The sequence below is a fragment of the Carcharodon carcharias genome, chromosome 6, assembly GCF_017639515.1.
Source record: "Carcharodon carcharias isolate sCarCar2 chromosome 6, sCarCar2.pri, whole genome shotgun sequence".
Classification (NCBI taxonomy): domain Eukaryota; kingdom Metazoa; phylum Chordata; class Chondrichthyes; order Lamniformes; family Lamnidae; genus Carcharodon; species Carcharodon carcharias.
In genome coordinates this window covers 5,244,720-5,316,808 of record NC_054472.1, presented here as the reverse complement: position 1 = coordinate 5,316,808, position 72,089 = coordinate 5,244,720, and the positions used below count along the sequence as shown (strand labels likewise).

The 72,089-nt window shown below is 45.5% G+C and overlaps 1 protein-coding gene across 1 annotated transcript; it reads left to right on the top strand.

The window, feature by feature from the left end:
- Positions 1-23,789: 23,789 nt before the first annotated feature.
- On the top strand, positions 23,790-70,819 carry LOC121279201 (A-kinase anchor protein 5-like). The gene is made up of 2 exons (XM_041190223.1): positions 23,790-23,853; positions 69,663-70,819. The coding sequence occupies exons 1-2, from the start codon at positions 23,790-23,792 to the stop codon at positions 70,817-70,819; spliced, it is 1,221 nt and encodes a 406-aa protein (XP_041046157.1).
- The last annotated feature ends 1,270 nt before the right edge of the window (positions 70,820-72,089 follow it).

The following is a 72,089-nucleotide window of genomic DNA, read 5'->3' as shown; positions in this document are numbered from 1 at the left end:
GCTAATATCATGCCACATAAATCACTATGAGTTCGACAAAGCGGTAAATTAACTAAGGACACCTGATTAGGCAAATGGAAGGTGGAGAATCCATCAATTTTAAATAAGTCTTTCATATTCCAATATTTGAAACCCTTTGACCACCACTGCTATAAATCACAGCTGAATCAAAGTTTGTTAATGCTGACAGACTCAGAGTAATAAGTTTAATATTATATTTTTCCCTAAATATGTAGCATAAATCAAGGGCTTGAATTATATCGAAGCGCAATGGCTTGACATTGAAAAAAAATCCTTGCATTAATTTCAGTGCTGTTAGTTTGTTCGATATGTGCAGCAACCCAGTTTGTGTGACTTATTTTTTATTCATTCATGGGACGTGGACATCGCTGGCTGGGCCAGCATTTATTACACATAACTTAGAACCATCGAACCACACAGCTCAAGGGAGGCTGCTCAGCCCATCCTGACAATGCTGCCTTGTCAAAGAGCTATCCAATCAGCTCCAGTCCCTCTAATCTATCCCCATAACCCTTCAGATTGTTTCTCTTTGAGCATTTATCCAACTCCCTTTGGGAAATTACTATTGAATCTATTTCCATTGTCCTGTCAGGCAGCATATTCTAGATCTCACTCTCCATTCTCTTCCTGAACCCAAAGGCTCATGAGGCTGACAATGCACACGCTTACTTCTGTTTCCGTAGCTTGTTTTTCCTGAAACAAGGTCATTAACCTGAAGACAGAGGTTTTGGCATTGAGGAGTTCCTCTCCGTGTCAAACACGGGCTGACCAGGATCTCCTCCTGGTCTCACCACCTGCACAGTGAAAGTATTTGTTGGTTGATAAATTAATCTGTTCGGCTGCACCAAGAACACACCTTCCATGGCCATCAAGTGGGACTTGAACCCAGAAGACCTAGTTCAGAGGCAGGGATGCTACTCACTGCACCAAAGGAGCACCAACGTCCTGGATCACAGCAACTAAAATTTCAGCATGAATAAACAGCATTTTCGCAGAGAAAGGGAATCTGCCAAAGTCAAAGATGCTGTTGTGCAATGTATTAATAAAAGGGGGACGCAGAGGGTAAGCAACCACTACATGTACCAGAATGTTTCACTAACTGTGAAAGGCAGTCCCTCAGAGGGTGCAGCTTTTGGATCTGTGCATGACCTGTCATGGAGAGGGTAAAACATCAAGCCCTGGAGTCCTAGATGATAGAAAGAAATGGTTTCAACAAGCAACCATAACATTTCACACATCAAAAAAAACCTTCTATCTCTAAACAACAGAATATGAGACATATTTAACTTCATTTCATTGTTATGCAAAATACATTTGAGACATTTTAATTGAATAAATTTGATGATATTGTGGGAGTACCCGAACATGAACGTCAGCCATGTCTCAGTGGAAAACACTCACGCCTTTGAGTTGGAAGGTCATGAGTTCAAGTCTGACCCTAAACTTGTGAGCATAAATTCTAGGCTGTCAGTTCTGCTGCAGTACTGAGGGAGCACTACATTGTCCCAGCTGCTGTTTTTTGGATAAGGCCCTATCTGCCTCTCGGGTGAACATAAAATATCCCACAGCACAGCGCTGGTTAAAGACCAGCAGGCTGTACTCCAGCTCATTGTTTACCCCTCAATCAACAAGAAAAATGAAGGAAAGGCTTATATTTCTATCCCACTTTTCATAAATTGCTTTACAGCCAATGAAGTACTTTTGTAGTGTAGCCGCTGCTGTAATGTAAGAAACACTGCAGACAATGTGCACTCAACAAGCTCCCGCAAAAAGCAGTGTGTTAATGACCAGACAATCTATTTTTGTGATATTGATTGAGGGATAAATATTGGCCAGGACACCAAGGAGCACTCGAATTTTACATCCACCTGAGCAGGCAGCTGAGGCTCCAGTTTAACATCTCATCCAAAAGGCAGCACTTCCGACAGTGCCGCGCTCCCTCAGCGCTGACCCTCCGACAGTGCGGCGCTCCCTCAGCGCTGACCCTCCGACAGTGCGGCGCTCCCTCAGCGCTGACCCTCCGACAGTGCGGCGCTCCCTCAGCGCTGACCCTCCGACAGTGCCGCGCTCCCTCAGCGCTGACCCTCCGACAGTGCCGCGCTCCCTCAGCGCTGACCCTCCGACAGTGCCGCGCTCCCTCAGCGCTGACCCTCCGACAGTGCCGCGCTCCCTCAGCGCTGACCCTCCGACAGTGCCGCGCTCCCTCAGCGCTGACCCTCCGACAGGGCCGCACTCCCTCAGCGCTGACCCTCCGACAGGGCCGCACTCCCTCAGTACTGACCCTCCGACAGTGCTGCGCTCCCTCAGTACTGACCCTCCGACAGTGCTGCGCTCCCTCAGTACTACACTGCAGTGTAAGCTTTGATCACATGCTCAAGCCTCTGAAGTAGGATTTTGAATCCAGACTTTGTGGACTCAGAGGTGATGGTGTTACCCACTGAGACAACGTTGACACTTGCCAGTTGGTTGTATCTGCAGACTGCTTTCCCTGCCCTATTTTGGATATATGGTGCTGCTGTGTTTTGGATAAGGACAATATGGGCGGAGTTTTTCAGTCCGCTGGGTGGGGCACGCCCAATCTGATTGGACATGAAGTCATGCGAGATGACGCTGGGCAAGTGTCCCGATGTCATCCTGCGCTCGGGCGATATTTCGGTTGGTGGATGCACGCCATAGTAGGAAGCATGCCCACCGCCAATTAGTGTAATTAAAGTTGCATTGGTCTCTGATTTTTTGTCGTCTGCCCAACCTTACGGTGGGCAGATGGGTGAATCGACCAAGCGGACTTCGCATTTTTCATGAAACCTCATCCAGTGGCAGGATGAGGTTTCCGTTATTAAATTAAAAACAATAAAAATCTACGGACAGCGTTTTTATAATGTCTATGTTCAGGTGACTGATTGTGAAGCTTGGACATTCTTTTCCCTGATTTTAAAAACTTTATTTAATTGTTTTCAGCCCCCTGGGACAGCTCTTAGATGGAGTGGGGAGGAGGTGGATAGGCTTTCAGGCAGCCATGAAGCACACTAGACTCTGGCTATTCAAGCGGTGGCCAACTGTCTCCTGCATGCAGGAAGGGGCCTTCAGGCTTAACCAAGAGAGGTTCCTCGGACACATGATAACACACGTGTCTCTCTGATCCTGCTGGGGGAGAACATCAACATTGTGGAGCCTGGTGATTTAGCGGATGGCTCATCGTTTACAGGGAGCAGAGGAGAAGAAGGAGAGAGTGGCGTAGACACCTGGCTCAGCACAGGGAGGAGAACCTCCCTCAGGGTGAAGGGGCAGCCGGGTCTGCTGTACACACAGCTGAAAATCCACAACCGCCATTCGTAGACGCCTCGCTAGACCCAGGTCTCAGACCCCTGACATCTCCCAGGGTCCATAGAGGCTGCAGGGTTGGCTCCTCAGGGACAAGGGCTACTCACAGAGGACATGGCCGATGACACCCGTGTGGGGGTCTCAGACTGCAGCAGAGCGACAGTAAAACGAGGCTCATTCCACGACCCAGATTTTGGTGGAGCAAATGATAAGGCATTTTGAAAATGAGGTTCCAGTGCTCGGACAGGTCCGGTGAAGCTCTGCAATACTGTCCCCAAAGGGTGTCGTGCATCATTGTAGCTTGCTGCACTACACAACCTGGCGCTGCAACAGGGGAGGACCAGGCGGAGAAGGGGATGGAGGAACTCCATGTATCCTCTGATGGGAGGAGCTCAAAGGGGATGACTGTAATGAGGTCCTCGCAGGCGAGGATGGCTGTGATGAGGTCCTCGCAGGCGAGGATGGCTGTGATGAGGTCCTCGCAGGCGAGGATGGCTGTGATGAGGTCCTCGCAGGCGAGGATGGCTGTGATGAGGTCCTCGCAGGCGAGGATGGCTGTGATGAGGTCCTCGCAGGCGAGGATGGCTGTGATGAGGTCCTCGCAGGCGAGGATGGCTGTGATGAGGTCCTCGCAGGCGAGGATGGCTGTGATGAGGTCCTCGCAGGCGAGGATGGCTGTGATGAGGTCCTCGCAGGCGAGGATGGCTGTGATGAGGTCCTCGCAGGCGAGGATGACTGTGATGAGGTCCTCACACCAGCCAGATGAGGCAGGTGCTCAGGAGGCCCTCAAAGCCGCAAGGTTCATGGAGAATGATGATGAGATGCAGTGAGGACAGTCCTGACATTCTCTCCTTGCATCTGTGTACGTTTGACTCCTGTGTGGCTGATGGCAGTGCACATCCCCTCAGTGTTCAGGCTCATGTCATGGAGATGTAGCAGAGGCCCTATTATTCGCTTGGTTCCAGGAGGATGATGACGACACAATGAGCTCACTCCTTGGATCTTCACATTGTCTCTGTGAGTGTCTGACTCCTGTCTGGCCGAGGGCAGCTCACTCGCGCTCTGTGATCAGGGTCATATCATGGAGACGCAGCCGTGAAACTTTAAATGCGCTTGATCCTTTGTCAGCCTTCAGCACCTGTCCCCTTCAGGAGCACAGCATCACTGGTCACAGATGCTGAAGAGATGTGGGGCCAGCCCCACCTCAAAAGGTGTTGCGAGCGCACAGAGAGTATGAGGGAACTCTGTGACACCTGCCCACCACATTCTGGCAGCAATGACCAGCACCATCGAGGTGCAGGCATCAGTAATGTGTCCAGGGAGTGTGAAACCAGACCATCACTTTACTCTGAAGGTTACACACTGCACAGGGAAGAGGCCCTGGACTGAGACACCTGCATTTATCTTGTGCAGGAGCCAAGGTTTCACATCTGAGTGACACAAACACTGCTCATCAGAACAAGGAGCCACAGGCAAGGAGACATTCTTGGGAATTTATTTACAATAGTGAACATTATGTACAAGTGACTAACACCCGTGGCCAGGCTGTGCAATTATGTCATCTTAACATTCCTAACCCTGCCGTTACATCTTGGTGCTCCCCCGACATCCACAGTGGAGGTGGAGGCAGCCTGCTGACTGCTACACCCTGTCTCTGATGACCTTGGTGTGCGTCCTCTGGAGGGCCGAGACCTAGAGGGCTCTAGCCTGAGGTGCTCTTGGCACTGGGGTCAGGGCCACAGCTATTTGAGGGGGACGTGTCAGATGTGCCCAGGACAGAAAGTGGAAATTATTAGTGCTTGGCAGCCACATTGAAGACAGAACATTGGGCTCAGAGCAGCGTTGAGAGATGGATGATGTGGTGCAGGATCCTCATGTGGGTGTGACCACCAACCTCACCATCGCTGCAGGAATGGGTTCATGTCCTCTCCGGTCAGCTCCAACCCACGACTCTCCAGCAGAGCGAGGGCCTTGATATCCAGCACTCCACCCCCAGCCTGGGACCTCTCCCATTGATTCTGCGCAATCTTGTCCTGCATAAAGACAGATGGAGAGAGCGTGAGCAAGGTGCATGACCGGCCAAATGAGAAGGATACCAGGAGTGATTGTGTGCTGAGTGGAGCCATGGATGGGATGAGGAGGCAGTCTCCAGAGGAGATGAGGCCAGTTGGAGATGTATGGGTGTGTGAGAGAGAGTGAGTGGTGATGTCCCTTGAGCTGGCAGTGAGTGAGATGTCAGTGAACGTGTGATGGGATTATGAGTGAGTGAGTTGAGATTGATGAGATATTTGACCCACCCTGGTGGCACAGATGCAGTTTAAATATGGTGCCCAGTGTGAGGAAGCAGTGAGGTAACATCGTGGCGGGTAAATCAGAGACCGCCCGCCAGTGAGACAGCCTGTTTCCCATGCGGGCTACAACATTAATGAGGTGGGAAGGGGATGAGACAGGGCGAAAAGTGGCTAATGCAGCCGGCAGGTAAAATGTCTTTTTGCACCCTCAGTGTCTGGTGGAATCCAACTTTGACCCTGTGGAAAATCTGATACTAACAGTGAGGACCCTGATCATTCTTTCATTAAACTCTGATAACCGGGAGCTCTCAATGATTGCCTTTTCAGGATAGTTATGTTTTGCTTCCAAGACCATTGTCTTTGATGTAATGTTTCAATAAAGCAATTAATTCAGCCTCTGCCTCTGTTCTTCTCTTTGTCAGTTCTTACACCTTCCTCTATAAACCTTGCTTATTTTTATGAACTATTTAAATTTCACAGAGCAGTATATTTGAAAATTTATGACTGAATGGGATGGCCTGACTTTGAGAGGTGGTAAATTCAGTTTTTTCATTACTAAAAGCAAGTGCCAGACTTGACGGGCTGAATGGCCTTATTCTGTGCTGTACTGATCCATGATTCTATGAAATGAATGCAGCTTAACTTAAGGCTTCTTCAGCAGCACCTTCCAAACCCATGACCACTACCATCTAGAAGGACAAGGGCAGCAGATAGATGGGAACATCACCACCTGGAAGTTCCCCTCCAAGTCACTCACCATCCTGACTTGGAAATATATCGCTGTTCCTTCACTGTCGCTGGGTCAAAATCCTGGAACTCCCTCCCTAACAGCACTGTGGGTGTACCTACACCACATGGACTTCCGCGGTTCAAGAAGGCAGCTCACCACCATCTTCTCAAGGGCAATTAGGGATGGGCAATAAAGACTGGCCTAGCTAGCAAAGCCTACATCCCATTGACGAAAGGAAAGCAATGTGACTGACTATATAATGGTCCAAATATTTGTCCCCATTTGCCACATTTTAAATAAACCTTTCGGGTAACTGGAGAAATGGACACATTTGTAGGAGTAAGAATGATGGTCAGCAGTTCCATCTACATACAGCATACCCACTGAACGGCAGATTGTTACTGTAATACTGCCAATCAGGTGTTTATTTAAACTGTAGCAAGAACTATTCTGTAAATGTTGAGGAGGGATAAAAAATCTCTGAAGGCGGAGGAACAAATTGATAAGGCTCTTGAAAAGCATATGGGATCATGGACTTTATAAATTGAGGCCTAGATTACAAATCATAGAATCACAGAATTGTTACAGTGCCAGGGGGAGGCCATTCAGCCCACTGTGTCTGCACTGGCTCTCTGAATGAGCAATTCTCCTGGTGTCATCCCCACCCCTGCCTTCTCCCTGTAATCCTGCACATTCTTCCTTTTCAGATAACAGTCTAATTCCCTTTTGAATGCTTCAATTGAGGCTGCCTCCACCACCCTCTCAGGCAGCGCATTCCAGACCTTAACAACGTGTTGTGTGAAAAAGAGATTTTCCTCATGTCGCTATTACATCCTTTGCCAATTCCCTTAAAATTTATGACGACTGGCATAAAAGCAAGGAAAAGAGGAGGAGGATCATTTTTAACAGTGAGGAACACACTGCCTGCAAGGTCGATGGAAGCAGACTCAATCCAAACTTTCAAAAGGAATTCAGTAAATACTTGAAGGGGGAGAAGGAATTGCAGGGCAATAGGGAAAGAGCAGGCGAGGGGGGACTAATTGGATAGAGTCGGCCTAGGCTGGATAGGCCAAATGGGCCCTTTCTGTGTTATCTGATTCTATAACACTATAACATATGCACAGCTTATTATTAGTGCTGGCAGCATCGGCGGAGAAGAAAAGAGTTGACGTTTCGAGTCCTCATGACCCTTCTGTCGAAGGGTCATGAGGACTCGAAACGTCAACTCTTTTCTTCTCCGCCGATGCTGCCAGACCTGCTGAGTTTTTCCAGGTAATTCTGTTTTTGTTTTGGATTTCCAGCATCCGCAGTTTTTTTGTTCTTATTATTAGTGCTGTTTAATTACACCTTTCCATATCAATTTGATGTTTTATCAAGTATCGCTCTGTGTTTACACAGCTCTTTCTGTTAGAACTGGCTAAATATGCTGGAAGTTGTAAAGTTGGTTAAAATGGGGAGGTAACAGAGTAACTGTATCAATCCTTAGCTTCTCTTGGAGGACTGACAGAGGTGGTAGTGTCGGGATCGGTTGAATCCACTGTCAGTGAGATGACCTCTATCCTTATCAGCTACACTGCCACAGGATACCTGACATTTCAGAGTCAGCAGTCCAGTCTCAACAATGCCAAGGGCTCATTATCCTGGTTTTTATTCGCCTAAGTTTAGACAGTTGAGGGGTGATCTAATCGAGGTGTTTAAGATGGTGAAAGGATTTGATAGGGTGGATAGAGAGGAATTATTTCCTCTGGGTGGGGTGAGTCCAAAACAAGGGGGCAGAACCCTAAAATTGGAGCCAGGCCGTTCAGGGGTGATGTCCGGAAGCAGTTCTTCACAAAAAGGGCAGTGGAAATCTGGAACTCGTTCCCTCCCAAAAAGTTATGAGTGGAGCTTTCAAGACTAAGAGCAATAATTTTCTGTTAGATAAGGGAATCAAGGGAGGTGCAGCAAAGGTGGGGAAATGGTGTAGAGGTACAATCAGCAATGACCTAATTGAATGGCCTCCTCCTGTTCCTATGTGATGGGTATTAAACAGTTGAATCTGTAAAATTGTTACCTTTCCTGTAGAATCTGTCTTAATTGGTTTGGATTTCATTTTATCTGCACAGATTGCAAACTTCAGTCTTGGCCAATCAATACTTACAGCGTCCTCAAGAGGAATTCATCCTCTGGAAAATCTCAGCAGGTCCGGCAGTATTTGTGGACAGTTAACGTTTCAAGTTGAATATGGGTCTTCTTCAGAATTCACCCTTGCTGCTTCTTCTCTTGCTCCGTGTTGATTGGAGACTATTCCAGTGAAGGTTTCTCCTCTTCATTGTTCATACAGCTCAGGGAGATGCCAATGAGGGACAGTCTGAGAATGAAGATCCAGAGCTGGGAACAAGTCATTGGTATGCCTGCCTGTCAGATTTGGCGACTGATGATTTTGAGCCATTGATGGTGATATATGAAGGAGGTAGCGGGAAACAATGGTGAATCGGATAGTCATAATGAAGGAGCTGGAATCCTGGGCTTTATAGATAAAGATACAGAGTACAAAAGCAAGTAAGTTATGTTGGACCGTAATAAATCACTGAAGGCCCCAGCCAGAGGATTGTATTCAATTCTGGGCAATAAACTTAAGAAAAGATGTGAAGGCAATCGAGGCAGTGCATACAAGATTTACAAGACCCACAGGGGCACCTGTGGATGACAGGCATGGAACCCATGACATTTTATGGACCACCCACCTCCAAACCTGTCACCAGGGGGGCTGTAAAGTCCAGTTCACCCAGCCCTTATACACACATCCATTAAACACTGACCTGTTACACACTCGTCGGTCACACACCCATCCATTATGTTACTTACAATAAGTGCTTGTGGCGGAAGAACAAGTCCAAAGCTGGTCTTTTCCACAAGTTGGTTTATTCTTGAGACAGCTCTTCAGTATAACAAACTTCCTCCTACCTCCAACACCAGAGAGTTCCAGCTGTATCTATTTATACTTTTTGTGTGGGAGAACCAATGCCCATCACCTATTTTAACTAGAAGTTGCCTTTAACAATATAATTGCTATGCAATGTAATTACTGATACATTGACACATTACACCTGCCCGTTGCACTCCCAGCCTGTTGCACTCCTGCTTGTTACACTCCCTCCCATTACACACCCGCCCTATACTCACCCTTCTGTTACACCTCACTGTTACACACCTATCTGTTATACTCCCACCCAATAAACACTTGCCCTTAACACTCACTTGTTACACTCCTGTCTATTACACACCTGCTCAGTTGTTACACTTCTGCCCATTACACACTAGATTGTTACACACTCACCTGTCACACACATACCCATTACACACCCATTCATTACATACACAAGCCCGTTATACACTTGTCTGTTACACATTCATCTATTACACACCCAACTATTACACACCTTCCTGTTACATACCCAGCCATTATGCAATTACCCATTACACAAGCATCCATTACACACCCACCCATTGCACACTTGACGGTTACACACCCGCCTGTTACGCTCCTGCCAATTCTACACTCGCCTGTCACACACCCCACCCATTACACATCTACCAGTTACACATTATCTGTTACACGTCCACCTGTTACGCACCCTCCCATTATACACCCACCTGTTACACATCTGTCCATTATACACTTATTCCAGTTGACCCCCAGCTTCAACAGCTTTTTTGGGGAAGAGAGTTCCAGATTCCCTCTATCCTTTGTGTGAGGAAGTGCTTCCTGACATCACCCCTGAATGACCTGGCTCGAATTTTCAGATTGTGCTGTTGTTCCGGTGTGGCCTGAATTTATCTTTCCTCCTTTTTCCCACTCTCTAGATCAGTGGTTCTCAAAGCATGGCCCAAGGATCACGTTTGGTCCACGATTGTTCTCCGTGCTGTCCTTGGGCCACTGAGCCACAGGTCACTGACCCCCATTGTCACAGCTGAGGCCTCACCAGACCAAAGGCCTAATCTCCACCACTTGCCTGATGTCGCAGGGCATGGGTCATCATAGGCGTGAGGAACAACAGGGTCATGTTATAACTAAAGTTTATGTTGTTTGATTGATGTAGATAAAAGTTAAGTCTTCATTTCTCAGAAGAAGATTACTTTATGGATTTCATGACAGATTGGAATGTTCCAAATATACATGTTCTCTTGTAGTATTAATGTTTATCATTTGAAAAAGTTGATACTTTTACTTCTGGCTTGAATTAATAACTTACTTATGACGTTTAATAAAAACCTGCCAATTCACATCAATTTATCAGATTCCCATTAATTCTGATGATTTTGTTCTGTGGCAGTAAGCAGAATCGAGTGGGGTCCGTGGGATCTTTTGCCTAAGGGGTCTGTGGATAAAAAATAAATTGAGAACCACTGGTCTAGACTTTACTTTTTCTCATTCTCAACTTTTTGAGTTACCCTGCAGTGACAGGTGTTGTGTCCAAAGCCACAAACAGACTTTTGAAAACAGCATCGGCGTCGGCAAGTCCGAAGACCCAGTAGACAAAAAGGAAAGGAGGATAAATTCCTCTGCAGATTATCTATGTGAAGGTTCAACCTGATAAGGCAACTGGAGGGAGGCTCTGAATTGGACATGCATATTTGCAGCTCCTCATTGCCCAATGGTGAGTTGATGCTGCCACTTGCTGGAAGAAATTGATCATTACAGGTGACCACGATCATCCAAAAAGAATCCCTTTCCCTCCTTGAGTTGAACTCTAATCTATTGAAGCTATTTTACTTTTGACAGGTGTCACAGTGATCCAACATTAACCCTGCACTCTCCAAAATAGACTCTCCTCTACTGTGCAAATGTTCTATGTTATTTTTTAATAGCTTGTGAAAATGTTGAGTGTTATATTTGAACAGTTTGTGCAATCATTTTGTTATATCTGAACAGTTTGAGTGAATATTCTTAGTTATATTTTAATTGTTTGTGGCAATGTTCTGTTATATTTTAGTACTTAGCGAATATTCTGTTATATTTTAAGTTTGTGTGAATATTCTGTTATATTTTAATAGTTCGTGAATATTCTATTATGTTTTAAGTTTGTGTGAATATTCTGTTATATTTTAATAGTTCGTGAATATTCCATTACATTTTAAGTTTGTGTGAATATTCTGTTATATTTTAATAGTTCGTGAATATTCCATTACATTTTAAGTTTGTGTGAATATTCTGTTATATTTTAATAGTTCGTGAATATTCCATTATATTTTAAGTTTGTGTGAATATTCTGTTATATTTTAATAGTTCGTGAATATTCCATTATATTTGTGTGAATATTCTGTTTTATTTTAATAGCTCATGAATATTTTATTATATTTTAACAGTTTTGTGTGAATATTCTGTGTTATGCTTTAATCGTTTGTGAACATGTTCTGTGTTATATTTTAATGGTCCTGCCTGATAATATTCAGCTGATACTGCATCCTGTAAGGAAACTGAGAGTGTGAAGTTACACTTCTTCAGTGTCCCAGTTACCGATAGGTTAAATAGAAACAGTATTACATTGCAGTGAAGGGTTGGCTATTGTAAACTGGTGGAGATGTTATAGATTTAGTGATTTAGCTGGTTGATTTCTCAGAACTGCATCAGTGTCTTGGACAGAGAAATGGAATCAAATCAAATGTATAATTCCTGTTGTTTTCAAGTACTTTGAAGTGCTTGAGCTTTTCAAGTTGAACTCACTTAAATCTGACCTTGCAAACTAACAGCAGTGAAGATGAAGCATCCAAATGAAGCTGGTCAGGTCCTGGCTGTGTGCAAATAGAGATATATTTTAAGACACATTGTAAATAGAGATATGTTTTAAGATATATTGTAAATAGAGATATATTTTGAAAGTACACACACACTTACATTCATTGCCCATCCCTAGTTGCCCTTGAGAAGGTGGTGGTGAGCTGCCTTCTTGAACCACTGCAGTCCATGTGGTGTAGGTACACCCACAGTGCTGTTAGGGAGGGAGTTCCAGGATTTTGACCCAGCGACAGTGAAGGAACGGCGATATATTTCCAAGTCAGGATGGTGAGTGATTTGGAGGGGAACTTGCAGGTGGTGGTGTTCCCATCTATCTGCTGCCCTTGTCCTTCTAGATAGTGGAGCTGGGGTTGGAAGGTGCTGTTGAAGGAGCCTTGGTGAGTTGCTGCAGTGCATCTTATAGATTTGTATGTTGTGGGTTCTGTGGGTAGCGGTATAATAAATGACTGGATGGTGTGTTTGTTGATGTTGATTGGCGGAAGAGTATTGGCTCCAGGACACCAAGAGAGCTCTTCTGCTCTTCTTCAGATAGAGTTGTGGGATCCTTTAGACTCCCAACCCCTGCTTTATATACCATCGATTTTATAGCAAGATGGGTAAGCCGATGAGAAATTGTGCATCCGTCAAAATGACATTGGAATATTCATTCATTCATTGGAATATTACAATGAGTTAGAATATTACAGTGAGTTGGAATATCACATTGAGTTAGAATATTACAGTGAGTTAGAATATCACATTGAGTTAGAATATTACAGTGAGTTAGAATATTACAGTGAGCTGAAATATTACATTGAGTTAGAATATTACAGTGAGTTGGAATATTACAGTGAGTTAGAATATTACAGTGAGTTAGAATATCACATTGAGTTAGAATATTACAGTGAGTTAGAATATTACAGTGAGCTGAAATATTACATTGAGTTAGAATATTACATTGAGTTAGAATATTACAGTGAGTTAGAATATTACATTGAGTTGGAATATTACAGTGAGCTGGAATATTACATTGAGTTGGAATATCACATTGAGTTAGAATATCACATTGAGTTAGAATATTACATTGAGTTGGAATATTACAGTGAGCTGGAATATTACATTGAGTTGGAATATCACATTGAGTTAGAATATCACGTTGAGTTAGAATATTACAGTGAGTTAGAATATTACATTGAGTTGGAATATTACTGTGAGTTGGAATATCACATTGAGTTAGAATATCACATTGAGTTAGAATATTACAGTGAGCTGAAATATTACATTGAGTTAGAATATTACATTGAGTTAGAATATTACAGTGAGTTGGAATATTACAGTGAGTTAGAATATTACATTGAGTTGGAATATCACATTCAGTTAGAATATTACAGTGAGTTAGAATATTACAGTGAGCTGGAATATTACATTGAGTTAGAATATTACAGTGAGTTAGAATATTACAGTGAGCTGGAATATTACATTGAGTTGGAATATCACATTGAGTTAGAATATCACATTGAGTTAGAATATTACAGTGAGTTAGAATATTACAGTGAGCTGGAATATTACATTGAGTTAGAATACTACATTGAGTTAGAATATTACAGTGAGTTGGAATATTACATTGAGTTAGAATATTACAGTGAGTTGGAATATTAGAGTGCGTTAGAATATTACAGTGAGTTGGAATATTACATTGAGTTAGAATATTACAGTGAGTTGCAATATTACAGTGAGTTGAAATATTACATTGAGTTAGAATATTACAGTGAATTGGAATATTACAGTGAGTTGGAATATTACAGTGAGTTAGAATATCACATTGAGTTAGAATATTACAATGAATTAGAATATTACATTGAGTTAGAATATTACAGTGAGTTAGAATATTACAGTGAGCTGGAATATTACAGTGAGTTAGAATATTACAGTGAGCTGGAATATTACAGTGAGTTAGAATATTACAGTGAGCTGGAATATTACAGTGAGTTAGAATATTACAGTGAGCTGGAATATTACAGTGAGGCTCATTCTGTGTTTTTGGCGGAGTTAATAACTCCTGATTGAACTGAGTTTGATGTGTCACAAACCCAGGCAAGGATCCAATGATACAAATCTGATTTGTTCTAGTTACACCTTTGGGTATACGCTCAATGTATTTCATGCATATGAAATGTATCATATGTGTATGTATACACTCAATCTATTTGTGCGTGTGTCTGGAACTGTTAGTTGCTGCTTGGAGTTTCAAAGTGGAGACATTCTGAGTGACTGGTGTTAGTCAGAGTGGAGGGGGAGCTGCAGATGTTATTTTAACAGCAAAAGGTGATGTGAAGTTCCAGCTAGAAATCATCCTTTAATCTCTTCTGGGGATGATTGATGTCTGGAGATCCCATTATAAAGATTCCCATCCATCTGCCATTCTGTCTTCCACCACCTTGATGGCAGTGCAGTGGGAGGAAGGGCTACAGTACTGTTAACCCTTTCCTCATTCTTGGGTAAGAGAGCTTTGGAGGGAGGGAGATTTGACTGGAATGTAGGGACTCAGTGGACTTTGTAATAAGTGCCTGGGTCCTGAAATCCAAAACCTTGCTGTGTGTGCTGCCCCACAGCTAAACAATCACCATACTCCTATACAGTTACCCTCAACATGCAGGGGGTGTGGAGGGTTTAGGACTGTGAGAGAGGAGACTTTCATTTTCCTGGATAAACCAGCGGGTAAACTGTGACCTTTTTGCTCTGTGGTTGTGTCCTGGATTGCACTGCGCAGAGGTCATTGGGAAAAACAGGTTCTGTATTAACTTTCCAAAGGGAAGAACGTTTGCAGGGCCTTTAATGAGTGGGATTACATGGATATCTCTTTCAAAGGACAGACATGGACACAAAGGGCCAAATGGCCTCCTCTGATATATGATGCTATGAGATGGCACACACGGTAGCCATAGTGCACCGGTGGTGGAGTGAATGAGTACTTTAGGTGGTGGACAGGCTGTCAATCAAATGCACTACATAATCCTAGATAGTGTCGAGCTTCTTGAGTGTTGTTGCAGCTGCATCATTCAGATTTACTGGGGTGACACAATGCCAGGCGGGCAAACACGGCATCTTCATTACTCTGTGCATGTGCAGTAGCCAAAGTGCCAGTGTGATTCTCACTCACACTGAGCTCCAGACAGCCTACACTACCAGATATAAACACAGGAGAGCAGCAGACTTACGGCTCTCCACCAGGACCTGAACTCCACATAAAAGTAATTTAAAAGAAGCAGTTATAATGTTAATGGTTTTAGAGTAACACTGGGCTGACTCAGAGAATTTACGAGGAATTCATTAAATCAATCAAGAGGGTAACCAGTGGCCAAAGAATCTGATAAGAACAAAATGCACTTAGGAAAGGATGAAAAAGCCAGCTCATGCATTTTATTCCAATACATTCCGTGAAATAGTGAAACACCTTTACAGCTTTTAAGTACAAGAAAAAATTCTATTTGAAAAGTAATGATTTGTATCCTGAATTTTCATTGTAACAGGGCTGAATAACAGAGATTAATCAGGAAGCACTTCTTTTTTTATTAATTCATGGGATGTGGGCGTCGCTGGCTGGGCCAGTATTTATTGCCCAACCCTAATTGTCCTTGAGAAGGTGGGGGTGAGCTGCTTTCTTGAGCCGCTGCAGTCCATGTGGTGTAGGTATACCCACAGTGCTGTTAGGGAGGGAGTTCCAGGATTTTGACCCAGTGACAGTGAAGGAACAGTGACATATTTCCAAGTCAGGATGGTGAGTGGCTTGGAGGGGAACTTCCAGGTGGTGATGTTCCCATCTACCTGCTGCCCTTGTCCTTCTAGATGGTAGTGATCATGGGTTTGGAAGGTGCTGTCTAAGGAGCCTTGGTGAGTTCCTGCAGTGTATCTTGTAGATGGTACACACTGCTGTTACTATGCGTCGGTGGTGGAGGAAGTGAATGTTTCTGGATGTGGTGCCAATCAAGCGGGCTGCTTTGTTCTGGATGGTGTCAAGCTTCTTCAGTTTTGTGGGAGCTGCACTCATCCAGGCAAGTGGGGAGTACTCCATCACACCCCTGACTTGTCCCTTGTAGATGGTGGACAGACTTTGGGGAGTCAGGAGGTAAGTTACTCATCTCACGATCCCTAGCCTCTGACCTGCTCTTGCAGCCACAGTATTTATCTGGCTAGCCCAGTTCAGTTTCTTCACACAAAGGCTACTGATCATGGCTCTGTCTCTCCTAAATATTTCAAGATTTGAGATCCATAGTCTTTGTTGGGTAAGGGGTATTGAAAAATATGGAGCAAAGGCTGATAAATGGGGTCAGCATACAGAATGGCCATGATCTGATTCAATCCCAAAGCAGGCTCGAGTGGCTGAATGGCCTCTTCCTACTTCTGTGTTCCTACTCACTCGCTTTTCTGAATTTACTTGTCTCTTTGCTGTGTTCAGTTTCACAGGTGCCAAGTGAGCATTGTCCGTGTCAGAGTGCACAGTGTACACACATGGAGCTCAGGCCATGAGCCCCTCTCCTCATTCTGCAAAGGGAGGTGGATGCTGGTCAGATGATTTACCCTCAACAGTGCAGGGATGAGTGGAACAGCCATAGTGCCAGAATGATCAGGTCAAGCTAATGTTGCTCTCAGTGCCAGCGGCAGAAGCTGCTCAGTTACACACCTTCATCTCTGAACATCTGAACGATCAGCTCAGCTATATTCACCTTTCCAAAGCATTGAATGTGTCCCTATGGTTTAATACAAGTGGCCTTTGTAGATTTTGACCTGTAGGAGTAAAACTATAATATAATTTTTTTCTACTCAATCTGGGAATCCGACTAGGTCAGCAGGTACCTTGTTGCCCTGGGAAGATAACTAAAAGATGTGTTGAAAGGATGGGTTGTGAGGATACAATTAGTAAGCTTAAGATAGTATCACTAAGTGAGATGCAGTGTACAGGTGAGGTGGAATGTCCAAGTGAGTTGGAGTGTACAGGTGATGGTGGAGTTTACAGGTGAGGTGGAGTGTACAGATGAAGCGGAGTGTACAGATGAAGCGGAGTGTACAGGTGAGGTGGAGTGTACAGGTGAGGTGGAGTGTACAGATGAAGCGGAGTGTACAGATGAAGCGGAGTGTACAGGTGAGGTGGAGTGTACAGTTGAGGTGGAGTGCACAGACGAAGCGGAGTGTACAGTTGAGGTGGAGTGTACAGTTGAGGTGGAGTGTACAGACGAAGCGGAGTGTGCAGGTGAGGTGGAGTGTACAGTTGAGGTGGAATGGACAAATAACATGCAATGTACAGGCGAGGTGGAATGTACAGATGAGGTGGAATGTCCAGGTAATTTGGAGTGTACAGGTGAGGCGGAGTGTGCTGGTGAGTTGGACTGTACGGGTGAGGTGGAATGTACAGGTTTGGTGGAGTGTGCAGGTGAGGTGGAGTGTACAGGTGATGGAGGAGTGTGCAGGTGAGGTGGAGTGTACAGGTGATGGAGGAGTGTGCAGGTGAGGTGGAATGTACAGGTGATGGAGGAGTGTGCAGGTGAGGTGGAATGTACAGGTGAGGTGCAGTGTGCAGGTGAGGTGTAGTGTACAGTTGAAGTGCAGTGTACAGGCGAGATGGAGTATGCAGGTGAGGTGCAGTGTGCAGGTAGGGTGCAGTGTTTAGGTGAGGCAATGTACAGTTGAGGTGGAGTGTACAGCTGAGGTGCAGTGTACAGGCGAGATGGAGTGTGCAAGTGAGGTGCAGTGTGCAGGTAGGGTGCAGTGTTTAGGTGAGGCAATGTACAGGTGAGGTGCAGTGTACAGGTGATGGAGGAATGTTCAGGTGAGGTGCAGTGTACAGGTGATGGAGGAATGTTCAGGTGAGGTGCAGTGTACAGGTGAGGTCCAGTGTACAGGTGAGGTGCAGTGTTCAGGCGAGGTGGAATGGACAGGTGAGATGGAGTGTACAGGTGATGGAGTTTGCAGGTGACATGCTGTGTCAGGTGAGGTCCTCAAGGTGGTACTCGAGGCTTCTGTTAACCACTGCCAAGGGGAAATCTTTGCTGTGCCAGTGGAATGTATTTCGGAAACTTTGCTATGGAAATTAGAATGAACAGTGGAAGTGCGAAGGCAGATGAGTATGGGAAAAAGGAAATGGTGTCCTCACAGAACACAGGGCGGGCAGAAGCTTAATTAAAGCACCCCATTTTAATTGCCTCTTCAGTGGTGGCCCTACCTCCAGTTGCAGGGCCTTAAGCTCTGAAATTCTCTCCCTAAACCTCTCCACCTCTCTCTCCTACTTTAAAATCCTCCTTAAAATTTACCTGTTTGACCAAGCTTTTTGGTCACGTCCTAATATCTCTTTATATGACTCAGTGTTGAGTTTTGTTTGATATCGCTCCTGTGATGCACCAGGGGATATTTTACAATGTTAAAGGTGCTATATAAACGCAAGTTCTTAGTGTAGTGCCTGTGAGAGTCAGTGAGTTTGTAGTAGCGTGTGGAAAGCACACTGCTGGCAATGAAGAATGAAAAGCCTAGGGAGAGAAGAGATTTCAGCTGAATGAGAATACTGCAAGATCATTAACTGCCCAGGGCAGCCATTGTATGAGAGGTCCTCCAAGTAATTTAATATTTTGTAGGCTAGCAGATAACGTAGAGACAGGGAGATTGTTGGGGAACACGGAGTCATTGAAGGCCAAAGAGAGCTTGGATCACAGCATCAATTACCGTCTCACAGTTACAGAGAGGTACAGCGTGAAAGACCCTCAAGGTAATTAGACCTTGTGAAAAGAGTCAGTGGGTGCTGAGTTGAAGGATAGGAGCTAAAGGCTGGATCTGATTTCTGATTTTCCAGTTATAATCGACAACTCAAAACTTCACAGAGAAGCCTGTTTGTAGCTGTGGACACTGTTTGTATTGAACTGCTCAGACCAGCTTTTAAAAAATAGTCTCTTTACCCATCCAATATTGAACTCTTCCCTATCTCAAACAGCATGTTGCACACTGAGCAATTTCACAATGAATGCGCCTTGTTAATGAGAAAGAAACAAAAAGATCAATTGCCATTCACTTGTTCGCCAAATTACAAAACATTGCTATAAGGGAGTGATTAATTACCAAGCTGTACAATGTTTAGGAGGGTGAAGGCAGTTTATCTATCTACCTAACCAGGTCTTGCATAGGGCAAGCACTTTCTGTTCACAAACTTACTGTCCTTGTGCTGTTCGATTGTCTTTTGTCAGTATTTGCCTCTCTCTCTACAACTCAATCTCTGCAATCTCCTCACTTCTAACAAAACCAGCCCCTGTTTTCCCTCAGAGCAGGCAGCATCTTATTGAATCTGTGCCTGTACCCCCCCCCCCCACCACTGTCTCTTCCTATAGTGTGGAGCCTCAAACTACACAGTCCCCAACTGTGGTCTCACTGAGGCTTTCTACACAATTATTGCTACTTCTTGATTTTTATATTCTCTACCTCTTGCCACAAAACCCAGTGTCCCATTACCATTTTTATGGTATGATTCACTTCAGATGCTGCTTTTCAGCTCTTGGTGAATATGTACTCCCAAATCCTTGTGTTATTCTGCACCACCCAGCTGCCTCATTCAAAGTATCATTATTATTTTCTTTTTTAAAATCAAAATGCACGGCCTCATGTCTACTAATATTGAATTCCACCTGTCACCTTTTTTTGCCCATTTACCATATTATCAATAAGTTCTTGGTACATGCATTCTCTCACCACCCAGCTCCCCCCACACCAAATCTCTCCATCCACCACTTTCCCTCTCCACTTGCAATCACTTGACACCTAATGAGCCTTAGGAAGTTAGACCTTAAAGGGAACTCACCAGTTACCCAATTAGCTGCTCACAGCAGAATACTACACTGGCCCCAAGGGCATGAGTCCATGATAGTGACTCAAGTGGGACCACTTGAGGGTTTGCCAGAAGCCTAATTCTCACTTGCCCACCTGGGCTGTGCATTTCTAAAAAAAACATTTTATTTATTCATTCTTGAGACGTGAGTATCGCTGGCTGGGCCCAGCATTTATTGCCCATTCCTAGTTGCCCTTGAGAAGGTGGTGGTGAGCTGCCTTCTTGAACCACTGCAGTCCATGTGGTGTAGGGAGTTCCAGGATTTTGACCCAGCGACAGTGAAGGAACGGCGATATATTTCCAAGTCAGGATGGTGAGTGGTTTGGAGGGGAACTTCCAGGTGGTGGTGTTCCCCATGTGTCTGCTGCCCTTGACCTTCTAGATGGCAGTGGTCATGGAAGGTGCTGTCTAAGGAGCCTTGGTGAGTTGCTGCAGTGCATCTTGTAGATGGTACACACTGCTGCTACTGTACGTCGGTGGTGGAGGGAGTGAATATTTGTGGATGGGGTGCCAATCAAGTGGGCTGCTTTGCCCTGGATGGTGTCAAGCTTCTTGAGTAACACAAGGATTTGGGAGCACATATTCTCAAGAGCTGAAAAGCAGCATCCAAAGTGAATTAAGGCCATAAAAACAGTAATGGGACACTGGGTTTTGTGGCAAGGGATATAGAATATAAAAATCAAGAAGTAACAATAGGTGGAACCATGCATGCCCACTGGCACAGGTGTGTTCAGTGGCATGAACGGACAATACAGCAATAAGGCCAAAATTCGGTTTCACAAGGTCGTGAAACCAGTTCGCGTTCCCCGCCATCGAACATCGGGAACCTCATTGTAACACGTCAGCATTTCATTATAAGTCCAGCCCACCGGATTCATCCCTCCCCCCACCATCCCACTGGATCGTCCGTCCAGGTCTGCAGGGAAACACGCCGGTGCAGAACACGTCTCGACAACGTGTGGAAGTCGGGACTTACCCGCCAGGGTCTTGCTTACATTGCGGACACCCAAGAAGGTGCTAGAGCCCATCAGCAAAGGGATCCTGGAGGAACGTCCATGCTGGATGGATTCTCATGGACGTGGCTCTGCTGTGAAGCAGCTCACGGAAGTGGGAAAGTCACCATTGACGCTCACAACGGATGATGGTCAAGGGGTGGATGGGATAGGAAGGCTGATGATCGACTGGAAGAAGAAGAAATACCGAGGATAATTTTGGCTGGGGGTGGGATGGAGGTGGAATGAAGGTGTCAGGAGGTGAGGTTGGGAGTGAAGAGGGAGTACAGGGGGGAGGAGGGGATAATGGGGAGAAGATGGCATCTGGGGAGGTGTAAGGGAAGGAGTTCAGAGGGGGGAAGGATATGGGGAGGCTGGGTAGTAAGGGTGGAAGAAGAAGTGAGGGTGTCTGAGGGAGCCGGGGGAAGGGGGAGGGACAAAGCATCAGGAGAGTCCAGAGGCATGGGAGGACTAACGGGGGGAAGGGGTTCTGCGGGGAAGGGGGTCTAGCGGGATGAGAGGATTCCAGGAGGGAGAGGTTCCAGTGGGGAGGGAAGGGGTCTGCAGGGGAAAGGGTCTGGAGGGGACAGGGTCTGATGGATCGATGACTGTCTCCTGGGGAGAGAACTGAGGGTGGGCGTGGTATGAGGCAATGGTGAGAATGACTGAGGGCAGAGTGAGGGGGTAGGGTGGGAGTGGGAGGGTGAGGTTTTGACGGTAGAGGTAGAAGGGATGACGAGGGTGGTTGTTGGGCATTCAGAGGCAGACACGGACCCTAGGGGTGGGAAGGGGGAGGTCGGGGAGGTGAATACGGATGGGGGTGGGATTTTCAGGAAGGAAGGGAATGTACACGTTCACCTGGACATCCCCAAAGGAAAAGGGTTGTGGCAGGTAGGTGATGGAGGGAAGGTGGAAAGTGATGTGGGGGTGTGTGCGGCTGTGGGGGTGGGGGAGTGTCTGTGATGGAGGAAAGGAAATGGGTGACTAGGGGAAGGAAAAAAATGGGCAACGCAGAGAAAAGTGAATCCAGGCCTTCCTGTCTAAATCGAAAGTGAAACAAGAGTCATGATGGGTGAGACTAGGTGCTGTATGGGAGGGTGATCAGTGGATACGCGGAGATGCAGGTCAGCTCAGATGGACAACTGAAAGAGAATCCCAGCAGGCAGAGTTCTTGGGGACTCAGAGGGAGTGGACAGCCTCTGAGATTACTGAGTGGATGACCCGGGGGTGTCCAGCCACTACTCCTCTTCCCTTCAGGTGCCCAAGGGCACCGGCCTGACTCCTTGAGGGGAAGAAGCACCTGAAAGGACGTTGAAAAGCCCTGTTTCCCCCTTGTGTTGCCACTGCAGGAACTCACCCATGGCTCCCGTGATGGAGTGGGGGTCTACGCGCATCTCCATGTTCTGCTGGACCAGGGTCTCCATGTCGTCTGCCATCCTCTCCATGGAGACCTCCATACGCACACATGTGGGCACCACTTCATCAGAGAGCAGGCAGACGCATTCTTCCTGTTCACGTGCCATTCTGATTTGGGCTTCCAACAGCTCTGCATGACGTTCCCCCACCTTCTGCTGACTCTCCATGATGAGCAGGGAGGCCGAATCCAGAGGTTCATCATCTGACTGGGACCTCACAGATGCCTGTTCCCCAGCAGCCCTCCGAGTGTCGGGGAGCTCGGCTGAACCTGCCTCCTCCTGCTGCAGACACGTGTCCAGATTGTGAATCTGAGCCTGTTCTAGATCTAGGTCCCACCGAGGTGTGTGTCTCTGCGCTGGTGGAGGGTGTGGGTAAGCGCTGTGATGGGTCTTCCAGGCTGCTTATTTCCAGCTCTTCAATGGAGGAGGTGACCTCTTGGCTGGAGGTGAGGACCTGGATAGAGCTGAGGGACTGGCTGACTGACGGTGTCGGTCGCTTGGCAGAGATCCCTGTGAACCAAAGTAGAGATATTTAGTGCATGGCAGCAGAGTCAAAAGCAGGAGAGAGAGAGAGAGAGAGAGCACTCACAGTTGTGTTGAGAGAGGGATGATGTGGTGCAGGATCCTCATGAGGATGTTCACCTCTGACCTCACTGTCACCACAGACACAGTCCACGTCCTCACCAGTCAGCGCGATGACACACTCCTCAAAGTGAGTGAGGGGCCTAATGTGGGCCACTCCACCCCCAGCCTGGGACCTCTCCCTGCTGCTGTGAACCAGCTTCTCCTGCATGGAAACAGATGGAGAGAGGGTGAGCAGGACACATGGCTCCGTGTGGGATGTTTGTGTGGTGAGCTCCAGAGGATATGAGGCTGATGGAGATGTGAGGGTGTGTGTGAGAGTTAGTGCTGTTGTCCCTTGAGGTGTGAGGTCCGTGTGGGTGTGTGATGGGTTGGTGAGTGTGGGAGCTGAGAGTGATGAGAAGAGTGAGTTACCCTGGGGACAGGATGAGACCATTCGTCCTGTAGTGGCACTGGGTGGCTGTCCACTTTTGCAGGGCATTGGCGCCAACCACCACTGCCACCTCCTCCCACGCTGGATTGGTGATGCCCCCCACCCCCCCACCCCCCCACAGCCTGAGCAGGGGTAGAGGACATCACGGGCGACACCCACAGCGTCCAAAAGGTGCCCGAGGGACGGGTCACTAAACCAGGGGGCTGCTGTCTTTGCCGTTCCAGGCTGTCCTGTACTCCATGCAGCAGCGCTGGGCTGGGAGCACCCAGAGGTGTGTGTGTGGCTGCATTTTAAATATGGTGCCGGGCGTGATGAAGCGGCGAGGTGATGGTGTAGGCGGGCAGATGAGACACCGCCTGTCATGGAAACAGCGTGTTTCCCGGGAATGCGTAATGAACTGGGCAGGTTTGGGATGACACGGCGTGAGAAGCAGCCATTGTGGCTGACAGGTAACAGGTTGTTTTACCCACCCACTGCCGCACTTAGTGCAAATCTGGGACAATTCCGCCCTATGATTGTGTAGAAAATCTGCACTTATTCAGGCAAGTGGAGAGTATTCCATCACACTCCTGACTTTTGCCTTGTAGATGGTGGACAGGCTTTGGGGAGTCAGGAGGTGATCCATGGACCTCAGGCAGAGCAGCAAGATCCCTGCACCTCACATGATTGGTTGAAGCTGAGGCAGGAGCAACCGCAGTGTTTGGGCTGTGGGAGGGTGGGTGAGACAGAACCTGGAAAATACCTGGTGGAGTAGGAATTGGGGTGGGGAGGGCTGAGGTGGGGGAGCTCACTGCCAACTGTGGTTATTTCTGTCTTCCATCCCACAATATATCTGAGGTCTCAGGCCACATTTAGGAACATAAGAACAGGTGGAGGCTATTCTGAGATTCAGAGGGATCTGTGTGTCCTAGTGCATGAATCGCAAGAGGTTAATATGCAGGTGCAGCAAGTAATTAGCAAAGCTAATAGAAGCTAATTTATCATGAAAGAAACAGAATATAAGAGTAGAGAAGTTATGCTTAAGTTGTACAGGGCATTGGTGAGACCACATCTGGAGTACTGTGTACAGTATTGGTCTCCTTATTTAAGGAATGTTGTAAATGCATTGGTAGCAGTTCAGAAAAGGTTTACTAGTCTAGACTCAACCCCACCTATGGCACCTCCCCATGCCCACGCAAAAGATGCAACACCTGCCCCTTCACTTCCTCTCTCCTCACCGTCCAAGGGCCCAAACACTCCTTTCAGGTGAAGCAGCATTTCACTTGCATTTCCCCCAACTTAGTCTACTGCATTCGCTGCTCCCAATGCGGTCTCCTCTACATTGGAGAGACCAAACGTAAACTGGGCGACCGCTTTGCAGAACACCTGCGGTCTGTCCGCAAGAATGACCCAAGCCTCCCTGTCGCTTGCCATTTTAACACTCCACCCTGCTCTCTTGCCCACATGTCTGTCCTTGGCTTGCTGAATTGTTCCAGTGAAGCCCAACGCAAACTGGAGGAACAGCACCTCATCTTCCGACTAGGCACTTTACAGCCTTCCGGACTGAATATTGAATTCAACAACTTTAGGTCTTGAACTCCCTCCTCCATCCCCACCCCCTTTCTGTTTCTTCCCCCTTCCTTTTGTTTTTTCCAATAATTTATATAGATTTTTCTTTTCCCACCTACTTCCATTATTTTTAAATCTTTTATGCCCCCCCACCCCCATTAGAGCTATACCTTGAGTGCCCTACCATCCATTCTTAATTAGCACATTCGTTTAGATAATATCACCAACTTCAACACCTCTGTGTTCTTTTGTCTGTGACATCTTTTGATTATCTGGTCCTATCACTGCTTGCTTGTCCCTACAACCATCCACCCTCCACTTCTCTCCCCCCACCCAACTCCCCCTCCCCCCACCTCCGCAACCTTAAACCAGCTTATATTTCACCCCTCTCCTTGGATTCACCCAGTTCTGCTGAAGGGTCATGAGGACTCGAAACGTCGACTCTTTTCTTCTCCGCCGATGCTGCCATGCTGAGTTTTTCCAGGTAATTCTGTTTTTGTTTTGGATTTCCAGCATCCGCAGTTTTTTCTTTTTATCTATTTACTAGACTAATACCTGGAATAATTGGGTTGTCTTATGAGGAAAGGTTGGACAGGTTGAGACTGGAGTTTAGAAGAGTAAGATTGAGTAACTTGATTGGAGCGTAAGATGCTGAGGGGTCTTGACAGGGTGGATGTAGAGAGGACGTTTCCTCTTGTCTTTCGAAATAAGAGATTGCCCATTGAGGACAGAGATGAGGAATTTTTTTTCTCTCAGTGGTTTGTGAGACTTTGGAATTCTCTTCCCCAAAGGGTGGTTGAAGCAGAGTCTTTAATAATCTTTAAGGCAGAAGTAGGCAGATTCCTGATAAGCAAGGGCGTGAAAGGTTATTGGGGGTTGGCAGGAATGTGAGGTTAAAACCCGATCAGTCTTATTGAATGGCAGAGCAGGCTCAAGGGGCTGAGTGACCTAGTCCTGCTCCTAATTTGTAGGCATGTTCGTATTCGACACCTCGAGCCTGTTCCACCATCCAATGAGACCATAGCTGATCTGTACTTTAACTCCATCTGCCGGCCTTGGCTCCATAGCACTTGATACTCCTGTCTGGCAAAAATTCATGCTTCTCAGGTTTAAAATGATTAATTGAGTTCCAGCATCCACTTATTTTGTGGGAGAGAGTTCTACACTTCTACCACCCTTTGTGTGAAGGAGTATTTCTGAGCTTCCCTCCTGAATGACCCGCCTCTGATTTGAAGGTTATATCCCAATGTCCTAGACACCCCCACCAGTGGAAAATGTTTCTCTCTATCGCATAGCTTCTATTCAAGATCCTAAAGGATTCAATTCATTTAAAAAAAACTCACCCCTTTACCTTTTGTACTCCAGGGAATACATACCCAATTTATGTAATCTCTCCTCATGATTTAACCGGGGGAGCATCTCCTTGTTTGACAATTGGGTTGAGTGTCACGATCCCTAAATAGGCTGAATTCCTCCACAGTGTTCCCTTGCTGTCAGAATGTCGGACTCTGCGGATTAACAAGTGAATGGTGACTCAAGGTTGTCTCGAGTGTTGTAATTGGGTTTGGCTCCCCAGATCTATCCAAATAGTGTGGAGAATTGAGAAAAGGGCAAAAAGGTGGAGGAAATTAGGTTCTAACCTAACTCACACCTCAGGAAATGGTCATGATTAGGAACAAAAATAAAAGCAAAAAACTGCGGATGCTGGAAATCCAAAACAAAAACAGAATTACCTGGAAAAACTCAGCAGGTCTGACAGCATCTGCGGAGAGGAACACAGTTGACGTTTCGAGTCCGAATGACCCTTCAACAGAACTAAGTAAAAATAGAAAAGAGGTGAAATATAAGCTGGTTTAAGGGGTTAGGGGGTAGACCTGGATAGAGGGTCAGTGATAGGTGGAGATAATGATTAGGAACAACGCAGGTTTGCACCCCAACCTCAAGCAATTCTACTCTCTGCCCATGGAAACGTTGGGCAGCAATATAAAACCAGCATTCCATTTGATCCCATGGGATTTCTGCCCACTGAGTTAGATTTTTAAAAAACGTCCTTCCTGAATGCCTGAGCGTGATTCGTGTATTGGACGTTATGAACAACTTATTCGTCTGAATGTTATCATCTTCCTTTGCCAAAGCTCTAGTTCTGTAGGTTGACAACATCTCAATGATGTAGGCCAGATTCAACTATTACACTGGGCCTGGCTAAATGTAAGAAGGTGGGGGGGGGGGGGTGCGGGGAATGATTCTCCAGGGAAATGGTGTGTCCCAGGTTATGGTACTAATTCACTGCCAAGCTTTACATTATTACCAGCAGAAAACCAGCTCCATGTTGTAACAACATCAACTGATTTAAAGAGGCAGTACAGGAAAGAGGAACTGGGGACATCATTAAAAGTTTGAAAGACTTGCAAACAAGCAATTTATTTTTATTTGAGAGATAAGCTGCAGCTACTGCAGTCAATATTCAGCACTGAGGGAGAGAAAACAGATTGGTTCATGATCCATTAAGGAATAAAAAGAGTCATTTGTTGACCTCTGAGAGAGGGAAGGATAGAATGTTCTCCTGGTGTGTGGAATGACAGGGGAAGATGAATGAAATGAGTAATCTGGTTCTTGGCGATACTTTGTGCAAATTTGTGAAAAGAAGTGAAAGACTTGAATGACTGTCCCTCTATCCCGGCTGCTTTCAGTAGGGCGAGGGAGGTGGACGGGAGGCATGCAATCTGCTTGCGCCTGCTCCCGCTGTCTCAACATGGCGAAGCAAGCAACGGACAGGCAATTAGCAGCTGCCCGACAGCAAAGTGACCCAACAAGCCTTGGGAAGGGGGACTCTGTGCCTAACCAGGTGCCCAGGGCTGGACCTCCAGTGGGAGACGGTTCGGCTGTGAACCAAATGTGGTCATGGCCAACAATTAAAAGACCCCCCACCCCATTCACTCTCTCCTTAATTGTTATTGGCAGGCCCAAAACAGTGAATAAATAAAGCTGAATGGCATTGAAATACTCCCACCCTCCCAGCAGACTCTGCTGCTACATTTGTCCATGGTCCTGACTGCAGGTCCTCACACTTGCGTTAACTCACTTCCAACATTTCCCCCATGTGCCTGGTGGAAACTGGAGCAGGCAATGTGAAATCCCAGTTGGCTGTGTCTTTAACAAGGTCAATTGCTTCTTAAATTATTTTTTACAAGCAGCGGGCAGCCTTCCGATTTCAGTGCCCGCTTGCCTACCTTGATATCGGAGACTGGCATGATGATAGCGCATCACCGATACCATCACGACATATTTTACCTAAGTGCAGGGCACCGTCTGGCCGGACTGCAGCTGTAAAATCCAGCCCAAAGTTTCAGGCTGATGACCTCACATTAAATGACCTGCTGAGTATTTCCAGCATTTTTTGTTTTAAGCTCAGATTTCCAGCGTCTGCAGGATTTTGCTTTTGGACTATTAGTGAGGAGCCCAGTTCTAGTGGAACACTGCAAGAAGAAGCTGAGGTCCTGTGGACCACAAGACCATACAAGCAGCCAAAGGAATGTGGTGGTTAATTCAGCCTCATTTGTAAAAGTGAAAAAAAAACATTGATGCAGTTACAAGGAAGGAAGGTAATTTTGATCAAAGTAGAATCATTCCTCCTTGAGATTTATCATTCAAGGGCTTGTCTCCTTGAAAGGTACTTACAGAGTGCACATTGCAAACAGGTCAGAGCAAACTGCAAAGCCAAGAAAATAAGTTGTGACAGAATTTCCACTTCAAGATAACGCACTGCAGCAAGTTTAGAATTCATTACTCCATAGAAGGAGTGCCATCACCTAAATTACAATTCTGCAATTCTTTAATTTGTCCTTGAAATATGGGGATCACTGGCATCGCCAGCATTTATTCCCCATGCATAGTTACGCTTGAGGAGGTGGTGGTGGTATTGCTTTATGAAGAAAGATTGAGCAGGTAGGGCCTATGCTCACTGGGGTTTTGAAGAATGAGAGTTGATCTTATTGAAGCATAAAAGATTCTGAGGGGGCTTGGCAGGGGAGACACTGAGAGGATGTTTCCCCTCATGGGGGTATCAAGGACCAGGGGGCACGGTTTAAAAATAAGGGCTCTCCCATTTAAGATGGAGATGAAGAAGAATTTCTACTCTCAGAGGGTCATTAGTCTTTGGAATTCTCTACCCTAGAGAGCAGTAGAGGCTGGGTCATTGAATATATTCAAGGCTGAGTTAGATTTTTGATTGACAAGGGAGTCGATGGTTGTGGGGACAAGCAGGAAAGTGGATAAAGGCCACAATCAAATCAACCATGATCTTACAAAATGGCAGAGCAGGCTTGAGGGGCCAAATGACCTAATCCTGCTCCTTTTTCTTATGATCCAAGTGAGCCACTTTCTTGAACCACTTCAGTCCGTGTAGGTACACCCAGGGTCTTGTTAGGGAGGGAGTTCCAGGGTTGATCTAGTGGTGATGAAGGAATGGCTATATAGTTCCAATTCAGGATGTTGTGTGATTTGAAGGGGAACCCGGAGCTGATGGCATTCCCGTGGCATTAATGTTCTTTCCCTGCTTAGTGGTGGATGTTATGGGTTTGGGAGGTGCTGTTGAAGAAGCCTAATGAGTTGTTGCAGCGCATTCTGTAGATGGTGTACATGACAGCCTAAAGAATGGATGACCAACCAAGCAGCCTGCTCTGTCCAGGGTGGCTTTGAGCTTCCTGAGTGTTGTTGTGCCAAACCCATCCAGACGAATGATGGAATTCCAGGCCACTTCTAACCTGAGCGGTGTAAATAATGGAAGGGATGTAAGAGATCAGGAAGTGAGACACTCATTGCGGAGTGCCTAGTAGCTGCCCTGTTCTTGTAGTCATGGTGTTGATATGGCTGGTCCAGTTAAGCTTCAGGTCAAGACATTGATGTTGATAATAACAGTTGAAGATTGGGGGAGAAGGTTGGGTTTTCTTTAGGTAGTGCTTATGTGCAGTGCAAATGTTGCCCACAGTCAATATTGACTGGAACACAGTCTTGAATGTGCCTATTACTCCATGGAAAGATTGCATATTTGGAAAGTAGCAAATCTTTAATCAGCATACACTGGGTTAAAGAAACATTACTAACTCAATTGTCATGCACTTGATTTTATCCCTGGTTTTAAATGACTGTTTGAGCCTATCTTATTTCAACTTCAAACCTTCTACTCAGCAAGTTGGATAACCTTCTCTCCCAGCTGCAAGTTTAATGAGTCTCCAGAAGTGCTATCATTGAGTGTTAACAGGGGAATTAACTGATTTTAAAGATTTAAGTATAGGGAGCAATAGTTCAGGTAACTGGCTTGGAAAAAATCTCTATTTAAAATTCTTGACTATTTTACAATCAAACATTTACAACAAGTGACAGTACAAGTGAACTATCATTCACCAGGCGTTAATGGTGCGTTAGTCAGGGTGGTCTGGCAGCATTGTGGCTATGTTGCTGGATTAGGAATCCAAATCCAACTATGGTAGCTTGAGAATTTGAATTCAGTATTAAACATCTGGAAATAAAACACTCACATCAGTCACAGCGATCATGAAACTACCGAATTGTTATCAAAACCAATCTGGTCTGCTAGTGGCCTTAATGGATGGTAATCTGTCATCCTTACCCTGCCTAGGCCGTCTGTGCCTCCAGCAATGCATTAATCATTAACTGTCCTCTGAAAGGGGTTCAATCAGATGGGAAGTGTACATGATCAGGAAGAATGCATCAGGTCTACCGAAAAACATGCGTTTTCTCATTCCCTTATTTCTTGTGTTCTTCCTACACAATCCCAGACACCAAAGTAAGTCAAGGTATAGGGAGAGTTGTGCTGATTAGAAGGTGGGGAAAATTGGGGATCAAATCAGGATCAATAAAGAATCATTGATTGTAAGTCTGTACATCCTGAGGTATTGTGCTGAGGAAGGCCATCATTAAATGGATCGACATTGTCTTGACCAGAACTGTGCTCCTTTTCAACTATGGCTCAGTGGGTGGTACTCTCACCTCTGAAGGTATCAGGTTCGTGCCCCACTCCATGAGTAATTTAGCTGACACGTCCAGTGCTGTGCAAGGGAATGCTGCATGGTCACTGGTGCAGTTTCCACATGATATGCTAAACCAAGGTCCCATCTACCTTCTGATGGATGTATAAGATCTCATTATACTATTTTGAAGAAGAGGAGGCAAGTTCTCCCCAGTGTCCTGGGCCAATATTTATCTCTCAATCAACATGACTAAAAAGCAGACTATCTAACCATTAGCACATTGCTGTTTGTGGGAGCTTGCTGTGCATAAATTGGCTGCGACATTTTCCACATAACACTTCAAGAGTAGCTAATTGGCTGTAAAGCACTTTGGGATGTTGTGAGGTCATGAAATGTGCTATAGAAATGCAAGCCTGCCTTTTACCATGAGGGAACTTATCAGAAAACTACATCTTTCCAATAATAGGTCGACTTTGTTCCTGATCGTTGACCTTTTCCCAGCAGCTGTTTGTCTTTATGCTACAAGACAAAGCAATGGCATGACATTCAAAATTTATGATCATATAACTTCTCCTCCAAGCTGAAGCTGTAGGACAGCGCAGACTCTCTATAACACTGGTGTCATATTTATGGTATAAAACCCAGGCAGCCTCTTCCTTTTGTACAGGTGACAACACAATACTTCACAATATGTAAAAATGTTTTGTGAAGCTGAACAACCACCTCCATTATTCATTTACAAAAGAAGGTAGTATTTTAAGTTGAAATATCCATTGCAAATGTTATTCCTCATCTTACTCTGTGAAGATTTTCAAAATTAGACCCAGTCTCTTCTTGGTATTTTCGTGAATCTCATCAAATCTAAAATTGAATTCGAATGGTTGTGGGGATGAGGGATTACAGTTACATGGAGAGACTGGAGAAGATAAGGCTGTTCTTCTTTGAGCAGAGAAGGCCCAGGAGAGATTTGCTAGATGTGTTCCAAATTAAGAACCGTTTGGATTGAGTAAACAAAGAGAATCTGTTTCCTGTGGCAGGATGGTCAGTAACCAGAGGGCACAGATTGAAGAGAGTCAGTAAAAGAGCCAGAGGCGACATGAAGAGAATCTTTTATATGCAATGAGTGGTTGGGATTTAGAATGCACTGCCTGATAGGGTGGTGAATACAAATTCAATCATAACCTTTAAAAGGGATTTGGATAAATATTTGAAAAAGAAGAGATTTGCAGGATATGGGAAAAGAGTGAGGGAGTGAGACTAACTACCGGCCAAGTCTGGCTGATGTTGAGGCTCTAAAATAAAATGTCTGTTGATAGAAGTTGAGCTCCGAGCCAGTCTTCTGTTGCAGGCATGAACCCAATATCCCAGCAGTGAAGAATTCCATGGTCCTCTTATTGATTGGCCAGTCAGCCTGGCAAAACGAATGGGACAGAGTTCAGAACCAGTCAATGGAGACACTCAGCTACAGGTGTGTCTGGACACTACTGTCCTAACCAGTAGGGTGGCCTTGGCTAGACAAGCAGCAAGAAGCTTTGCAATGCTTCATTCTGAGAGAGAAAATGGCATAGGTTTAGACCAAGGTTCAGAACATAGGAAGAGGAGTAGGCCATTCAGCCTCTCAAACCCGTTCTGCCATTTGATTGAATCATGGCTGATCTGTATAGACTGTTAGAGCCTGTGTATAGCTTGGGCACTCCATTGTAGAAAGCACATTGAACGCATAGAGTGCAGTGTAGATTCAGCAAGAAGACACCAGGGATGAGAAACCATGGTTATGAGGAGACTTGAGATACTGGGACTACTTCCCTGTACTAGGATAGCAGAAGACAAAGAAAACTTTTCAAAAGTATAAAGAGTTTTGATTGAATAGGGAAAGATTGATTGGGGAGTCAGTGACAATGGGTCATCAATGTCAAATTGGTACTATGAAAATGAGAGATTACACAAGGATTGTTGGAGAATGCTTTGATACAGGGAGTGGCTGAGGCAGAGACCATTGCATCTTTTCAGGGATAAATGGAGAAATAGTTAAATAGAGGAAGATAGAAAACCTATAGGAAGAGAGGTCATCAGTGGGATTAGTTTTAGATGGCTCTAGCTGACAATGAGCTGATGGGCTAAATGTGCCTCTCTCTCTCTACTAAACAATTCTGTGATTTCCCAACCTGTGCTTGTTCTTTATGGGTTTGGGTAAGTAGGGAGTATCTCTACAGATGAAAGTGGGCATCCAGATTCAATGGGTTATACTATCTGAGGTGCCAACCACTGTTAGGAGGTTGAGTGCAGCCCTCATGCATCAGATGACCCAAGTCATAGGAACATAAGAACATAAGAAATAGGAACAAGAGTAGATCATTTGGCCCCTCGAGCCTGCTCCACCATTCAATAAGATCGTGGCTGATCCTCTTGTATTTCAATTTCCACACTCCCATCTAACCCCGATAACCTTTCATTCCCTTGCCTAACAAGAATTTATCTACCTCTACTTTAAAAAATATTCAATGACCTTGCCTCCATCACCTTCTGAGGCAGAGAATTCCAAAGTCCCACAACCCTCTGAGAGAAAAAAATTCTCCTCATCTCTGTCCTAAAAGGGCCACCCCTAATTTTAAAACGGTGCCCCCTAGTTCTGGACTCACCCACAAGAGGAAACCTCCTTTCCACATCCACCTTGTCAAGGCCATTCAGGATCTTACATACTTCAGTCAAATCATCCCTCTCTCTTCTAAACTCCAGTGGAAACAAGCCCAGTCTGTCCAACCTTTCCTCATAAGACAACCCATTCATTCCAGGTATCAATCTAGTAACCCTCCTCTGAACCGCCTCCAATGCATTTACATCCTTCCTTAAATAAGTAGACCAAAACTGCACACAGTATTTGAGGTGCACTCTCACTAATGCCCTGTACAACTGAAGGATAACATCCTTACTTTTATGTTCAATCCCTCTCGTAATAAAGGATTAGCATTTCATTAGCCTTCTTAATTACTTGCTGTGCCTGCATACTAACTTTTTGCGACTCATGAACACCTAGATCCCTCTGACCTCAGAATTATGCAGCCGTTCTCCATTTAAGTAACACTCTGCTTTTTTGTTCTTCCTGCTAAGGTGAACAAATTCACAATTTCATCACATTAAACTCCATTTGCCAGATCTTTGCCCACTCACTCAACCTGTCTATTTCCATCTGCAACCTCTTCACGTCCTCTTCACAACATACTTTCCTTCCTACCTTTGTGTCATCTGCAAGTTTAGCTACCATGTCTTCACTCCCTTCATCTAAGTCATTGACGTCCTCAAAGATTCTACCTGTTTATTGCAGCAAACAGGTAAAGTGGTGACCCACGTGTCATGATGTTTGGATTGAGATGACTCCAACTGTGATGGGTTTGAGAAAAGTTGCCTCCATGAGTGTGATAGTCCTCATTAGGTTGAGTTGAAGCTTGTTAAACATGATGATGAGTATCTGGATGTAGCCAGAATGTGCCAAACCAAAAATACCAATTTTTCACTGCTATATAAGTGGTTACGTAATGGGAGCTGAAGATCCCATTAATTAGTTGGAGGCGCTGACTTTCAGATGAGACATTAAACTGTGGCCCCAAGTGCCCTCTCAGGTGGATGTAAAAGGCCCCACATCACCCAAACCCATAAATATTTATCCCTCAACCATCTCTAAAACAGATGATCTGGTCATTAGCAGATGTTTGTGGGAGCTTCCTGTGCATAAAATGGCTGCCACCCACATTACAACAATGAACACACTTCAGAAAGTGCTTCTGGTTTATGTGCTTCAGGAGATGCTGAGGTTGTGAATGGGTGCTATAGAAATGCACGTTCTTTAGAGAAACAAAAACTTTGAAATGACATCTGGTTGATTTCACCTTTCCTTAACCCCATTTCCCTTTACACCTGCAAGGATTCTAAAGTAACCCTGAAGAGACAGCTAAAGGATTCTGTGCTATGTGTAGCAATGTGTTAATCTAGGAGATTCCAGTTCATATTTGCTAGCAGGTGGAGGGCTGCATCTTTCATTTCCGAAACACAGCAGCTAAATAAAATGGGTCAATTCTTTCTTTTAGCAGCTCTTTCTGATAGGCAGACCATGGTTAGTGGTCACCTGTCCATTTGATTTACATCCAGAATTCCAGACAATTAAGTCACTTTCCTGACGAATGATTCTGAAATTCTGAGGCAGACGAAGGAACAAAGAGGACCCAGTCATACATTATAAATGGCAGCCTTTAAAAGGAACTTTGATACTTTATTCCAATAATTAGGAGGCTGATACAGGCATCTAATTAATGAATTAAAATCTCACCTGACCATTGTACCTCTGGTGACCTGTGATGAGCAGCAGGAATGGATTCAAATAGCATTGAGTATAATTAACTTGATGGCTAGCAGTGTATCAAATTTAACAGAGTGGATCACAAACATAATCATCATATTTCTCAGTGCAGAAAGTGACTCTCTGTATACCTGCCAAAAATTTCGACTTTCAAGAAACCTGTGGTCATCCCAAGGTGCTCCCGAATTGTCCTGACTCTAAAGTGTTAACTCTTTGTAAAGAACTTGCAGCTCACTGTTACTTAAGGCATTCTCACCTACGAGGTGTTAGTGTAATAATTTGCAATTTTCTTACTCCCACGAGCTAATTAATTTATGGTAACCTGCGTACACACCCAAGCCTCAGGTGCCCCTGCTTATTAAGACTTACCAGTTACTTGTGGGAATATCATTCCTGCCATATGTCAGTCCCCTCTCTAAACAAAGTTGTTGTTTTTCAGTTTCAACCCATCTGTTACCTCGGTTACCTTCAGAATCAGCTGCTTCAGGACTCACCTGACCAACCACTCATGTTGCACTCTCTGTAAACTGGAGATCACCCAAAATTCTGCTGTCTGTTTCTCCACTTGCACCAAGTTCCATTCAATGATGACCCCCTGTTCTTGCTGACTTACATTGGTTCCTGATCCAGAAAAGCTTCCATTTTAAAATTCTCATCCTTGTTTTCAAATCCCTTGAGTCCTTTTCCCTCCTCCCCACCTCCGTACCTCCTCCGGGCCCCCAACGCTCCAAGATATCTACACGGGCTAGTCTAATTCTAGACTCTTGTGAATCAGCAATTTTAATCGCCGAACCATTGGTGGCTTTAGCTGTCCGGTCCCTAAACTCTGGAATTCCTTCTTTAAACCTCCCTACCTCTCTCTCCTTCCTTAAGATATTCATTAAACCCGACCTCTTTGACCAAGCCATTGGTCACCTGCCCTCATATCTCCTTATGTGGCTCAGTGTCAAATTTGATAATGCTCCTGTGAAGCGTTGGAGTGTTTTACTGCATTAAAAGTGCTATAAGAGTGCAAGTTACTGTTATTTCCTGTGGTTGTTTTTGCATTAATGTAGGTGCCAACTTTGCATCAGTTGTGATTTGTTTTATTGTTCTGACCAGGTTTGGTGTTACTGAGGTGTTTCAATGCCAGCAGCATGGTGAACATTGTAATTTCCTGTGATATCTGGGATTTTTTTTTAATCCGTTCATGGGATGTGGGTGTCACTGGCTAGGCCAGCATTTATTACCCATCTCTAATTGTCCCTTGTTCAGATGGCATTTAAGAGCCAACCACATTGCTGTGGGTCTGGAGTCACATGTAGGCCAGACCAGGTAAGGACAGCAGATTTCCTTCCCTAAAGGACGTTAGTGAACCAGGTTGGACACCTCTGCCACTTTGTGACCCAGGGAACAGATCTAAGTCCTGGCTTTAGCTGATTTCGGGTCATAGGACTGTTTTACACCAAGTTTGACTTCAATGGAGTGCCAAACGGGATAAAATTCAACCCGAACTCATTTCTTTTTCACCGGCTGGGTTGGATTAAAATCAGGACACCACTCCATGAGGGTAAAACAATGCTGGAATCTCTCATCAAGCATCCTTGGAGTGGAACAGTACAGGGTAAGGCAGGTGGCGGGCGGTGGGGAGGTGAAGTGATGCCCTCTCTGCAGACTTGGATCTATCATCAATGTAGTTTAACGTGAGGGGTCTCAATCAGTGAGCTGCTCAGCTCCTGGAGTTGGTTATTCTCACTGTTATCTCACACATCAATGCCCTAAGTTGCATAGAAATTCCTATATCTCTCTCAGCATCTCCAAGAGGATATCAGGGACCAATCCAGAGCACCAGTCATCTAGTCCCAAGAAGCGAAGCAGTAAGAAGGCTAACCAGCCATTGCAGGGCTTGTATTATTTTTGAGCAATGGCCCACTATCGTCTCCGATAGCGCTGTGATCTGCTGTGTGCTTTGACCTTTCTAAGAATATATTAGCCGATGGGAAACACTTTAAGATGAGATCTGGCCATCTGTCAGACAGAGTGTCGGACTGGTAATTGTGAGAAGCCTTCATTTTCAGCTGCAGCAGTCTTCCCTCTTGGGATTAGCTCAGTGCTCAAATGATTTCTGCATATTGTACACAGTCTTTAATCCCTCGCCTCCTGTCTGGCAGCAATATTGGTTTCAGTCTCTTAGGTGACAAGTTTTTACCTCAAGAGTGTTTTATTAATGGAGATGCCATTTTAAAAAAAAAAGCAATGCAATAAATGAAATTTGGCTGAAGTGTATATAAATGCATATCCGGGAGAATAAAGAGGATTCGTTCTAGGCACGGTCACTCCCCCAAATGCTCTGGCAATGCTGTAATTTATGATCTGCATTAGTTAACACTCGTCACTAATGGGAAGCTGATGGAAAATGTTCCTGTGTAATACACTGTCCATAATTTGCACATTATCTGGCTGTAAGAACAGAGTCCACTGCAGTTCAAGTCTAAATATGATAGATGGGGTACATGTGCAAGAGGTTGCACAGCAAGACTCCACACGTAGTGAATTGTTTTGAAGAGTGGTGATACTGGTTATGTATGCAAATTAGGCAACTGTTTTGCATCCAGCAACATAAGGGATGAACGGCGAGGGAATCTGTTTCTCGTGGTGTTAACTGAGTGAGGGATTGGGCCCTGGACAGTGGGCCCAATAGAATCTCAGTTTAATGCCTGCAGCTCAGTATCTCTTGCAGTGTAGCGCTCCCTCAGTACTGCACTGAATTGTCAACCTAGATGTTCAAGTCCCAGGAGTGAGACTTGAAGGTAGAACCTGCTGACTGACAGCTAGAGCACTGCCTGCTCTAAGGAAACTGTACCAGCCCAAATTGACATTCGGGTCATCATCCACTTGTAAGGTTAACTCTGCTTCTCTCCACAGATGGTCTTTGATCTGCTGAGTATTTCCAGCATTTTCTGTTTTTATTATACGAGCCCCACACTTGTTGTTTCCAGGGGGTGGGGAGAGTTAATGAGGTGGAAATTGCTTTCTGTGTTATGTGTTATTTGAACCTAAGGCAGGTGTAAAGATCACTAACCCAGCAGTGCATCAATCTGCAATAGGCCTTAGTCCAAATGTTAAATTTTTGGGTCTGTTTATGTTTAGGGGTTCACTCCTACAACAGGCAGCTGACCCCTGAGAGGGGTTATAGAACGCCATCCTAAAAATATTCTGCAATGTGTGGGAGACGCCTGAAACAAGACAGCTCATTTTCAGCTGTACAAGAGTTGTGATCAGTAACCAACATCCACCCACATAGCTGGCTCTAGTCTCCTCACCCAAGATGGATCTGGGCACTGCGTTCAGTGAGGGGCTGGACATTGATCTCCCCACTGAGGTGAGCTGCCTGTGGAGACATGGGTGGCATCAACAGCTTGACCCAGGGTCACTAAATGAGGCAGTGAGGACTAATTTCACTCAACCCAAGCCCTACTCTATAAAGAGAGAAAGAGCTTGCATTTCTATAGCGCCCTTGGCACAAAAGATCTTTACAGCCAATGAAGTACTTGTTACACTGTTTCAGTAGTGGTGACCACCTTGTGTGAGTCTATCCAATTTGTAAGTGATTTCAAAGGTGGCACTTTGTGCAGCTGAACCTACACTAAGGGGGGTTGATGATAGTGGAGGAAGCGTGTGTGTTACTGCCTCAGCTGCTTTCACATTGATCCCACAGGCGGGGAGGATCCAAGATTTCTTGGTGGTTTGGCAGCTGCAGTGACTGACGGATACAGGATGTTTCTCTGCTTTTGCTCTTTGCTGCAGTCCACTTTGGATTGCTAATCATGCCTCTTTGCCAATGATCTCACCATGGGACAAGGCAAAGAGATAGGCCCCAGGAAGTGCCTCAGCCAGTACAGGGTTTGAACCCTTGCTGTTGGCATAATTTTTCATGACACTCTTAGCCAAATGAGCTTCTAGCCACCTTCACTATTGTAATGTAGGAAACACGGCAGCCAATTTGTGCACAGCAAGCTCCCACAAACAGCAATGTCAGATAATATGTATCAATGATGTTGGTCGAGGGATAAATGTTGGCCAAGACTCTGGGGAGAACTCCCCTGCTCTCCTTCAAATAGTGCCATGCGATCTTTTATATCCTACTGAGAGAGCAGAAAAGATCTTAGTTTAACATCTCATCTGGAAGATGAGGGGATCAGGTTCAGCAGTGATGCCACTACCAGGTTCAATAGACATAACAGTGTCACTTGTCTAGTCTTGACTAGAGGAACAACATCTTTAGCAAGGCTGGCACAGAAAGAAATGAATGAGTGCTTCTAGGAGAAAAAGGAGAGAATTGAGGAGGGAAGAAATACGCACAGAAATCAGCGCTACCTTACTTGAATATTCCCCTGGGATCTCCTCATCAAGCCCAACAGTCCTTGGACACACTAAAAAATTGCAAGCAAATTAATAACAAATGAAATGTAGCTGAACACAGTCTTGACATGACAACTGTGCGCGCTGTGAATGTGAAAAGCAAATTAAACCCAATGTAATCCTGTCTGTCCTTTAGAGAAATACCACATGCTACTTTGGAATAAATTAATCCAAATCTCGCACATATTAAAAAATTGGTGCACTGCAATTATCCACTGATCTGAATATCGCAAAGGATTCAGTCATCGTTATCACTATCCTTTAGTTAGTTTTATTACAAATAAAGACAGAATATCCATCTGTTAAGCTATATTATATTATTTGATGTGTTTTATTGACTCAAAATGGTGATCTTGTCTACCCGCTATTCATCTTCAAACGCCCTTCTGTAATTAATTTTGATGTCATTTTCTGCGGGTGCAGAGACTGGATCTTTAATCCAATTTGTATTTGTTCATGCTTGATAACACTATTTATTATTATCATAAAATCTGGTGAGCTTGATAGATTCTCAAATCAAAACTCATTAAGTGCATACTCTGCACCTTCCCTTGTAATCTGCTCATCTACCAGTTATGGCATCTAGCCTCTTTGATTGTTCCTTCCTATCTCACTAGGATCGTTGAGTTGAACATTCTCCCTGACAGGTGCCACTGGGCATTTACTGATCCTACTGTGGAATAATGAAAGGGCCAGTTTGTGTGCCTATCGAGAGATTATTCCAGTTTGACGGGTTGGGGAGCAGCGGTGCTCAGGAGCTCAATCTGCAGAAAGAGCGGCGACTGGATGCTGGGTGAATCTTTTATCCCCAGGGAGTAGTGAGTTTTGGAATGTGTTGCCGGATGGTGTGCTGGGTGCAGACTGTCTGTATCCCTGACTGTGGCAGAGATTGGACTGTACAGAAGGTGAGTGGATTCACTGTCAACACTTGCTCTATGTGATCCTTCTTGATGGGTTTCTATCACTTGAGATTGGGGAAGACTTTTCCAAAATATTTTTTTTCCCTTACAGGTTTTTTTTTTGGCCCTCTCTCTGGAGCTTCCATGGCTGTGGGGGGAGGGGGAGGTAGAAGGATCAGGGCCCATGTTGGGGGAAGGGGAGGTTAGAAAGATCAGACCCCATGTGGGGGGAGGGGGTTAGAAAGATCAGACCCCAGGTGGGGCGAGGGGGTGTTAGAAGGATCAGAACCCATATGGGGGGAGGGGGTTAGAAGGATCAGACCCATGTGGGGGGAGGGGGTTAGAAGAATCAGGGCCCATGTTGAGGGGAGGTGGGGGGTTGAAGAATCAGGGCCCATGTGGAGGGAGGGGGGTTAGAAAAATCAGGGCCCATGTTGAGGGGAGGTGGGGGGTTGAAGAATCAGGGCCCATGTGAAGGGAGGGGGGTTAGAAGGATCAGACCCATGTGGGGGGTGGGGGTTAGAAGAATCAGGGCCCATGTGGAGGGAGGGGGGTTAGAAAAATCAGGGCCCATGTTGAGGGGAGGTGGGGGGTTGAAGAATCAGGGCCCATGTGGAGGGAGGGGGGTTAGAAGGATCAAGCCCCATGTTGGGGGAGGGGGTTTGAAGGATCAGACCCCGTGTTGGAGGAGGGAGTTTGAAGGATCAGACCCCATGTTGGAGGAGGGGGAGTTAGAATGATCAGACCCCATGCTGGGGGAAGTGGGAGGCAGAAGGATCAGGCCCCATTTTGGGTGGAGGGGGATTTGAAGGATCAGGCCCCATGTTGGGGGAGGGGGTGTTAGAATGATCAGACCCCATGCTGGGGGAAGGGGGAGGTAGAAGGATCAGGCCCCATGTTGGGGGGAGGGGGGGTAGAGTGATCAGGCCCCATGTTGTGGGGAGGGGGAGGTAGAAGGATCAGGCCCCATGTTGGGGGGAGGTGGGGTAGAGTGATCAGGCCCCATGTTGGGGGGAGGGGGGGTAGAGTGATCAGGCCCCATTTGGGGGGAGGGGGGGGGTAGAGTTAACAGGGCCCATGTTGGGGGAAGGGGAGGTAGAGTGAACAGGGCCCATGTTGGGGGGAGGGAGGTTAGAGGATCAGGGCCCATGTTGGGGGGAGGGGGAGGTAGAGTTATCAGGGCCCATGTTGGGGGGAGGGGGAGGTAGAAGGATCAGGCCCCATGTTGGGGGGAGGTGGGGTAGCATGAACAGGGCCAATGTTGGGGGAAGGGGAGGTAGAGTGATCAGGGCCCATGTTGGGGGGAGGGTGGTTAGAAGGATCAGGGCCCATGTTGGGGGGAGGGGAGGTAGAGTGATCAGGGCCCATGTTGGGGGGAGGGGAGGTAGAGTGATCAGGGCCCATGTTGGGGGGAGGGAGGTAGAGTGATCAGGGCCCATGTTGGGGGGAGGGGGTGGGGGTAGAGTGATCAGGGCCCATGTTGGGGGGAGATGTAGAAGGATCAGGCCCCATGTTGGGGAGAGGGGGGTTGGGTAGGGTGATGAGGGCCCATGTTGTGGGGAGAGGGGTAGAGTGATCAGGGCCCATGCTGGGGAGGAGGGGGGTGTAGAGTGATCAGGGCCCATGTTGGGGGGAGGGGAGGTAGAGTGATCAGGGCCCATGTTGGGGGGAGGGGAGGTAGAGTGATCAGGGCCCATGTTGGGGGGAGGGGAGGTAGAGTGATCAGGGCCCATGTTGGGGGGAGATGTAGAAGGATCAGGCCCCATGTTGGGGAGAGGGGGGTTGGGTAGGGTGATGAGGGCCCATGTTGTGGGGAGAGGGGTAGAGTGATCAGGGCCCATGCTGGGGAGGAGGGGGGTGTAGAGTGATCAGGGCCCATGTTGGGGGGGTGGGAGGGGGGTGGGTAGAGTGATCAGGGCCCATGTTGGTGGGGAGGGGGAGGGGGAGGTAGAAGGATCAGGGCCCATGTTGGTGGGGAGGGGGAGGGGGAGGTAGAAGGATCAGGGCCCATGTTGGTGGGGAGGGGGAGGGGGAGGTAGAAGGATCAGGGCCCATGCTCAAACCATTATGGAGTCAGTGGGAAAGTGCTGTTAATACAGTGGTTCAGCCCTGCCTATCATTTCTGGATGTTAGCAACCCTGTGACCATAGAACGATTTACACCCCTTTAAAGAGTTCACCTCATTTCCTACATGTAACATCTGGAGAAACTGACATTCTGCACAGTTCCAATCTGAATATTACATTTCAGAATCAGGTGAATTAAAGAAACCTCTTCAGGAAGAGGGTGGTGAGAGTGTGGAACTCGCTCCTGCGGGGAGTGGCAGAGCTGAATAGCATCGATACATTTAAGGGGAATCTAGATTAACACACGGGGGAGAAAGGAACAGAAGGATATGGTGAAAGGGTGAGATGAAGCGGGGGGTGGGAGGAGACTCGTGTGGGAATAGACCAACATGGACCAGCTGGGCTGAATGGCCTGTTTCCGTTCTGGAAATTCTGTATCATTCAATATGAGTCCAGAGAGGGGGAGAATAATTATTTTTACATTTAAACCCCAGGGCAGTGGGGAGAAAATTGCAACCAATTGCTTCACCCGATTAGTCCACCCACTTGTCCCACATACTCAGACTTGCACATAGCGTTGGTGGGGGTGAGTCTGGGAGTGTTTGCCATTGCGGGGAAAGGGGTTTGTCGGAACCCCAGATTATTTTCAGAAGGTCACTGACAGGACAATATAGTTAGAGTGTGACATGTTGACATAGGCAATCCCCACTACAAATGTGCACACCGGAATTTATGATGGAAATATAACAGCAAGGATGACTGACTATAAAATGGGGTCTAAATTATGTCATACAACAGTGTTCAGTTGATGAGTGCACTTGATTTTCAATACACCTGTGCAGCTTTTATCTGGCAGCATCTTTGAAGTTGCTCTCAATGGTTCTTTAACCTTCAGTCACTCATTGGTTGAAGCAGAGTGACAATAGTGAGGCGACACATCTGGTTTTGTACGAGTGAGAAGCGAACAGAATATCGGTTCTTTCACAATGCAGGGGTTCCCAGGGCGCTCCATGGCACTCGATAGTAAACGTGTATAGACTTGTGTTCCTTCAGAGGGAGGGAGAGAAAGAGTGCTTATCAGAAAAGAAAGGAGCAGCCGCCACTCAATGTGCAGTAATGGAGTTCGCCAAGGAGTTCAGCACAGGGATCTGGTTGGTTGTTGGATTATCTGACCTGTGCTCACTGTATATAAAGCCCAACACTGCTGTTGAGAATTGCAGAGTTAAGGAACTGCCATGTGAATCTTTAACTCCAGTCCCCAGTCACCTCACAGGAAGAATGTGACCTGAGTTTGGAGGAGATATTGGGGAAATTAATCTGAAAAGCTGATTCCTCTTTGAGTCTTAATTTCTCACCGGCTTTTGGGAAGGTTGTGAATGAATGCGTGTTGCAGACTCGTTGTTTATGAGGGGAGAACGTCACTTAAAACACCACGCCCCACCCATCCCCACCCCCCACCCCCACCATCCCCCACCACCCGGCCTCCTCAGAGGCATGTAGGGCAAGAATATGCTGAGCTCACCTCTCCGTGGCTCGTTGCCCCCATATTAAAGGGGAGACGAGGAAGGGTTGGAGGGAGCAATTTTGTACAGAATGGGCTTCGCGTAGCTACTGCCAAATTTAAGAGCCGGTTAGAGGGAGGCTGGGTTCCAGTTTGAGGTTTCTAACATTTTAACATCCCACCAGACCCAAACCCATATCTGTTTTTGTGATTAGGGACCCCCACCTATGAAAAACAGTCAGCCATTAAACTGACTGCTATCTGTCGGCTTTTCAGATTAATTTCCCCAATATCTCCTCCAAACTCAGGTCACATTCTTCCTGTGAGGTGACTGGGGACTGGAGTTAAAGATTCACACGACAGTTCCTTAACTCTGCAATTCTCAACAGCAGTGTTGGGCTTTATATACAGCGAGCACAGGTCAGATAACCCAACAACCAACCAGATCCCTGTGATCCTGACTTTACTACTGTTGATTGTTGTGGGGGAGGGTGGGCGTAGGGGCTGGGGGTGGGGGGGGGATGGGTGGGTGGGTGTTGGCTGAGGAAGGCTGTGCTATCAAAATGTTAATTAAATATGAAAATCTGCTGGATAGTTGCCTCCTGCTCAATTTTGAACAATCATGTGATTTTCCCTCCACAGTCTGAAATATCATTCTTGTCTATAAAAAGTGAGTGGTGAAGTTGCCAACTCTGGTTGGATGTATTTCTGGAGTTTTCATTACATGACCTCTTGCCTCAGTTACAGACAGGAGAGAGAGGAACTGAACTTCTTTATCCTCACACCCCGTCTGTCCATAAGCAGAGGTGTTTTTGAATTATTTATAAAGTAGGCAGTGGCGTGTTTTCCCAAACCCGCAGTTTGTGTGATCCAATTTAATAAAAGCACACAGCAAACTCACGTTATGATTAACTCAGGTGGCTAGTCTATTTACATTCAAACGCAGTGAGTGGGAGGGGGGAGAGGGGTAGGTGTTCAGAACCACACACCCGAAAAGACGAAGATTTACAACTATGGGCAACAACAGCACAGGAACCACAAAAATGAATATTCGTTCATGTGAATTCCAGAGTCCGAGAAGTCAGAGTCCAGGGGGTGTTCCCTTCATGACAGAGCTCAGTCCAGCTGAGTTTCTGGTTGGAGAAAACAACACGCAAATCCCTGTGGGACAGACAGGTATCCTCATCCCACTCCACTGATCAGTGCCTTAGATTTCAGGGAGGACTAGGGGAGAAGGCTTATGTTTTACTCCAAAATTAAGGATTGAGTGGCCCCTGAATCCTGGAGCTGTACAATGGATTTGCTCACACCCAGGGACAGGTATGGGTACAAGGTCATTGCTCCTGGAAGGACTAAACTCAGAAGGCTCTCCATGGTTTGTCCAGCTCAGCCACACATAGGATCATGCTCTCAAAGGGGCAGCTTCTGCAGTGAGGGTCCCGGCCTGCTCTGCTGCACCTCCTACTGGACCAACCTCATGGGGGCTACTCTAATGGAACCCTATAAGACCCGTAGGTTTCCCCTTCAACCTCCAACATTCAGGCCTGGAGTGTCCTATTTTGCCACAATGGGAACACACCAGGCTCTGGGTGTTCTCTTTTCAAGCTTGAGGAGGGCTTCTCGCCCTCTCACTTGTACCTTCTTTTCTGGATGTAGCCCTGTTCCTCTCCATGTTGCCCATTTCCAATGGGTTTGGTGGGGATGGGGGTGCTGTTTCTAAAGGGTCTGCCTGAGTTTCCAGGCCTATGGGTGAGCTCACAGCTGCGTCACTCTCTTCAAATTTAGGAAATGAATTTCTGTACTTAAGGGCCTCAGAAATTGGTTCTGGGATAGGGAGGTTTGGACAGTTACTGGACAGAGAGAGGTTTTCACTAGCAACTTCCACCTGCCTCTCCTCTCTCTCCCTTTGAGCTGCATTGCCAATTTTTGGAGCCAAAATTCTTCTCTCTCCCTTTCTCTCTCTCTTTCCCTCACCTGAAACTCTAGCAGCACTCTGAGCTTTTCCATCTTAAATTTGGCTCGGGGAAGGGGTTCAGAGTCAGGATTGAATTCCTCGTCCTGCCTGTTCTGGTTGATAAGTGGGGTCCAAATTCTCTACCAGTGACTGGAACAGGTCACTTTTTAAAATCTTGCTGGGTAGTTTCACTTGCATTTCCCCAGCTACAGCTTTCAATTGTTCTGTGATTCGGGATGCTAGCGTCATGCCATTTAAATCTCCTTGTTTTAACAACATCTGGGCATTGAAATTTGCCATTTTTTTACTGTTGGGGAGTGGAATTTGCTATGCTCATTTTCTTATGCTTTTAAATCATTTCAGCCATTTTAATTCTTGGCTTCCAATTGGTTCCTTTTAAATCAGAGGCAGTTTGTTTCTTAGATTTGGACTCTTGTTAAATATTTGGTCAGATGTGCTTGTTTAGTCAACTTTTGGCTTTCTTCTAATGGGTCTATCCCGGACCAGTACTCCCAATTTTTGTTACAGACAGGAGAGAGAAGAACTGAACTCCTTTATCCTCTCCCAGTCTGTCCATAAGCGGAGGTGTTTTTGAATTATTTTTAAAGCAGGCTGTGGTGAGTCTCCCCAAACCCTCAGTTTGTGTGATCTAATTTTCCAATAACTCACGGCAAATGATTAACTCAGAGGGTTAGTTTATTCACATTCAAACCCATGGGTGGAGAGACTGTTCACAATCACACATGCACACACACACACACATACACACAAACCCGCACATGCACACATGCACGCACACACACGGTAGAAAAGAGGAAGACTTACAACCATGGGCAACAACAGTACAAGATCCACAGAAACAAATATTCATTCCCATGAATTCCAGAGTCTGAGAAGTCAAAGTCCAGGGGGTGTTTCCTTCAAGGTGGAGTTCAGTCCAGATGAGTTTCGGGTTTGAGACAGCAGCATGAAAATCTCTGAAACAAATGAGGATGCAGTACAATTGGGCTTTCTGTGCTTAGACTGCTTGGCAGGCGATGATCAGAGGCTTTTAAAATCAAGCAGGCTTTGAGGAGTTGAGAGATGGTGGCTGGCTGGCTGGCTGGCTGGTTAGCTGGGAGCTGCTGGAGTTCCTTCCGGTTGGTACAGTCTCAGGATTTCTCAGTTCTCAAAGGGGGAGATTTCAAAATAGAAATTTCAAATAGAGATTTCAAAATGGTCACTTGAGCCATGTGACCTACTTTGTCCATGATGATGTCAAAAGGGATGTTTATGTATTGGCTGGAACTGGCTTTGGTTTCAGGACTGATAATGCCCCAGCCATTAGCTTTTGTCCATGTTGATCCATAGCTCATCCATGTTGAGGTTCTTGTGTCAGGAAACCTTTGTCTGGGCAGACCCTCTGACTCCGCTAGAGGGGTAAGCTTATCGAGGTGTAAATGATGTCCATTGTCCCCTCAATAGTCCCCTTTTGAAATGGACCTGGACAGTCCCAGGTATGGGGTGATTCCAATAACAACTCCGCAAGAATGACAAATTTTGAATTGTGAGTCTCCTGGTTTCCTGATTATAATGTGCTTACAATTGGATGTGAGACTCCACAGTGATGAAAGGAGGGTTCTTTCGTTCTTGTAACTCCTGTTAGAAACTTCCAGAACAAGGGGCTAATCCTGGGTCATGTGACTTGCAGCAGACACCTTTTTGGCTCAGTAGTAGGTGCATTTTAAAAATAGCAAAAAACAATAACATTTTGATACATACAGTTTTTGATTTATTTTCATGTCTTATTGACAAAACACCTCAAACTCCCTCTCCCCTGCCGACTCCCATCATTGGTCCATTCTCTGGGGTGCAGTCTTTCCACAGCCAATTGGAAAGACTGTAACCAAATGGGTTAATCTCAGTGAAACAGCCCCAACACTTGTTTTCTCTCCAATAATCTAAGGTGTTAATTTGCTTTAACCTCCTGATCATTATTCCCCCAGCAGTGCTCTTGAGATTATACTTGATTGCCTGGTGACTCCAGTCCAGTCCTGGAGGAGTTGGCATCCATATCTACTCACGTAGGTCACTTTCTGGAAGAGGGTAAGGGTAGTTTGGATCTGTGCTCTCACTCACAGCTGGTACATCCATCCCCCTGAATGGAAAATCTACCCAAAAATAAGTTTCCCAGTACTTTCAAATGGTTAAACTCTGCTCCCAATGATGGAAACCTTTTTAGATCAGTCAGTGTCCATCTCACTGACACTCACTACCTTACTGATTGAAAGGGAGACAGGGAGAGACAGTGAGCCTGTGAAGCAGGGACATGGGAAGCGAGGAGATTTGTTTCATCTACAGTTAACTGCAATTATCCCTCAGGCTGTCCTGTAAGCTGATGGTATAGGTTAACATTTCTTCCCTAGAGGGTGATGATTTTAAACTGTCAATGCCTTGTGATTGTTCAATAGAAGCTGCACAAGATGTTCTGGTTTCTGGCATAATAGCCTCATCAATACTAATATCCCTGGCATTTTCATAGAGCAATCTAGATTAATGAACATCTATTATGATATTAATTGACACTTATTTCCAAAATTCTTGTTTAAGATGTCTCTTTGCTTTTCAAGATTTCACATATACAATTATATTTTTAGCCTTTCTAACTGTCCGGACTAAATTAACTTGTATAAATATTAATAATCCCGCTAACTGGTGCTGTTTAGAAATTATCATCATCATCCTCATTAGAGCTAGGAGAAAGATTTGCTCACACTAGCCGCACTCAGTCAACATCCACCATTATCCATCCAACTGTGCCTACAAAACCAGGGAGGGCCTGAAGAAATCTGCCTTTTTCAGGTTAAGGTTCACCAGGGAGAGGACGACTGATGTGTGGCATCTGCTGTGATCAGACCTACAGGCAATTTCCACTTCAGGGATGGAGCTGCCAGTGAGAGTGAAGGACATCACTTTACAACATGGAGACATATTGATTCCTCTATTGTCAGGATATTGTCAAGACATCCAGACAGAATGAAATCCACCTGTAGGCTTTGGGGTTTAGGAACATGAGGAGGCCATTCAGTCCCTTGAGTTTGTTCTGCATTCAATGACGTCACAGTTGATATGTGACTTCACTCCATATACTGACCTTAATACCTTTGATTAACAAAAATTTAACAAACTCAGATTCAAAATCAACAATTGATCTAGCACATTAGCTATTTGGAGAAAAGAGTTGCAAACTTCTATCAGTGTTAAAGTGTTTCCTAATTTCACTACTGAAAGGTCTGCCTCTAATTTTTAAACTTTGTCCCCCAGTCCTAGTCTTCTTAACAAGTGGAAATAGTTTCTCTCTATCGACCCTCTCTGTTCCCCTTAATATCTTGAAAACTTTTATCAAATCATCTTTAATCTTCTAAATTCCAAGGAATACAACCTTGGTGTGTGTAATCCCTCCTCACAATTTAACCTTTGGAATCCAGCTATCATTCAGGTAAACCTACGCTGTACTCCCTCCAAGACTAACAAAGCCTTCTTAAGGGGTGATGCCCAGAACTGCTCATAGTAACTCCAGGTGTGGTTTAACAGGGGCTTAGTATAGCTGAAACATGACTTCTGCCTCCATTGCATTCTAGTCCTCTAGATATAAAAGCCAACATTCTATTAACATTTTTGATTATTTTCTGTACTTGTTCATAACGTTTTAATGATTGATGTATATGGCAGGTTGGGTCCTTCACTGAACAGGTTCAAATCCAAAAGAATGAAGAAACCTCGTGCAAACATATGAACTTTCGAATTAGGAGTAGGCCATTCGGCCCCTCGAGCCTGCTCTGCTATTCAATAAGATCATGGCTGATCTGATTGTGGTCTTAACTCTACATTCCGCCTACCCCTGATAACCTTTGGCTCCCTTGTTAGTCAAGAATCTATCTACCCTGCCTTAAAAATATTCAATGACCCTTCCTCCAGCACTCTCTGGGGAAGAGAGGTCCAAATATTCACAACCCTCTCGAGAGAAAAAGTTCCTTCTCATCTCCGTCTTAAATAGGAGACCCTTTATTTTTAAATTGTGTCCCCTAGTTCTAGTCTCTCCCACAAGGGGAAACAACCTTTCAGCATCCACCCTGTCAGATTATTCACATCTAGACTAAGTGAACACACTTGGGTTGTCACCTTCTTGGGTTTACTCACTGGGCCAGTAGCTCTCGATCGATGCACTGCTCTGGAATTAGGGGAATCTGCCCATAGGATAAGCTTTGCTCTCCTTGGGTGGAACCTGATCCTTGCCATTCCCAACTGAACCTAGGCCTGTTATGTTATTTTAAATCTGAACTATTAAAAATAGCTAAATATGGTCCGACATTAACCATTAACACTTAGCAAAGGTTGGACTGAATGATGAGCTCTGTTACTCTCTAACTTAAACGACATGGTCATGGATAATTTGTTCTATTCTATTATCAGTCTTATGGATATGATTGATGGGAAATCTGTATCTAACAATCAGGCGATGGTACTTATTCACTCTTTTTTGTTAATGAATATGAAGGGAATCCAGATTGTCCCACCCACTGTCAGCCAACTGATTAATGCCCCGCATTGATCTCCAATTCTATACGAGGTACCATAGTCTTTTTGGTACAAGACTATTAAGAAGAATTCTAAGAATTTGTCTACCATGTGCTTTCAGGCTGTTTGTCTTTGGTCACTGCTCCTTGTATTAGGGTTCTGGGATGAGTAAGTGCAATAAGTTTGTCATTTTCTTCACTCCAAGGAGCCCGTTTGCACCTTCATTGCACATCAACTCCCACTCATCGAGCAGGCTGGCATATTCCCCCAAAACAGTCAAGATAGGTCACTGGAAAACTCAATTTATTAGTGAATGAGTCATTATTAATCATTATTAATCAAAACCAACATTTTTTTGTGTTTAGAGAAGATTAGACAGTTTGTAACCATGCTGGTTTTTAATGTGGGAATGATGGGATTGAGATACTGATCACGGATAGCACTTAATGCTGTCCCACATACCTGCTGCTAACATTCAGAGACATGAAACACCACCTGCTATCTGTAATATTGAAGGAGGATTTCTTCTAATAGGGAGTTTCGAGTTACTGATTGTCACATTAAAAGAATGTCAGTGCTGGATAAACAAAGAGATATATTATGTTCTATATGAAATTAATAAGTTCCTTGACTAAACATTCACTCTTGTTATGATTCCTGCTGGAGCCTCACATGTCAACAATTTGGAATTGTTAGTCACCCTTTATAATCCCACAACAATTTGGTAAAAGTATTTTGCCTCAGTTGATTGCTGTGATTAGTCAACAATTCAGTTATTGTTGCATCATGAGATTACCAGGATGACAGAAGGTGAACTAGATTGATCATTCCGACACTCGCCATTCTAATTCTCTGCTCCACTCCCTCTTGGACCTCTATCTCCTTGGCTTCCTATACTGTTCCAATGACGCTCAACACATGCTCGAGGAACAGCTCTCCTTCATTCAATTTGGCACTTTCTGGACTCAACATTGAGTTAAAAAATTCCCGATCTTAACCATCGCTCCCAGTTTTTCAAACAGCAACTGCTGGTGATAATTCTGCTGTTACCATTTACACCTCCTCTAGGCTCATGTTCTGTTTCTTTACTTGTTCCTTTTGCCTTCACCATCATCTCTTTTATCATTTAATCTCTTCCGCCTTCCACCCTATCACTGACCTTCTCTTTTGTCCTTTCCTCCCTTCCCCTTTTTCCTGCCTCTGTAATTGCTTGAAACCTGTTACATATCCAGTTCTGATGAAAGGTCACAACCTGAAACACTAACTCTGTTTCTCTCTCCACAGATCCTGCTAGACTTCCCAAGTACTTCCAGCATTTTCTACTTTAGATGAATCTTGTTTTTTCTCTGTCCAGCCATTCCAATGTTCTCAATAATCTATTGGATAATTCTATTAACTCAGGCTGTCAAAGCATCAATGTATTCCATCTCTCTCTATGAATGTTCACCCATCTCTCCCTTTTTATGATATCCCTGTACCCCTGAGCTGTCCAGTACTGCCTCTTGGGTGAGCACATTTCGGACAGTAAAATCCAGATGCCTCTCAACCTCCCTGATGCTGCAACATGTGGTCAACCGATTCTCCAACACAGGACAGCTCTTGAAGACTCTATGTTCCACAACTTAGTGCACAAACTGCTGCTGGAAATGCAGCAGATCCACATTTCACCCACTGCACATCTGACAAGCATTCCCTGCACTACCATCCCTCCAGGTCCAGGGTTACAATGTCTGTACTGTTTGAGTAGACTTTTCTCTCTCTCTCTTCATGTAGCATCTTCAGTTGCTCAAAGGTTGATCATCATGTCTCTCCTTACATCTCTTCCAGTCTACCCATGATGCCATGATATTACAATGAGACAAGGCGAGGTCTCAGGCCCCAAGAACTATCTCAGCCAGTACAGGGACTGAATCAGTGCCGTAGGTGCATATTAAGCACCACATTCTAACCAACTGAGCTAACCGGCCCTACACATGGAATTTTACAGCATAAAAACAGATGATTTAGCCCAACTGATCCATGCTAGTGTTTAGGTTCCACATGAGGCTCCCACCACCCACCCCCACCCCCTTCATCTCACCCTATTAGAATAGCCCTCTGATCCTTTTTCCCTTATGGGTTTATCCGGTTTCCTCTTAAATGTATTTATGCTTTGCCTCAATCACTCCCTGTGTGTTCCACATTCCCACCACTCTCTAGGTAAAAAAACTTCTCCTAAATTCCCTATGGATTTATTAGTGACTATTTTATATTGATTGCCTTTAGTGCTGGTCTCTCCCGTCAAGCAGAAATATTTTTGCTGCTTTTGCCCTTTGGAACCCCTTCATAATTTTAAAGTTACCCCTCAGCCTTTCTTTTGAAGAGAAATGAACCTCAGCCGGTTGAATATTTCCTCATAGTTGTAATCTCTCAGTTCTGATGTAATCTTTGCAAATGTTTGTTGTACCTTCCCTAGTACCTCTGTATCCTTTTTATAATTTGGAGACCAAAACTGTGCACATTACTCAACTGAGGACTCACAAAGATCTGTACAAGTATAACATAACTTCCCTGCTCTTCAATCCTAACCATCTGATAATCTGAAGTAAAATGATGTAGAAATTGCACCTGGTAAAATGCAATAAGTCCTCATTTTGGGGACTCCTGCACCCCAAGGACACCTGAAAGTCATTGCAACCACCACCCAACCTGCCCCCCAACCCCATCTTCCTCCTCCTCCACCTCTACCATTTCCCGGTCCTGGGACTGACCTTCAGGCCATTGCTGTCCACACAGATACAACCCTGGAGCCATGTTGATGTTAATAACGCCAGTGGCTCAGTTTTAGGCTGGTCCCGGACTTATCCTGGCCCCACTAACAGGTCCAAATGAATTTCAAACCCCAATCACTTCTCTTTAGTATTGGCTGGTCATGATGGTTTTATTGTCAGGCTGTAAGATTCATTGTACTGAACGGGAATTAGCTGACCCAGAGCAGATCCCAGGACATGCTTCTTAGAGGAGACTGCTTGCAGAGCTATTTGTAAATATCAATGCATTCTTTGAAAACTTAAAATATATTGCCCATGGATACATTTTGGGTTTAAGCAGTATTCGGCTATTCACTCTCATGACCATATTCGAGAAGATAGCAACTGGCGAGAGTGTGGATGGTTTTATTGATTTCAGCACAAGGATCTGATTGGTGAATATAAATAATCCAGAATTTGACTATGGGAGGGAGGTTGCTAGGGTACAAGGAATTCAAGGTTACATGTGAATCAGGAAATTCCCTTTAATTCCTCAGCTACATGAAGTGCTCTGTTACCTTAACACTCTGGTTATATATCCCTGTGAATTCTAAATAATTCAAAAACAGATATGTTTGTTTCTATGACCCTATGATGCCTTATGCTGATAATTTAGTAAAACAAAATCATCCTGGGATTTCCATTCTTGCCCTAGCTCTGGTATAAATATTCACAGTAACATACTCCCCAGCAATTGATACCACCTACTATGACTCAGTGCGTGGCACTGTCACCTCTAAGTCAATGAAGGTTGTAAGTTCAAATCCCACTTCAGTGATTGAGCACAGAATCCTAGCTGACCTTCCCAGTGCTGTACTAAGGGAGTGTTTTGGTGCCAGAGGTGCTCTCTTTGAGAGGAGATATTAAATTAGGACCCTATCTGCCCTCCCAGGTAGATGTAAAATATTCCATTGCACGAGAGAGTTCTCCCCCTTGTCCTGGGACCAATATCTATCACTCAACTGACATTACTAGAACAGATTTTCTGGTCATTGTACATTGCTGTTTGTGGGAAATGCTGTAGACAAATTCAAGGCGGTGTTTCCTAAATTAGAACAGTGGCTACATTTCAAAGCTACTTTGTTGGTTCGGAAGTGCTTTGGGACATCCTGAGGTCGTGCAAGGTGCTGTACAAATGTAAGTCTTTCTTTCAGGGCTGTGCTTTCCCTAGTTTTCTGCACTCCTCTTTCAAAGAGTCTACCTCACCTTAATCCTGGCTACTTTCCTTAATCCATGACAGTGACTCAGAGCCATTCTTCTGCCTGTTCCCTGTACTCTTGGACATTGTTTCTATACAAATAATCTTCTAATGCCCTCTTGAATGCCTCAATTGACCAGAGATCTAATGGTTCAATTGGGTTAATACTGCACCATGCAGCACAGAGCTGAAAGTAATGTTTTTGTGGGTCCTAACCTGTGGCACATATATCAGGAGTTATAAATCAACATGGCCCTCTAACAAGGCCATAAAGAAAGCTAATGGAATACTGGGTTTTATAGCAAGAGGTACAGAATAAAAGAGTCATGGTATAATGATAAATCTATTTGAAATCATAGTAAGAGCACAGTTGGAATACTGTAAGCAGTTTTCAGTCACATACTACAGTGTTATCCACATGTGGTGAATTGGAAATCTAGATGTGACTAATTTATATTTTCCTTTAATCTTTCATGTGTGAAGCTTCACTGGCTGGGCCCAGCATTTATTACCCATCCCTAAGTGCCCTTGAGAAGGTGGTGGTGAGCTGCCTTCTTGAACCGCTGCAGTCCATGTGGTGTAGGTACACCCACAGTGCTGTTAAGGAGGGAGTTCCAGGATTTTGACCCAATGACAGTGAAAGAACGGTGATATATTTTCAAGTCAGAATGGTGAGTGGCTTGGAGGGTAACTTCCAGGTGGTGGTGTTCCCATCTATCTGCTGCCCTTGTCCTTCTAGGTGCTAGCAGTTGCATGTTCAGAAGGTGCTGTCGAAGGGGCCTTGGTGAGTTCCTGCAGTGCATCTTGTAGATGGTACACACTGCTGCTACTGTGTGTCGGTGGTGGAGGGATGAATGTTTGTGGATGTGGTGCCCAGTCAAGTGGGGCTGCTTTGTCCTGGATGGTATCAAGCTTCTTCAGTGTTGTGGAAGCTGCACTCATCCAGGCAAGTGGAGAGTATTCTATCACACTCCTGTATTGTGCCTTGTAGATGATGGCCAGGCTTTTGGGAGCCGGGGGTGAGTTACTTACCGCAGGATTCCTAGCCTCTGACCTGCTCTTGTAGCCACAGTATTTATATGGCTAGTCCCCCAGGATGTTGATAGTGGAGGATAGTTAATGCCATTGAATGTCAAGGAGAGATGGTTAGGTTGTCTCTTGTTGGAGATGGTCATTGTCTGGCACTTGTGTGGTACAAGTGTTACTTGCCACTTTGCTATCCTGGTCTTTCTGCATGTGGGCACAGATTACCTTGTTATCTGAGCCGTTGCAAGTGACACTGAAAAATCATCAGTGAACATGCCCACTTCTGACCTTATGTTGGAGGGATGGTTATTGATGGTGAGAGGCAAAGCAGAGGTGGTAATTTGCAGTGATGCGGGGACTAGTGATTAGGTTGCCTGTTACAAATCTCTCAAAATTTTCATTTCCACTGTCCCAAAGTCAAATTTAACCCCAGGTTTTGTGAGTATTTTTTGATTGCTGTCTATGTTTTATTTTTTTGCTTCTTATCTGCTGAGATGATGCAACATGGAGATGGGACAACATGGGGAACACTAACTACCCACCTGAGACACGATGAACCATTTACAGCACGGATGTTAAGTGCTGCCTGACACAACAGCAACCGACCCGTGTGGGTACGTGAACCCTCCCCAATTTCTGGGCACGATTCAATTTCTGGGCCATCATTTCCAAGACAGTCACTGAATAACAATCTGGAGCAGGAAACCTGACAGGTTTCACCCACGCTGCCCAAAAACCTTGCAAGTGACAGAATTCAACTTCGGCTTTGTTGCCCTCCTCTGATTTGAGATCAGCCAATGCAGCCTGGTCTAATGGTCAAACCTGAGCCGAGCGATTCAATACCCATTGCATTTCTCTACTCAGCTATTCTGTGCTAAAACCAGATATTTCAAATTTATTCTGCTAAAAATAACCTCTGTGTATAAAAACCAAGGCCTGGCGAATCCTGGTGTAAGATTTGCCGCAAACAGCTTGGTAAACTGCAAGGTAGGCCTAGATCAACAGAATCCAACAGCACAGAAGGAGGACATTCAGCCCATGCTGTCTGTACTGACTCTTTGGGCTGAATTTTCCCCCCCATCAGGGATGGGGGGTGGGGGGGAAGGGTTTGTGTGGGGGTGGGCAGGAGCGAGTGTGCCCCCGATTGGCTGGGCGCCGCCATTTTACATGGGCAGGCCAATTAAGGCCCACCCAGTGTGATGCACACCCGGAAGCACTGAGCGCTCCCTGTGCCGGTGAGGGGGATTGTGATGATGGGATTCCCTGAGTCGGGGCCTGCGTTCTTACATGCATGCACGTGAAATAGCACAGAAATCTCCCCGGGGCACGGAGGTGCCTCAGGGAGATTAGTTTAGGGGTTGAAAAATGTAATAAAGGTGATAAAAAATGTTAAGGACATGTCCCCTCATGTGAAACTGTCACACGAGCTGATAATGTCCATTAATTTTTTCAAAAAATTTTATATAATTTATAAACCCTTCATGAAACCTCATCCCGGCCGTGGATGAGGTTCCATGAAAAATACGAAGGCCGCCTGGGATCTTTGTCTGCCCCCTCGCCAACCTTAAGGCTGTACTGGCAGCTTTCTTAACAGCTTTAATGACTTTGTTAATGGCTTTACTAGGCCTTTGACATTTCAGTGGGTGTGCAGCTGACGCAGCTGTGCACCCCCAAACTGACAATCTAAATGACAGGCGGTGACACCGGTACACCTGCCCCATGTCAGCGGGCGTCATTTTACACATCGGTGAGTAGGCCCCAACCTCGCTCGCCGACAGGAATATTCTTCCCTTTGTAAAGGCTGCCCAATTAATCTCACTCCCCCCCTTCTTCCCCATATCTCTACAAATTATTCCTCTTCAAGTATTCCTTTTTGAAAGTTACTATTGAATCTGCTTCTACTGCTCTGCCAGGGATCAATTGTGGCTTAGTGGGTAGCTCACTCATTTCTGACTCAGAAGGTTGTGAGAAGCTAGATATTGAATCCTAGATACTGAATCCGTCAGAGGCGGTCTTTCAGATGAGGTGGTAAACTGAGGCTGCATCTGCCCCCTCAGGTGGACATAAAAGATCCCAAGGCACTGTTTCACGGAAGAGCAGGAGCATGTAATGGCACATTGCCCAATATTTATCCCTCAACCAATATCACAAAAACAGATTATCTGGTCATTATCTCATTGCTGTTCGAAGGATCTTGCTTTGCACAAATTGGTTGCTGTGTTTTCTACACTTCAAACATACTTCATCGGTGTTAAACCACTTTGGAACATCCTGAGGTTGTGAAAGGTTCTACAGAAATGCAATCTCTCATTTCTTTCTTTGTATCCCAGAGTGTAAGAGCCCACACTGCATGTGAAAAAAATCTCATTTCCCCTTTTGGTTTTCTTGCCAACGATCCAAACTCTTTGTCCTCTGGCTACGGGCCAGTGAAATTGTTGAAAGTTTCACAGGCTGGTCACCCATGGATGGTTGGTCCTATTTGATGAGGGGTTTCAGATTGTCGTGCAAGAGGGGAAATCCCAGAATTCTGAGCCAAGGTTTTGGTCTCCAATCTCTGGGATCTTCTGGAATTAGGTTTGAACCATCCACTCTCTCACGCAGAAGTGGGAACCTTACCAATGGGCCAAAGGCTGATGTCCCTGCCTTGTAAGCAACTTGAAATGAAGAGGTAAAAGCAAAAAACTGCGGATGCTGGAAATCCAAAACAGAAACAAAAATACCTGGAAAAACTCAGCAGGTCTGGCAGCATCTGCGGAGAGGAGAACCGTTAACATTTCGAGTCCGCATGACCCTTCAACAGAACTAAATTCAACAGAACTGAGTTCTGCTGAAGGGTCATTTGGACACTAAACGTTGAAATGAAGAGGAATGGTTTCACTAGGGTTTATGTGATGAAAGATCCTGATAAGTATGATGCTTTCTATTGAAATGGATGAAAGCACCAGGCAGTCAGTGCCTCGCACGTTCACAATGTACTTGATCTGACTGCCACTTTCACCAGTAAATCTTTTCATTTTACTTTAAGCTCGCAGTAACAAAAATTCATAGCCATTTTGTAGATGTTTCATATTTATACTCACGGGTGTTGCCATAGTAACAGAATATTTTTCAGGTTATTATCAGAATTGTGCATTTTTCACTTGTTGTCCCATTGCAAATTGTAACTGAAGCATTTGAACAACAGCAAGTAAAAACCTTGACCTGTCAGAAACTAAAACAAAAACAGAATTACCTGGAAGCATCGGCGGAGAAGAAAAGAGTTGACGTTTCGAGTCCTCATGACCCTTCGAAACTAAGTTGTGAGGGGCGGGGGTGGGGGGTGCGGTGACAAGTGGGGACAGTCAGATTGGAGTAGTGGGGGGGTGGTCAGGTCTCCCACACTGATCTGACTGACATGCAATTTTAAATTACACACCAGGGATTTGAAACCTTGACTTTCTGGTAAAGGTGATATCACAGAGTGAACGTTGTGACACGCAGTGTATGCATTTCAAGAGTGGGTAGCCAAACTGTTGGGAGGGGTTCTCTGCAGGAGGCACCGAATCAATATGAATGCCATGAATTCAATTATACCCCGAACCTTGGGAAACTCATGGGCCCCACAAAAGTGAATAGGTCCAGCTCACTTGCTGTGAATCCAAACGGGTGAACTCCTAATGAAGGCATGTCTGGGTCATATTACAGGGAATCCCCTGAATGGACCCACTGAGCCATCAGTGCAACCATGGCCTTTATAACCATAGACAGGTCTGTGCAGGCAAGTTGACTTTGACTGCAGGTGTCCATGCGGTAGCTGACACAGTATCTTGCAATGAGAATCTCCAATACACAGCTCCTCAACCATTTCTCACAGGTTCTGCGCTGCCTGTATAATTTGTTTTGACAAGAGGGTGAATCCCTGTGGGATGCATTTTCCCTAAATGCTGCCTTCTTTTTCATTCACCCATCTAATGTTAGAATATGGAGCACAGCAGGAGACCATTCAGCCCGTCTATATGGCCGTCTACTCCTCTCTCCCAACCGCATATGCCAAATGACAATGTCATTACCAACTCCCAAGAAGCTCATTCCGTGCAGAAGTGTTGAGAGTTGGGTTAAAATCACAGGTGGTGAGAAGTAGTCTGGGTTCAAATTCTAAAAGGAAATTTCTCCAAAGACTCATTCTTTGCCACAGTAATTGCTACTCAAACACGCAAAGGTCTGCTGAGTGCCTCAAATCATCCTGACAGCAGTTCTTCCTGTATCTCAGGGTATAAGTTAACCCTCCTGCACAGAAACTACATGGTATTTCCATCACAGAAATAAGCCATTTGGCCCAACAGCTCTATTCTGGTGTTTATGCCCCTCTTCTCATCCTTTTTCATCTCATCCTAACAGCATATCCTTCTATTTCTTTCTCCCTCATGTGTTTATCTAGCCTCCTCTTAAATGTATCTACGCCACACAGAATTAGCCATGCTCCTAGCCAACCTGTTCCAGCACAGTTACAACACTGGTTCGACAATGTGGAAAATTGCCCAGGTATGTCTTATCCATTAAAAGCAGGAGAAATCCAATCTGCCTAATTACTGCCCCATCAGAATACTCTCAATCATCAGCAAAGTGAGAGAAAGTGTTGTCAACAGTGCTATCAAGCGGCAATTACTTAGCAATAACCTGCTCATTGATGCTCAGTTTGGGTTCCACCAGGGCCTCTCAGCTCCTGACCTCATTACAGCCTTGGTTCAAACATGGACAAAAGAGCTGAACTCCCGAGGTGAGGTGAGAGTGACGGTCCTTCACATCAAGGCAGCATTTGACTGAGTGTGGCATCAAGGAGCCCAAGCAAAACTGGAGTCAATGGGAATCAGGGGGAAACTCTCCACTGATTGGAGTCATACCTAGCACAAAGAAAGATGGTTGCGATTGTTGGAGGCCAATCACCTCAGTTCCAGGACATCACTGCAGGAGTTCCTCAGGGTAGGGTCCTCGGCCCAACCATCTTCAGCGGCTTCATCAATGACCTTCCTTCCTTCATAAGACCCAGTTGTGGGGACGCTTGCTAATTGTTGCGCAATGTTCAGCACCATTCATGACACCCCAGATACTGAAGCAGTCCATAGTCTTATATACAGCAAAATCTGGACAACATTCAACATTGGGCTTATAAGTGACATGTAACATTGGCACCACACAAGTGCCAAGCAATGACCATCTACAACAAGAGTAAATCTAATCATCTCTCCTTGAAGTTCAACAGCATTACCATCACTGAACCCCCCACTATCAACATCCTGGGGGTTACCATTGACCAGAAACTGAATTGGACTAGCCATATAAATACTGTGGCTACAAAAGCAGATCTGGGGCAGGGAATTTTGCAGCAAGTAAACTCGCCTCCCGTCCCTCCAAGTCTATCCACCATCTAAAAGGCACAAGTCAGGAATGTGATGGAATACTCTCCATTTGCCTGGATGAGTGCAGCTCCCACAACAGAAGCTTGACACCACCCAGGACAAAGCAGCCTGCTTGATTGGCACCACATCCACCACCTTAAACATTCACTCCCTCCACCACCATTGCACAGTAACAACAGTGTGTACCATCTACAAGATGCACTGCAGCAACTTACCATGGATCCTTTGACAGCCCCTTCCAAACCCGCAACCTCTACCACCTAGAAGGACAAGAACAGCAGATACATGGGAGCACCACCACCTGCAAGTCACTCACCATCCTGACTTGAACTATATCACCGTTCCTTCACTGTTGCTGGGTCAAAGTCCTGGAACTCCCTCCCTAACAGCACTGTGGGTGTACCTACACCACATGGACTGCAGCAGCTCAAGAAGGCAGCTCACCACCACCTTCTAAAGGGCAATGAGGGATGGGCAACAAATACTGGTCTTGCCAGCAAGGCCCACATCACATGAGAAGGAATAAAAAGTCAACTATTCACCTCAACCACTCTCTGTGGGAGCGAGTTCCACATTCTCCCCACTCTGTGAGTAAAGAATTCCCAATTGGATTTATTAGTGATGATCTTATCCTTGTGGTCTTCTCCTCCACAAGTGGAAATATCTTCTCTCTGTCTACTCTCTTCAACCCCTCCACAGCCTTAAAGACCTCTGTCAGGACGCCCCTCAGTCTGCCAGAACACAGTCCTTCCTGTTTGTCCCACCTTTCAGTCTGGTATCATCCCTGTAAATATTTCTTGTACCTTCTCCAGTGCTTTGATACCATTCTTATGATATAGAAACCAGATCTGTTCACAATATTCCAGGTGAGGTTGCAACTGTGAGACCAGGAAATTCAGGGGTCACAGGTAATGCTAAGTATGCCGCATGGAGACTTGTTTGTCCGCTTTTAAAAATTTGGGTGCTATGTTTGTGGATCAGAAGTTGGGTGGGACTGCCTCCTGATTCACTGGCTGGGTAGACGCACCCCTTCTAACTTACACCCACGAAATACCAAAACAACAGTGTGGCATGTAAAGGTAAAAGAACCAGAGAGGAGGGGGGTGTGGGGTGGAGTTTATTTTTGCAGCCAGTTGTTCTGATCTCATGTTGCTGTCTGGAAGGGTGGTGGAAGCAGATCCAATAGTAACGTCAAAAAGGGGAATTGGATAAACACTTAAACACAAGAACACGCAAATTAGGAACAAGATGTAGACCATTCAGCCCCTCCAGCCTGCTCTGCCATTTTATAAGGTCATGGCTGATCTGATTGTGGCCTTAACTCCACTTTCCTGTCAGTCTTCCATAAAATTGACTCCCTTGTTGATCGGAAACCTGTCTAACTCAGCCTTGAATATATTCACTGACCCAGCCTCAATCCAATGCTCTCTGTGGAAGAGAATGCCACAAACTTATCACCCTTGGAGAGAAAAAAAAATTCTCCTCATCTCTATCTTAAATAGGAGCCCCCTAGTCTTTTAAACTGTGTTCCCTAGTTCTGGTCTCTCCCACAAAAAGAAACATCCTTTCAACATCAATTCAGTCAAGTCGGAATCTTATGTGTTCCAGTGAGATCAACTCTCATTCTCCTAAATTCTAATGGACATAGTTAAATTTTGCAGTGCTAATGGGAAACAGAAGGAAGTGGGATTAATTGGACAGCGCTTTCAAAGAGCCGGCACAGGCACAATGGGCTGAATGGCCTCCTTCTGTGCTGTATCATTCTATTCTTTGGAACAAGAAAGGCAGAATTGTGTTATCCTGATGACCAGAAATACCAACGTGTAAATTTAGCTGAGAAGGCTAACATTCTCTGAATTGTGCAGGTTTATGGTGATATCTATTTAATTTTATTGTGCACTTGAGTTCAATAAGTGAATGTGGGACTGTTTAATGGTGTTACAGCACAGTGATGTATTAGCACTTTAATTATTGGATGAGATGGAGGTCAGTCCTGGTGCTGCTTCCATTCTCTGCACTGACTGTTGTGACAATGATACAGCAGATGAAAAAGCTCATAGTAACACTAACGTAATAATGTAAAGAGTTTTTTCTATGCACAGAGGAGAAAGCGATATTAATATGAATAAATGTGAAGGCGTATGCAGACTCTTAAAGGAGCATCAAATCCACAGTAAACAAAGGTACATTATTATTGAAGATTAGAGACCTTGAATTAATTTCTCTGATCCTTCCAACACAAGTTAGGCATGTGAAAGCCTTGTTATAGAGGAATGCATCGCCCTTCAAACAATCCCGGTTGAGAACTTGTTATTCACCCGGGGCCCAACAAAGTCATTAATGAGGCTGTGATTCACATCTCCTCTCTCTGCTCCTACCTAACAGTAACAAGCTGTGTCGCAGAGTGGGGGAGGGGAGCTAAGCCGGGTCTGTCTGCTGGCACTGAGTCAGGGTGTGGCAGTAGATGGTTAGAACCAATGCATTCGTCTGTGGCAGATTGGGTATCCGGAGCATGGCAGCTCCCTTGTATTATATATCGGCACCGTTGATTATAACTAATCAGCCTGATGGAGTCTGGAAAGCAGATATGTGTTTATTGGGTGCAGCTTCCCCGACCCCTCAACATACAAAACGACTATCCAAACTGTTTGAGAAAAAGAAATGGAGGGGTTTGTTAAAAACCTCCCAGAGATCATTCCCTGAGAGTGACAAAAAATGTGACACTAAATAATCAGCAAAGGAATCATGAAGCGGAATTTTAAGGCCCCGTTGAGGTGGGGGTGGGGCTGTAAAATGCAGCAAGCCGTTCAGAAGTCCATTGACTTCGGCGGGACCATAAACCCCCGGCGTGAAATTCCGCCCAATATTTTGTAAATTCCCTCTGCCATGCTAACAGCTGTGGATCAGTGGGAGCACTCCCAACTCTGTCAGATCATGATCTCCAGCCCCACTCCAGAGATATAGGTAAAGAATATCAGCTGACAGCCCAGTGCAGTACCGAGGGAGTGCTGTACTGACACAGGTGCTGTCACCCAGCAGAGACATTAAAGCAAAAGCCAAAATATCTGCTTGTGTAGATGTAAAAGATGCCCTGACACTATTTTGAAGAAGAACAGAGGAGCCCTCTCTGGTGTCATGGCCAATATTTATCCTTCAATCGACATCACAAAAACAGATTATCTGGTGGTTTTTCTCGCTGCCATTTGTTAAAAATTGGCTGTTATCTTTGTGTGACCACACTTCAAAAATAACATCTTCGGCTGTGAAACGTTTTGGGACGCCCTATGGACATGAAAGTTACTGTGTAAGTGTAAGATCTTTCTTTTACTGTGCCACATAACATTGTGTGGTCACAATGGTCCAAGGCAGATCTTACAATCAGACCTCTTCCAACAGTGTGATAAAAGCAAAAAACTGCAGATGCTGGAAATCCCAAACAAAAACAAAAATACCTGGAAAATCTCAGCAGGTCTGGCAGCATCTGCGGAGAGGGACACAGTTAACGTGACCCTTCAGCAGAACTAAGGAAAAATAGAAAAGAGGTGAAATATAAGCTGGTTTAACGGGGGGTGGGACAAGAAGAGCTAGGTAGAGGGCCAGTGATAGGTGGAGATAACCAAAAGATGTCACAGACAAAAGGACAAAGAGGTGTTGAAGGTGGTGATATTATCTAAAGGAATGTGCTAATTAAGGGTAGAAAGCAGGACGAGCAAGGTACAGATAGCCCTAGTGGGGGTGGGGTGGGGGGAAGGAATTGAAATAGGCTAAAAGATAGAGATAAAACAATGGATGGAAATACAATTAAAAATAATGGAAATAGGTGGGAAAAGAAAAATCTATATAAATTATTGGAAAAAACAAAAAGGAGGGGGAAAATCGGAAAGGGGGTGGGGATGGAGGAGAGAGTTCATGACCTAAAATTGTTGAACTCAATATTCAGTCCAGAAGGCTGTAAAATGCCTAGTCGGAAGATGAGGTGCTGTTCCTCCAGTTTGCGTTGAGCTTCACTGGAACAATGCAGCAGGCCAAGGACAGACATGTGGGCATGAGAGCAGGGTGGAGTGTTAAAATGGCAAGCGACAGAGAGGTCTCGGTCATGCTTGCGGACAGACCAAAGGTGTTCTGCAAAGCGGTCATCCAGTCTGCTTTTGGTCTCTCCAATGTAGAGGAAACTGTATTGGGAGCAACGAATAGCAAACTAAGTTGAGGGAAGTGCAAGTGAAATGCTGCTTCACTTGAAAGGAGTGTTTGGGCCCTTGGATGGTGAGGAGAGGGGAAGTAAAGGGGCAGGTGTTGCACCTTCTGCGGTTGCATGGGAAGGTGCTGTGGGAGGGGGTTGAGGTGTAGGGGGTGATGGAGGAGTGGACCAGGGTGTCTCGGAAGGAACGATCCCTGCAGAATGCCACCAGTGGGGGTGAAGGGAAGATGTGTTTGGTGGTGGCATCATGCTGGAGTTGGCGGAAATGGCGGAGGATGATCCTTTGAATGTGGAGACTGGTGGGGTGATAAGTGAGGACAAGGGGGACCCTATCGTGTTTCTGGGAGGGAGAAGATGGTGTGAGGGCGGATGTGCGGGAGATGGGCTGGACACGGTTGAGGGCCCTGTCAACCACCGTGGGTGGAAAACCTCAGTTAAGGAAGAAGGAAGACATATCAAAGGAACTGTTTTTGAAAGTGGCATCATCAGAACAGATGCGACGGAGGTGAAGGAACTGACACTTCCTCCTACCTCTCCTTGGACCATGACCCCACCACTGAACATCAAGCCATTGTTTCCAGGACTGTTACTGACCTCATCTCCTCTGGAGATCTTCCTTTCACAGCTTCTAACCTGATAGTCGCCCAACCTCGGACGGCCCGCTTCTACCTCCTACCCAAAATCCACAAACAGGACTGTCCCAGTAGACCGATTGTGTCAGCCTGTTTCTGCCCCACGGAACTCATTTCTTGCTATCTTGACTCCATTCTCTCTCCCCTTGTCCAGTCCCTTCCCACCTACATCCGTGATTCCTCTGACACCCTACATCATATCAACAAATTCCAGTTCCCTGGCCCCAACCGCCTCCTCTTCACCATGGACGTCCAATCCCTCTACACCTCCATCCCCCACCGGGATGGTCTGAGGGCCCTTAGCTTCTTCCTCGAACAGAGGCCCGAACAATCCCCATCCACCACTACTCTCCTCTGTCTGGCTGAACTTGTTCTCTCACTGAACAATTTCTCCTTAAACTCCTCTCACTTCCTCCAAATAAAAGGTGTGGCTATGGGTACCCGCATGGGCCCCAGCTATGCCTGTCTCTTTATGGGGTATGTGGAACATTCCTTGTTCCAGTCCTACTCCGGCCCTCTTCCACAACTCTTTCCCCGGTACATCGTTGATTACTTTGGTGCTGCTTCATGCTCTCGTCTGGACCTAGAAAAATTTATTAATTTTGCTTCCAATTTCCACCCCTCCATCATTTTCACATGGTCCATCTCTGACACTTCCCTTCCCTTCCTTGACCTCTCTGTCTCAATTTCTGGTGATAGACTGTCCACCAATATCCATTACAAGGCCACCGACTCCCACAGCTACCTTGACTACAGCTCCTCACACCCCGCTTCCTGTAAGGACTCCATCCCATTCTCTCTGTTCCTTCACCTCCATCGCATCTGTTCTGATGATGCCACTTTCAAAAACAGTTCCTCTGACATGTCCTCCTTCTTCCTTAACCGAGGTTTTCCACCCACGGTAGTTGACAGGGCCCTCAACCGTGTCCGGCCCATCTCCCGCGCATCAGCCCTCATGCCTTCTCCTCCGTCCCAGAAACATGACAGGGTCCCCCTTGTCCTCACTTATCACCCCACCAGCCTCCGCATTCAAATGATCATCCTCCGCCATTTCCGCCAACTCCAGCATGATGCCACCACCAAAGACATCTTCCCTTCACCACCCCCCCAGCGGCATTCCACAGGGATCATTCCCTCTGGGACACCCTGGTCCACTCTTCCATCACCCCCTACACCTCAACCCCCTCCCACAGCACCTTCCCATACAACTGCAGAAGATGAAACACCTGCCCCTTTACTTCCCCTTTCCTCACCGTCCAAGGGCCCAAACACTCCTTTCAAGTGAAGCAGCGTTTCACTTGCACTTCCCTCAACTTAGTCTACTGCATTCGTTGCTCCCAATGTGATTTCCTCTACATTGGATAGACCAAACGCAGACTGGATGACCGCTTTGCAGAACACCTTTGGTCTGTCCGCAAGCATGACCCAGACCTCCCTGTCGCTTGCCATTTTAACACTGCACCCTGCTCTTATACCCACATGTCTCTCCTTGGCCTGCTGCATTGTTCCAGTGAAGCTCAACGCAAACTGGAGGAACAGCACCTCATCTTCCAACTAGGCACTTTACAGCCTTCCAGACTGAATATTGAGTTCAACAATTTTAGATCATGACCTCTCTCCTCCATCCCCACCCCCTTTCCGATTTTCCCCCTCCTTTTTGTTTTTTCCAATAATTTATATAGATTTTTCTTTTCCCACCTACTTCCATTATTTTTAAGTGTATTTCCATCCATTGTTTTATCTCTATCTTTTAGCCTATTTCAATTCCTTCCCCCCACCCCACCCCCACTAGGGCTATCTGTACCTTGCTCGTCCTGCTTTCTACCCTTAATTAGCACATTCCTCAGATAATATCACCACCTTCAACACCTCTTTGTCCTTTTGTCTGTGACATCTTTTGGTTATCTCCACCTATCACTGGCCCTCTATCCAGCTCTTCTTGTCCCACCCACCCTTAAACCAGCTTATATTTCACCTCTTCTATTTTTAATCAGTTCTGTTGAAGAGTCATTCGGACTCGAAACGTTAACTGTGTTCCTCTCTGCAGATGCTGCCAGACCTGCTGAGTTTTTCCAGGTATTTTTCTCTTCCAACAGTACTTGTGAACCAGACACTAACAGAATAAGCGTCGGCTGTGTTTTTAACTCCTTCCCTGCTGCAGTTCCTCTTTCTTGATGCTCTGATAGAGCCAAGGGACAGATGAGATGATGAAGTGGGAGAAAACACATGTAAACTTCACCTTATTAGTCCATAGCTCATTCCAACCATGTACAACATTTCACACCAAATAAGCTCTTCATTGCTGATATCAACCATGTAATTTGTGCTAGAGTCAAGCTCACCTGGTACTCTGCACAGTGATGGAGAATTCAATTCACAGATTAAACATGCCATCATTGATCATAACCATCAATCATTTCACAGTTAATTGTATTTTTAAAATCTCCTTAAAGAAAGTCTGTTCTCTGCAACAATTTTGATGAAGGCAAGTGTCTGTCTAGAAGCAAATTAGCAATGAATTTGGAAAATAGGCTGATGGCCGGAGAGAGAAAATTTCTGTTTGAAAGATACACAAGGAGGAATAAGAGAAAACTCTTCAGACCATGTACAAATTGCAGTGACAATCTGTCCTTTACTGATCATCTCACAAAATGCCCTGTAATGCCGCTCTCTGACCTCCAAAGCTTAACTCACGTGCCTGAGCTATCTGCCACATTATAACCAATAGCCTTTATACGAATGGGCCCCACAACAGGAATCAAAGGAAATTTCAGAATGAGTTCAACAAAATATGTGAGTGGGACAAAGCAACAAAATTAATGTAGGCAAACATAAAACTCTGAACGTGGGAAGCAGAAACAGGCAACAAGCACACTTCATGGTGCCTGTGGAAATGGCTAAAGGGAAATTTGAAAGGGACCATGGGGACTTGGTAACAGAGACATGTCCAACCAAAAAAGCCCATAGAATGTTCAACCAGGTCGCTACAGTGAATGCAAATTAGAGAAAGCTGTAAACAAATTGAACATAAGACCTTAAGAAATAGGAGAGGGAGAAGGCCACTTGGCCCCTCGAACCTGATCCACCATTCAATACGATCATGGCCGATCTGACCTCGGCTCCAACTCCACTTTCCTGCCTGTTCCTCATAGCCCATGATTCCCTATAGCTCAAGAACTTGTTGAACTCAGCCTTGAATCTATTCAATGACCCAGCCTCCATCCCTCTCTGTGGTAGGGAAATCCAAGGATTAATGGCTCTCTGAGGGAAGAAATTCCTCCTCATCTCTGTCTTCAATAGAAGGCCTCATATTCTGAAGCTGTGACCACATTTAACTCCCTCCCCACACCTCACTCAGTGGAAACCAGTTAGGGCGGCAGCACAGTGGAATATTGTCACGTTTCCTACCCCGATCTGAGTGAGCAAAACATTAAATCAAAGGCAACATTTTCAAGCCAGCATGAGGTCCTTGATAAAATGCACACCGGGCTCAGGTGATTTTACCTGTCATTTTAACCCAATGCCTCAGTGGGGAAGAAGTGATGAATTCCTCATCCCCCTCACCCCCACACCACACTTACGGGAAACAGCAGCTTAGGTCAGAGGTGAGTCACATGGAGTTCAGATTCCACTTTTTGGCTTTCCTGTGGGGCCAAGAGGAGAAGGAGAGTCCCTCCGAGGCCCACAAGAAAACCCTGGGCCTAATTGGCTGCTCCATATTTCACTCCCTCATTGAGATTTGTCTCCTGCAGCTGGGGACCATACCCTGAATGCCAGCAATGACCATACTCTGAATGCCAGCGATGACCATACCCTGAATGCCAGCGATGACCATACCCTGAATGCCAGCAATGACCATACCCTGAATGCCAGCAATGACCATACACTGAATGCTAGTGATGGCCATACCCTGAATGCCAGCGATGACCATACACTGAATGCCAGCGATGACCATACCCTGAATGCCAGCAATGACCATACACTGAATGCTAGTGATGGCCATACCCTGAATGCCAGCGATGACCATACACTGAATGCCAGCGATGACCATACACTGAATGCCAGCGATGGCCATACTCTGAATGCCAGCGATGACCATACACTGAATGCCAGCGATGACCATATCCTGAATGCCAGTGATGGCCATACTCTAAATGCCAGTGATGGCCAAATCTTGAATGCCAGTGATGACCATATCCTGAATGCCAGTGATGGCCATACCCTGAATGCCAGTGATGACCATATCCTGAATGCCAGTGATGGCCATACCCTGAATGCCAGTGATGACCATATCCTGAATGCCAGCGATGACCATACACTGAATGCCAACGATGACCATACTCTGAATGCCAGTGATGACCATACTCTGAATGCCAGCGATGACCATACACTGAATGTCAGCGATGACCATACACTGAATGCCAGTGATGACCATACCCTGAACGTCAGTGATGACCATATCCTGAATGCCAGCGATAACCATACACTGAATGCCAATGATGGCCATACTCTGAATGCCAGCGATGACCATACACTGAATGCCAATGATGGCCATACTCTGAATGCCAGTGATGACCATACCCTGAATGCCAGCGAAGGCCATACTCTGAATGCCAGCGATGACCATACACTGAATGCCAGCGATAACCATACACTGAATGCCAATGATGGCCATACTCTGAATGCCAGTGATGACCATACTCTGAATGCCAGCGATGACCATACCCTGAATGCCAGTGATGACCATACACTGAATGCCAGCGATGACCATACTCTGAATGCCAGCGATGGCCATACCCTGAATGCCAGCAATGGCCATACTCTGAATGCCAGTGATGGCCATACCCTGAATGCCAGTGATGGCCTGCTGCCTCTCACCTTGAATGACCAGGCAGCAGATTCCCATTGACACTTATATACCATTGTAAAACAGACCATTCTAACTATCATTGTAAAACAAACCATTCTAACTATCTTCCCCACTATTTACTACACTTCCAATCTTGTGTAATCTACAAATTTCAAAACTGTGTCCTGTAGAGGGAGTTCAGCGAAGGTTCACCAGACTGATTCCTGGGATGGCAGGATTGTCGTATGAGGAGAGATTGGGCTGACTAGGCCTGTATTCACTGGAGTTTAGAAGAAAGAGAGGGGATATCATCGAACATATAAAATTCTGACAGGACTGGACAGACTGGATACAGGGATGATGTTTCCTCTGGCTGAGGGGTTGAGAACAAGTGGTCACAATTTCAGGATATTCAGGACTGAGATGAGGAGAAACTTCTTTACTCCGAGAGTGGTGAACCTGTGGAATTCTGTGGAGGCCAAGTCACTGAATATATTTAAGAAGGAAATAGATAGATTTCTGGACTCTAAAGGTGTCGAGGGGTATGGGGAGAGAGCGGGAGTATGAGAGCCATGATCATATTGAATGGCAGAGCAGGCTCGAGGGGCTGAATGGCCTACTCCTGCTCCTACTTCTCTATGTTTCTATGTACCGGGAAGTCCAAGGTGCATAAAAAAAGGAAGTTGCCTGAGTACTGAATCTATATCGAGGGATAAAGGAGGCCAGAGAAGGTTGATCTGAAATATTACTTTTAATTAAATTGTGGGCTGAACAAGGAAACACAGGCTCATGCTAGTAAAAAGGTAACTTTAGGGCTCTTAGAGAAGGTTCTCCTTCACAGAGAGAGAGTGAACTCCTAGTGAAGGCAAAATCACTAGAATCTTCTGAGAAATGATTAGATGTAATGCAGAAATTGGAGAAGCTGTGGGGATTGTTCTCCTTAGAACATGGAAGATTAAAGGGAGATTTGATTGAGGCATTCAAAATCATGAAGGGTTTTAGAGTAAAGTGGGGATATTAGTGACCATTGTTACTATGGAGGAATTCTGATGTCTCGACATGCACAGTTAAATGCAAAATCAGGATATTGCAGTTCATTTTATCCTGCTCATCTAAAAGCTTTGATAGTCTGATTGCTCACCAAGAGATTCAGCATGATACATGTTAGACACCCATTAGACACACCATAGAAAGTTAGACCTTGCCCATTCAACTGTAAGTGGAGGATTAGAGCAGCGTGTTCACTGCTGACCACAGAATCCAGGCCAATCACATCATTTAGACAGAAATCGCTAAATAGGAATTGCACATTTCCCTCTCTGACTTGCCC

What these genes read in the sequence shown, in the direction of transcription:
- LOC121279201 (XM_041190223.1), top strand. Translation starts at nt 23,790, where the DNA reads ATGCGTAATGAACTGGGCAGGTTTGGGATGACACGGCGTGAGAAGCAG. An exon ending in GCAGCCATTGTGGCTGACAG is followed by an intron (nt 23,854 to 69,662) that starts GTAACAGGTTGT and finishes TGTCTCCTGCAG; the next exon opens with CTGGGGACCATACCCTGAAT.